At 39.1% G+C, this 57,320-nt stretch overlaps 1 protein-coding gene and 2 long non-coding RNA genes across 3 annotated transcripts; all 3 read right to left on the bottom strand.

Annotated features, from left to right (window-relative positions):
- Positions 1–3,752: 3,752 nt before the first annotated feature.
- Positions 3,753–12,079, bottom strand: LOC121862441. The gene is made up of 2 exons (XR_006088230.1): positions 11,315–12,079; positions 3,753–7,988 (listed from the first exon to the last, which is right to left on the bottom strand). It is a non-coding gene; the product is annotated as an uncharacterized LOC121862441 (long non-coding RNA).
- A 4,905-nt stretch (positions 12,080–16,984) lies between these two features.
- LOC121862440 lies at positions 16,985–18,176 on the bottom strand. The gene is made up of 2 exons (XR_006088229.1): positions 17,978–18,176; positions 16,985–17,706 (listed from the first exon to the last, which is right to left on the bottom strand). It is a non-coding gene; the product is annotated as an uncharacterized LOC121862440 (long non-coding RNA).
- A 2,315-nt stretch (positions 18,177–20,491) lies between these two features.
- Positions 20,492–40,720, bottom strand: LOC121862662 (zinc finger Y-chromosomal protein 1-like). Its single transcript, XM_042360982.1, has 11 exons — positions 40,543–40,720; positions 36,318–36,473; positions 34,678–34,885; positions 33,603–33,940; positions 33,178–33,360; positions 31,995–32,933; positions 25,612–25,800; positions 25,028–25,147; positions 21,285–21,406; positions 20,940–21,066; positions 20,492–20,683 (listed from the first exon to the last, which is right to left on the bottom strand). Exons 2-11 carry the CDS (start codon positions 36,471–36,473, stop codon positions 20,492–20,494), a joined length of 2,574 nt encoding a protein of 857 aa, XP_042216916.1. The 5' UTR covers positions 40,543–40,720.
- Positions 40,721–57,320: the final 16,600 nt, after the last annotated feature.

Here is a 57,320-nt window from a genome sequence, read left to right as displayed (position 1 = left end):
CCATCACCACCCTTACTTTCTGCATCACTTGCCTCTACTACCATCACCACCCTACCATCCTGCCACCTCTACTACCATCACCACCTCTACTACATCACCATACATACTACCATCACTGCCACCTCTACCATCACTGCCACCTCTACTACCATCACCACCCTTACTGCCATCACTGCCACCTCTACTACCATCACCGCCCTTACTACCATCACTGCCACCTCTACTACCATCACTACCTCTCTGCCATCACCACCCTTACTACCATCACTGCCACCTCTACTACCATCACTGCCACCTCTCTTCCATCACCACCCTTACTGCATCACCTACCTCTACTATCACTGCCTCTACTACCATCACCACCCCTACTGCATCTACCCCTACTACCATCACTGCCACCTCTACTACCATCACCACCCCTACCATCTGCCCCTACTACCATCACTGCCCACCTCTACTACCATCACTACACACCCTCTACTACCATCACCACTACTACCATCACCACCCCGCCCCACTACCATCACTGCACCTCTACTACCATCACCACCCTTACTACCATCACTGCCTCTACTACCATCACCACCCTTACTACCATCACTGCCACCTCTACTCTGCATCACCACCCTTACTACCATCACTGCCACCATCACCACCCTTACTACCATCACTGCCACCTCTACTACCATCACTACCTCTACTACCATCACCACCTACTGCATCACTGCCACCTCTGCTACCATCACTGCCACCTCTACTACCATCACCACCCTTACTACCATCCACTGCCACCTCTACTACCATCCGCCTCCCACTGCCACTCTACTGCCATCCTGCCTCTGCCATCACCCACTACTCATCACTGCCCCCTCTACCATCACCCACCTCTACCATCATCTTCCTTACTACCATCACTGCCACCTCTCTACTACCATCACCACCCTTACTACCATCACTGCCCACCTCTACTACCATCACTGCCACCTCTACTACCTCACTGCCACCTCTACCATCACTGCCACCTCTACTACCATCACCACCCTTACTACCATCACCACCCTTACTACCATCACTGCCACCTCTACCATCACTGCCACCTCTACTACCATCACCACCCTGCATCACCACCATACTACCATCACTGCCACCTCCTCTACCATCACCACCCTACTACATCACCACCCCTTACTGCATCACACACCTCTACTACCATCACTGCACCTCTACTACCATCCACCACCCCTACTACCATCACCACCCTTACTACCATCTGCCACCTCCCCTACTACCATCTGCCACCTCTACTACCATCCACCACCCTTACTCCATCACTGCCTCTACTACCATCACCTACCTCTACTACCCATCACTGCCACCTCTACTACCATCACCACCCCTACTACCATCACCAACCTTACCATCACTGCCACCACTACCATCACCCTTACTACCATCCTTACCTCTACTGCCATCACCTCTACTACCATCTGCCTTACCTCTACTACCATCTGCCACCTCTGCACCATCACTGCCACCTCTACTACCATCACCACCCTTACCATCACTGCCACCTACTACCATCACCACCATACTACCATCACGCCACCTCTACTACCATCCACTGCCACCTCTACACATCCCACCTACTACCATCACTGCCACCCCTACTACCATCACCACCCCTACTACCATCACCTCTACTACCATCACACCCCTACTACCTGCACCTCTACTACCATCACTGCCACCTCCTACCATCACCACCCTTACTACCATCTTACCTCTATTACCATCACCACCCATACTACCATCACCACCCCTACTACCATCACTGCCACCTCTACTACCATCACCACCCTTACTACCATCACTGCCACCTCTGCCATCACTTCCACCTCTACTGCCATCACCTACCCTCACCACCTCTACCCATCACTGCCCCCTCTACTACCATCACCACCCTACTACCATCACCACCCTTACTACCATCACTGCCACCTCTACTACCATCACCACCTCTACTACCATCACCACCCTACTACCATCACCACCCCTACTACTATCACCACCCTACTACCATCACTGCCACCTCTACTACCATCACCTCTACTACCATCACCACCCTACCATCACACCTCTACTACCATCACTGCCACCTCCTACTACTGCCACCTCTACTACCATCACCACCCCTACTACCATCACCACCCTTACTACCATCACTGCCACCTCTACTGCCATCACCACCCTTACTACCATCACTGCCACCTCTACTACCATCACCACCCCTACTACCATCACCACCCTTACTACCATCACTGCCACCTCTACTACCATCACTGCCACCTCTAGTACCATCTCCACCAACACAGTTCTCTCAATACTGTACTGAGAGACATAGTATTTTCAGCATAAGGGATCAATACAAAAATTAGTACTGTACTGTATATGTGTAAACTAACTACAGTATTGATATGTGACCATCATAAAGAACTGTTAGGATCAACAAAGGGCACCAAGAGAGATGGCCCCTCAGCAACAGTGGTGGTGGTCGCCTCCATCCCTCCCTCCGACAACTATCACACTTAAGAGTGGTCAAGAGAGTGCGCCTCCTATCTCCCCACTCTATCTGAACAGTGTTCTTGATTACTAAAGTAGAACGATAGTTGTATAACTTCTAAAAGCTCATGGTGACGACCAGTTATTTTTAGGATCACTTTCAGCAAGTTCAAAATATGGGGTAAAGTCACTGATGAAGTTACTTACATGAAACATTTATTGATTACTTACTGGCAGATATGATCCAGCTGACTCTATAAGTGCAGTTTAATTTCAATATCATGAATAGTTTTACCCAGGGGTTTTGTTAAGATGATGCGGGTGTTGTGAGTTTGGCCACAATATGTGGAATTCACTCACGTACGATGAACCTAAAAATAAAAATGAAGAGTACATTACTTAAATTGAATTTACATTTATTCCATAATTTCTTTGTTAAAAGAAATATGACATGTAAACAAAGTTGAAAGAAAAGTATTACTTTCTGTAAATTGATTAACATTCATTGGTATCTCTTTCCAGTAAAGAATATGATCTTTGAAGTGGTGACCAGTGAGGGGGATGAGACTGTCCAGGTACTGTATCTCTAGACTTTGAACTGCATTTCTAGGTAACGACAAGTTAATAATGCAGCCAGACACAACAGGTCATGTATGGGTGTCAAGTGAGCGGTGGTGCATTGTTACTAGGTGGCGGAGTGCACCGCGTGTGTGTGTGTGTCTCACCCATGAGAGTGCAGTATTTGGTGATGAAAGAGTGGGATGGAGAATGAATGGGGAAAGTGTAGTTTGTTTTGTTCTTTGGAGTGTTTTGTGTTCACTCTATTTTGGTAATTCACTTCAGTTATTTACATACAGTATACTGTACAGTACTGTACTGTATGATGTAATCTGGTAATTATCTTGGAGAGAATAAAATAGCGGTTAAGTAGTTTTGAAGTACAATATACTGTAGTACTGTACATGTAAGCTCGGGGTTAAAAGTCCGCTCCCTCTGTAAATGAAGCAGCATTGACCCCAAGTAAGATGAAACAGTCAGGCTAAGTCAATTTGAAGACTCATTCCCGTGACTCAGTTTCACCACGGGGAGCAAACTTTTGCCAGTGACTCTTTATACCATCAACAAAGACAATTGGTAACATGGGTATATTTTTTTATCCTGATACTAATTCTAAAGGTTTAAATATTCCTAAACACGTGAAATAATTTTATTTTCTTGATAATTACAAATGGTTCAGTAAACCTTTTGTTGGAGCACTATGTACAAAATTTGGCAATACACTATTCATGACATTAAACATGAAGTGAATACAACTTGGTAAAACTATGTTTCTAGTTCTCTAAAGTTAATTATGTAACTTCATTAAATTCTAACCAAAAGTATAATGGTTATAAATACTATTTATAACTACAATCAAACATCTCGGAAAATTATTATTGAGAAAAATTGCCCTTTTGATCTTCTTTTTGATAATGTTACAAATCATTAAAAGGCATTACTGTGTATGTTTTAATACAGTCTATAAATTATTTTATTTACTGTATTAAAAGCAAGGATGCATATCTCTTGCCAACCTCTCCACATCAACCATAGAGATGTATCTCTCTTAGTTTTTACTGATGTCTAGTGTGGCACTAACCTAGAATATGCACTTAAAGACCTTAGCTGTTGAAGCGCAGTACAGTACAGTATAATACATTATGACATCTTCACACCATCAGAAATGCCACAAACTATGGAATTCTTTATGTTACAGTTGGGCAACCAACATCCAAAGAGGTTGTTGCCAACTGCTTGTACAGTATTTATTAACAAAAAAAGGATATAAAAATTTTGAAAATCTGGTCTATTAAAAAGATAAGAGGAGTACTTATATTCACAGCTTAAGAGCCCTGAGTCAATTGTGGATGCCTTACAGAGTTACTGGCCATGGTAAAGTTTACAAACACCCTTTAACTCCCTAATTTTCCCAACAAGATTGATGATGACACGTGGTAAAGGAGATCATCATCCATACTTGATTGGTAACTAAATTATGAGGAAGACGATGTACAGTAACTTAAAAAAATCAATTTTGCTTGAATGCCTCAGCAAGTTAAATGACAGCAAAATTTCTGTCCATCAATTTTACACTTAAAGTAATTCTTTTCTACAGAGAGCACTACTGTACCTTGTTTCCCCCAGCACACTCCACTGACATAATACATGTACAATACTTTGACCTTAACAACTACTGACTAAACTCACCTCATGCACTATCCCCCTCTTACCACCATTTTTAATACCTTATGTGTAGGAACGTATTTCTCATGAGGGAAGCACACTTGCTTTTTGTAACCACTGGTACCTTTTTTAAGGGGATCAATGACTATCTAAAATTATAGTATCTGAACACAGTGGGGAGTGCGTGCCACTAGTGCTTCCTCAAGTTGTGTGTCAGTATAAATCTCTTCCATGGGTGGGTCACTTATTATGGGTAGTCATGACCATATTATCTTGGTGAGAAAACAGATTTTTACTTTTTTTCCTTCATGTTTTCCTGTAACCCAAATGGCTTCAATTTCCCCATTACATGAAATACTTTACTTTGACAAGCACCAAGTTGCATTATAATTAATGTACCATACTGATAAAAAACCAAGGTACAGTACTGTACTGTACAGTATATACAAGGTGTATCGCAACGTTATATCATAACTTCAGGGGCTGATTCCTGGGGTCGTTACCAGTCAGATATGTAATACAGTATGTACTATGGGGAGATGTATGTACTACAGTCAAGAGAATTAAAATAATATGACAACCATTCCCATCACATAACCAATACACAAAGTGCTTCTCCATATATTTCTCCTTCGTGAATGTCAACGGCATATTCACAGCTAATCTGATTAACAGGCTACCACTAGGCATCACACAATCACACCCTGAGCTGCACTCATTGCTAATGTAAGCACTAGTAAGGCCTTGATTCTCATTATGATGCTTTATGATTCATAATGACGGCCTCGCCGTTTTTTAATCAGTTTCATACAGCTTGTACTGTACTAGCAAATCATGCTGCATTGGGAAGGAATAGGAGAGGTTGATACACCTGATGCTATGTGACACACACACACACATCTCTCACATATAATTATACTTGTTCTCCCCATACCTCCACAACCATTTTGAATCAGACCAAAGTTCATAATATATTTCTGACTGCTAATGACTCCAGGAATCAGCCCCTTAAGTTATAACATAACATTGCAGTATGCCCTGTATATACAGTATATAGATAAAAATGCCTGGGTTCATACATAATATACATACTCTACACAGTACTATACTTGGATGTAGAATTTATTTTAATTACATAAACAACATTGAAGACCACCATTTAACAGGTGGTAACTTGTATGACGTTTAAACAAGGAGAGTTTTGTTACTTTATATTCATTACTTATTGAATTCTGTATTTCCCTGAACTATACTGTCACAGTCATGATATAACCTGATGTTATTATGTGAGAACATGACAGAATTACAAGTCAATACAAAATTATCGACCACCCTTCCACGAGTAACAGTGTGAAACATCTTGTGAAAACTGTAAACATATACCTGTGGTTACCGGAGTCAGCTGGTTGCTATTGATCATTTTCTATTCCAGTAACCTTGAGGTGAATGATACTTAGTTTACTGACTGTATATAGGCAAGATACTTTACTTAATTAGCTTGAATTTAAGATAATAGTAATACTGTACAGTATTTCCCGTTAGCCGGAATATCTAGTCCCCAGAACTCTCCAATAGCCAGAATTAATTTTTAGCCTTCAGGGAAACTTCAAGAAAACCCTCTCCATTCCATGTATAGAAACGAGCTTCTGAAGAGAATATAATGAACATTTTCCCTAAAAATTAAGAGAAAATATCTCTGTTTCCATCATGAGAACAAATTTTCCAGGAGTTCCAAGAGATTGCATTATTCTCCAATACGTTGGTGGGATAACTGCTTGGGTAATAAAAGCCATAGGCTCCATTGCACAAGGTTGTTCACTCGTTTGCTGCTGCTTTTTGTGTACAATTTGTGTTGTGCAGTAATGTACATTACTGTACCTGGACACATTCAGCCAAGAATACAGTGTTAAGATGTAAAAAGTGATTACTGTACATTCATTAAGTGTGAAAGTACTGTATGTTGCATGCAGAATAGACAAAGTATGCCTACTGTAGTTTAAAGGGTACAGTATACAGTGCATGTACAATCCCTCCTCCATGAAGGGAGAGGAGTGACAGATAGCAACACCTGCTACAGTAGATGGTACAGGACAAAGGCAGGCCATCCTGTATCATCATATCACCATTTGGCCAGCCTGCATCACAAGTTCAAGACGACAGTATCTGCTGGTGGGTACAGAAGTATAGTATTTACAGTAGTATTTTTGCTTATTTACAATATATGGTATTGTACGTGTACATGTACAGTCACCCAAAAAAGTCCTGTCGCGAACCACGATTCAGACTCGTGAACCCGAAGCAGTAGACACTGATACATTATTCTGTCCATAAATGCTTCAGATTCAAGAGTCTGAATCTCGAAGTTCATGGTTTGCGACAGGACTTTTTTAGGTGACTGTACAGTGGTCTTTGCCTAAATAAATACAGCTGTGTCTGTCCGTGCGAGATGCATAGTTTACACTGTCGGAAATTTTACCCCGTACAGTAACCAGAAAAATTCCGGGGATGTGCAATTTTTTCCGGGGAAGAGAAAATTTGTCTCAATACCAGGAAATCTCTCGTAAGCAGAACCGCTCTGCACCAACTATTCAGGATAATACGGATATCACTGTTTCGTAAAATGTCTGTAACTTGCAAATTAACAAAGGTGCAAATTTTCTTTGTGAGAGGGAGGGGGGGGGGTGCAGTTATGAGAAAGGACCAAGACCAGGTTATGCAGCTTGGTTATCACTCCAGGTGGGTGATGCTTCCATCCTCACCACATTTAAATTCTCATGTAGGTATACTTCACACTTATTATGACAGCTGTGCCGAAGAACATAAACTTTTGTTAGTCACGTTTTTGTATTACAAACATATGGATATTATCATAAAGTTGTAACAGTACTGTATTAGTAACTTCAATATAAAATTAGTAATTGTCAACTGCAGTGCTGCATATTGACTGTGCTGTGACTACATATAACTACTGTTTTGTTTAGCTAAATACTCTACCATAATAGTGTTACAATAATGTACTGGGTGTGCATATTCAACATAATGAAACATACTCAGAAATCTTCCAGGGCCAGAGGCCTGCGTATATACTGTAGCCTCGTCTTACTCAGCGTGACACGTCGGGGTGTAGGTCATATCATGGTGTACATAGTGTTCCATGCTGCAGTGACTGTCTGAACCATCTACAACTCCCAGCAGATCAATGCCTTCTGGTGAGCATAGGACAATGTTTATGTATTTTTCATTACTGTATAATCTATAGGGTGTTTTGTATAAATGGTGCCAAATGGGGGAGGGTTAGGGGTCAGTTAGGATTTGGAATATGAGACATTAAGTTCTTCAGGGTTACAATTGACTAGGGTTAGGAAATAAAGAGAATTTTTAAAACAGTTAATAAATACAGAACATCCTCTTATTTCTTAAACCAACCCTATCCTGCTTGGTTCCATTTATACAATACCAACAGATGAACATCAAGATTAACATTCATGTTCACAGGTCAACACAGGTCTAAATTTGCTTTAAGTAAAAATGATTTTTAGAGTATCACCAGTCACCACAATAAGCCCTCACAGTAGCTGTAACACCTGATCCACATATGGTTGTCTTAGGAAAGTTTGACTATACTATACTGATGATCTACACAGGTATCCCTCGCTATACCGATGGGTTAGGTTCCTCAAAACCATTCGTTAAGTGAATTTTCATGTAGCAAATAAAAGAATATACTGTAAGGGAAAAATAGGGTTCAGTTCCCAATGACAAGAATACCCCAATACCATACCCCAAAACATGAAATCAGTTCACGAACAACAAAAAAAAAACCTAATTTAATGATAATTAGTACAGTACTCTGTACACAACTACATTGTACAGTAATTTACTACCAAACACATTAAACACATTAATAAAATACTACCTAGAATTATAGATGATAATATGCAGTTAAATCCATTAGGAAAAAGCTAAATGAAAGTTTAACACAACTGCCATTTGCATAGATGCTGGCTGCATCACGCGTGGCTGCCCTCAGGTCTCGCCATTGCAACACACTGAACGCAGACCAGCTGCCTCTGCCGGCTCTTAGCAATGTTTCCTTTCCGCTCTCACATATACAAAAAGCCTTTTATTCCCTTTATGTTTTTGGCCTGATGATAGTTATTTCTTTTACTTTTTTTTACATTATGTATGCAGGATTGTGTGTGCTTGTAACGGAGTAAAAAAAAGTGAAGAAAATTTCTACTCAAAATTAGGAGTTGAAAAATAAACTTAACCCCCCCACAGTCCATCCTGCTAACTCTCACTGGTGCACGAAGAAATGTTTATTCCCTTTATGCTTTTAACCTTATGATAATTTTTTTTTACATTATGTAATGTAGGATTGCATGTACATGTAACTGAAAAAAGAAAAGAAAAAAGTTATGTTTATATTCCCTGTACAGATACCTGAAATTACAAGTTGAAAAATAACCATAACATAACTCCTACCCCAGTCTGGGAGGGAGAGTGCCAGGGGAATGTGACCACTCCAGGTGACTCCAGTGACATGCAATTTTAATTATTGCCCGGATCCAATTTCACATAAGCAGGGGAAGCTTTCGTAACACAAAAAAGAAATAGTAAGTTAGGAAATTTGTATTAGTGAATTTCTGTATCTCAAACATTCATATACTGTACTGTACAGTAGTGAGGGATACCTGTATACAGTAATTCTAGACTAACAATACAGCAACTGTAATTGTACTAATATTACAGGGCACTGTAACATCCATGTCATTCAGTGACACGTTATATATATAGATACTGTATTCATATAGCATTTCCCTAGTAAATATATTCCCTTTAAAAATTTGACAAGATTTTGAATTTAAAATTTATTTGATTGATAGGTTTTCTTACTCTAAGGTACTGTATGTGACTGTCCAACAGGAAGCCACCATGTGACAATGGTTTGCTCTTTATATGATCTTTATCTTTTCACTGCTGGTGTTCTCCAATGTTATATAATTTCCTTTAATTAATTTACACGATTTATATTATTTGACATTACCATTTAGTATGCAGAGTATCTTATAACATTTAATAGCCAAGAGGTCTTACTGCAGTACAGGTAGTATATTTTGTTCCTATGTCTGGCTTCCCACTGCTGCTATACACTATCAACACTGATTAAAGTCTAAAACAGCTGATATAAAAGTGTTCTATGAAAATCATGAGCAACTGTATTAATACATGAAGTGGTCTAGAACAGGTGAGCAGTGCTGCTGGAGCACCACTCTGGTACCTTCATTCATCCTGAGAGATCTTTATATTGCTGACAGCTTGACAGTAAATCAAATGGACCGACATGAAAATTCTAGATTCATCTTGTGACATCAAATAATAATTGATATACTGTACCAAGTATCAGACTCCCAGTCCCAGTGGCAATATAACCTCATATTATATAGCAACTGAGCAGCACAGCACCTACCCGTATATAGGTGCTCCTCGACTTAAGAACATTCAACTTACAAACTTTCAGAGATACAAACATCATGTGGATGAGACTGGATTATTTTGAAGAAAATTCCAAATAGAACAAACATTACCTTAGAGGAAAAGAGTGAGCCAGATTTTAAGGCTGTATAAAAGGGTATAGCTGTACTAAATATCCATAATCTTTTCATTTTTTACAATATGTTTGGTATCTACAAGAGTAAAGTTGGACTTACAAACAAGCCTCAGGAACGTAATTCTTTCACAAGTAGAGGAGCACCTGTATATAGATACAAGCTACCAGTTACAGGCTCTACATATATCTCAGGTACAGTAGCTAAAAAGAGTATCTGTGTGAAACAATATGATCCCACGGACGATAGGTATTGAGATATGCGTGTTGTTGTCTTCTTACACTATATGAGTGTAATCACTTAACTGTTTATCTTATTCCTATATGCCAACAGTGTTGGATACTGAATGGCGGTGGGTGAAGACACGCATACCAACCCGCCCGAGACATCACGAGTTGTACGTCCATTTTCTGAAGTCATCGGGCCACCCTGTCAGATACTTTCTTTAGCTACTGTACAAATTATTATTCATTGTTTCTTACACATTCTACTGTTTCCCATATACTGTACTGTATTTATTTCTAATAAGTAATTTAAAGTTGCTATGTAAACAAATAATGTTATATACTCATAAAATAGCATGTTGACATACAGATCATCTTGTTTATACAGTATATGCTTGATATACTGTAATCAATAATCAGATCGCTATAATTTGGAGTTCTGTTTAATTTGTATGTTACTTTTTTTTAGGGAATTAAACAATTACAATTCAGAATGAATATGAAATAACGAGCTGTTCCGAAAAATTGATTACTGTATTATTATAGGAATATTTTATGAAATAGATTAAAATGAATGAATTACAGTATAGGAATAAAATATGAATTATATTGATACAAAACTACATTTACGTGCATAGCCAGTGAGGGGTGGTGGAGGAGGAGGGAGCGAGTGCAGTTTAGACTGAGAGGACAACTCACCTCTCACTCGTCACCCCGTGATCCCTTTATAATAGGGGTGTCAAACTCATGGCCCGCGGACAAAATGTGGCCCTTGGGATGGTCCATTGTGGTCCGCGGGATGACGGTAAACTTTATCAGCCCATGAAATTATAATAGAAATAGATATGAAGGAAAAATGCAAATATGATTAAGTCAGTAAATTCCAAAATGATCTTTACATAATTGTGGCAATAATTGAATTTATATTGTTAATGCTAGTAATAACACTACTGAAAAGGGAAAATGCATCGTCTGTGCTTTTTGCTATCCTACTATTAGCGTTACTCATGTTTATTAAGTAAAATGAATTTTACACACTTAATATCAGACAAAACCAAATGAGGTATTCCTGATAAGTCAGGTAAGGCAATGTGTGAAGCTGTAAACTTCAATCCTGCAAATATTTGATATAGCACTTGTGTTGGCCCTGAAGAGGGTAACTAAAATAAGAATTGGCCCTCTAAAGGTTTTGAGTTTGACAGCGACCGCTGCTTTATAGCGACAGCATGTAATTTCACCATAATTCCAATATTATTTAGGTCCATTTGGTGCTGGGTTAATAAAACATTATTGAAAAATGATTAATTTTTCTCCCAAAATTCCACACTCAATCCTAGATGAGCTATTACGCCTTAGTATATTCCTCACCTCTTGTTTACAGAGCGGTAGCAGCTGGTCGGTTTTGCTTTCCCTAACAATGTTACCAGCACTCACCAGGTGTGCGTGATCTAGGTATATGCTGTGGTTATCAGCATATATATATATATATATATATATATATATATATATATATATATATATATATATATATATATATATATATATATATATATATATATATATATATTCTCATTAATTCAACTTCAAAGGGGCTATGGGTCACTCAAATTACCAAAAAATCCAGTGTTTGAGAGATGGTGAGTGCTGGTAACATTGTTAGGGAAAGCAATATATATATATATATATGCTGATAACCACAAGGAAAGAAGAAAACACGAAGTTCCCAGGGGTGAGTACAGAATGTACTCACCCCTGAAGATGTGAATTACACGAAAGCGCTTGGGAACTTCGTGTTTTCTTCTTTCCTTGTGGTTATCAGCATATACCTAGATCACGCGCACCCACAGCGATTTACTTGCATATATATATATATAACTAAAATATTTTTGGAACTCTGGCACCTCAAAATTTAGCACTGTACCCCTGGTCAGGATTTCTGACGAGTTAAAAAATTTATAAAAAAAGGACATAATATGGCTGATTACGTCACTCTGTCAGTCATCTTACGTTCTGTCAGAAATTACATCCATGACACTCTCTCAGATATGGAAGAAGCCATTCAAAGACATCACAATAATTGATGACAGTTGATGATCAGCCCTTGGCTACTCTTCTAACATACATTTTGATTTTAAAACACATATTTCTACTACAGGAACTATTGGGATTGTTTATAATGTAACAATTGCTCTGGAGTCTAGCCATACATGTAGGCTAGTGGAACAAAGCCTTAAATAAACTTTGGTTCAAATTTTATTATTCTTTTTCAATCTCACTCGCTTATTTTGTAGTAAAACTGTCTCTCTCTATTCTGCTTGCTAATCTTTCGGTACTCTGCTTACTAATCTTTCTGTACTCTGCTTACTAATCTTTCTGTATTCTCCTTATTTATCTTTCTGTATTCTGCTTGCTAATCTTTACGACTGATAACTGGTCACGAAGCTCCAGGCTGTTCATAATTCTTAGTGTTAGCTTGTACTGTACTGTAGTCAGCCCTCCCTTTCATTCTTAATTTCATTCTCCATTTCCTCTTCTACACATCATTATATACTGCCAACATTTAATTATATATTACGATTCTTCATCTAATGGATTTTGTTTCTTCCAATCCTAAAATACTTTCTCGACTGAAACTATTTAACTATTGGTCACTAATCATCAATACTCAAGTCATCTTACTGTACTTAAGTTATATACACAGTAAAATAGTGTTTCTATTACTCCTTGCCAGTGCTTGTCTCAAATATTTCTCCCTAAAAGGAAATGATTAGTTATTCTAAAAAAATTCTTAATACTGGTATCATTCATCTAACTCCATTTCTTAACTTACAATGATTTATTCTAAGGTGTGAGGCTTATTATTTGTGAAGTACATAAAATATACTGTATAACAAGAGAAAAATGCCAAAAACAAACTTCCAATTCTGCAAAACTATGATGACAATATAAAGAACCCAGTAGAGTAAATATACAAAACAATACCAATACACTGGTTTTTACTCACACTATACTGTATACAGTACCAACTTTCCTTAGGAGTTTTTACTGTAACTTCTTTCTTCAAATGGAATTGTGACATAAAAGTTAAGCACTGTATAGTAATATCTCCGTTAGCGGGAATTTCTCAAACCCGGAACTCTCCGATAGGAATTGAAATTTTCTCAGAAAATCGTTCCCAAAGCCTGAATTTTCCAGAAAATTCAGGCTTTGGGAACTATTTTTCGAAGAGCACATTTTCCGGAAAATTCCGAGAAAATTTCCCAATACCCGGGAAATTCCAGAAAATTCCGGGGATGGGGGAGTTTTTATCCATGTTTGAGAGATAAAGTCAGGCGCATTTTCTGGAGATTCCGAGAAATTTTTTCTGATACCTGGAAATTTCCGGGGATGGGGGATATTTTTCCGAGTTTGAGAGATGATGTAATGGGCAATTTCTGGAACTTCCGAGAACATGTTTCCGTTATCCGGAAAATTCCGGGGATGAGGGATTTTTTCCGGCTTTGAGAGAGAGGTCTCGTTACCCAGAAATCTCTCGTTCCCGGAAGTGCTCTGCACCAATTGTTCCGGCTAACGGGGATATCACTTATAATTATTAAAGCAGTTCCCATGCACAATAAAATGTTCAAACTAAAATCAAGTTCCATTTTATTATTAAATGAGTTTTATGACCAAAACAAAAACACAATCTGCAACAAGATATTGGCAACAGTTCCTGTGGTACCAGTCTTAAACAACATGTCACAGGTCCAACCATCCAAAGATAATCATAATAATTAATTTCAACTGCTACAAAACCAAATAACCTGTCAATCAATTTCCTCTTTCTATTTAAAATAATAAAAATTTTCAGCAAAGGTTCAACAACACCAAGATATGAAATGAGTCTTGGTACAAAGTTGACTATCATCCTGGCTGGCATACTTAACATATACAGCACAGTACAGTACAGTACAGTATACCGGTTCGTGTCCTCATTATTTAAATAAGTGACTCAGTCTTAGGTAATGCAGTAAAAAAAAATGATTGTTGTAAATATCTTAAAACTGACTTCTTAGAACTCTTAAAACAACTTTTTCAATCAACATTTTACACAGTATTTTCTATCAATTAACCTTTCACCTAATTTTATTTCTTCTTACTTCTATTTACTTCACTCTGTATTATGTTTCGCTGATTACTAATGACAAATTTCCTTAATTTTCAACATTTTAACCATTTTTGTGTCAACCATCCCACTTTTTCCAAATTTCAATCTATCAGAAAAAACCTCTGGACTACCTTTACGGTTTCTAATCTTAACAATACTGTACAGCAGGGGTTGGCAACCTTTTGAACACACTGTACCAGTTTTTAACATTTCTACTGCCCCGCGTGCCAACTATAATTTTCAATATGCAAATTATTGTCACGTGTATACAGTATTGATAAATAATGCTTTGAAATGAAATACACACAATTACATATGAATGGTAAGATATATAATAAAATACTTTAAAATGCTCTCACCATTTTAGTGTGATCCCTGTCCCTGCTTCCCCTTGCTCAGTGTTGCTATGTCGGGAGTATATCTGGACACCTTAAGTTACACACACCCCTCGGAGTGTAAGTCAGCTGTGATGAGGATATTTTTCATGCGTGATAATATCTGCTCACACAGATATGTCGATCCATAGGTTGAAAGCAGTGTGAAGGCAACCTTCTTCATGCCATCAAATTTCTCTGGTAGGGATGCCCAGCAGCTTAGGGTGGAGACCTCATGATCACTCACAGTCGTTTAGAGTGATTTACGTAGTTCTGTGAACTTTACCACCCATAATGAAGACAACTTAAAATCGATCAGCTGCATCTCTAGGTCCCCAATTTCCATCCACTCAAATAAAGACAATTCCTCAAAGTTTTCAGGTTTAATTAAAAAGGAAAACATTGGGCCAATGTGCTGGAAATCTTGAAATCTGACAGAGAACTCTGACTTCAGTTCTTGCATGTACACTGTAATCTCTGTAATGTTCACACAATGATGTTCTGGCCACCCCTTCAGGTGCGTGAAGTAGCGGAAAGTTGTAGTTTCAATAACCACCAAGTAAACTGTCAGCTTTGTAACAAAAGTCTTCCAAGTGTCATACAGATCCACAACTGTTTGTCCTGCAGGCAAAGATTAAGGTCACTGAGGTGTTTGGTGATGTCTGAGAGAAACATAAGTTTCACTACCCATTGGTCATCTTCCAGTTCGGGGTATTTTTGGCCCTTTTCTTTCAGATAGATCCTGATTTCATCACAGCATTCCATGAACCATTCTAAAACTTAGCCACCTAACACTGGAGTAAAGGGGCATGTCTCCATATGCACTATTCATCTCATCAAGAAAACTGGAATTGTCTGTGTAGAAGATCGTGCAATCTAAAAATTCAAAATTTTTGTCACAGTGGCCATTACTTTATTGGGATAAGAGTTTGAAATTCTGGCACACAGATTTCCTTGATGAATAATGCAGTGTAACTTCAGGATGGGGTGTCCAATTTTATCCTCAATTTGGATGGCAAATCCCCTGTGTTTTCCTACCATAGCAGGAGTGCCATCCGTTGTAACTGCAAATATTTTTTTAATATCAACCCCTCTCTCCTCAAATTAATCAATGAACGTTTTAACAATGTCATCCCCCTTGGTAGTACCATACATAGGTCTAAGGCAGCACAGCTCCTCGTGTACCTCCGTGTCACTGTACCTGGCGATAATAGCCAAATGTTGTATGTCATTTATATCAACTCTCTCATCAGCAGCAATACTGAACACAGTTACATTTGTTAATGCAACAGTTTGCTTTTCTCTTATATTTACAACCATGCCTGATATGTGCCTCTCTACAGTCCTGGCTGCAACAGGCATGTCTTTTATCCATGAGGTGATTGTATATAATCCCCTTCAATAAATGGTTTTCCATGTTTAGCAATACACAAAGAAACTTTGTAGCTGGCCTCAGTTGGATGATCTTTGTTTGCACTCAGATTCTTCATAACGCTGCTTTGTTTTTCATAGTGGGATACTGCCTTCTTAATTGCTTCAGCCTTGTCTGCATTGTCCTAATGTCTTCTCATGCTTCATTACATAATGTCTCTTTACACTTGATGCCCGACAAGCAACATTCTCACAACACAGAGCACACACACAGCTCGTCCAAGAGGGTTGAAACGATCAAAATTCTAATTTGGCTTTCTTGGCAGCTGCCATTGTGGGTCCTTAATTATGAGCAGCTTCTGTCACCGCAGCTGAAAGAGCACTGACCGTGCCTGACAGTCTGAGTAACCAGTGTTACCGCCTAGAAATAGAAACTCCCGCAAATAAAAAATTGGGTAGATTGAATACTAACAGAAAGATGATTGTGTAATTTTAATAAAAGTGATGTAAATACATATTCAAAATAATAAAACATATAATTATACTCCAACTACTTAGATACAGAAAATATCCAAGAAAAAGAACAAAAGGCAAGCTACCTATTTTGTGTAGCTAAAATGGCAACACCGGATCTCACGCAACACAGGCTACAGCTGGGCAGACGAGTACTGGACGCGTGAGTTCTAACTCTAGCTCATGTCATAGTTTGTTTATTTCAAATGGTGCTCTTATTTTTTATTTTGTTATAAGTTTTTAAAATCACTTGGCGTGCCAAGGTCAACCCTCTCACATGCCAACTTTGGCACGCATGCCAGGAGTTGCCGACTCCTGCTGTACAGTATTATGAGCATTCAATACTAAATATCCGTTGTTACCAATGATAGAGTTTAGATTTCATCAACCACCTCAAAATCCCATCAGTGTGTTGTATTAATACAAAATGGCTCTGACATACTCTGTAATGCACAATATCATAGAAACTTTTCTTCGTTCTTTTTAAACACATTCATGGTGCAATTCAAATTATGTGCAGTAAATTTTTTTCACTGAAAATTTGCTGTTAAGTAGAGGAGAGTTGAGTTACCATGATCTGAGCTGACATAATTAGCCGCGTCACTGGTCACTACAGATGGCCCTCGGCCGCCTTCGTACTGGTCAGCAGAGAGAATCAAATCACCGGAGCCAGAAGATAGAGGATTCTGTTAAATATCACATTTTATAAAGGTTGGAATAGACTTTCATGAAACACCATACACGAATTAGTAACTTTTAAAATATTCACATGTGGAAGTGAAAAAATATCTAACGTTCTAAATATGTTAAACGGTCTCAAAATATCATCGGATGTTCTAAAAATATCAAAAGTTTTAAAACTGCGTAAGGGACAAATACAATATTACATGAATATCAGTGACACTTTGAGGAGAAAATATAAAACAACTAATTTCAGAAACTTAAAAGAATGCTTACCTGGTTGACTATGTGAACTGTGGTTGGTCCAACAGGAACTGAAACAGCTGTACCTCCACTCTGACTAGTGAGGGGACCAAGTTCAGCCCCACTAGTTCCATCTCCGCCAACCAGAACTGTACTGTTACCTTGGAATAAAAGAAAAATATAACTGGTTAAGCTATGAATTAGAAGAAGTTTACAAGTCATGAATCCACACAACACAGTATAATTAAAAGTTTTTATTTTAATTAATGCTTTTCATACTAATATTTGACACATCATTGCTATATACCAACACAGTACTGTATCAAATTCATCCCAAATTTAGTGGGCCTGGAAATTCTACATTTCAAGAATTCTCGGGTGCATTAAAACCTGCAGAATTAAAAGAAAAATAATGTAATGCTCATGAGATGTGAGTCAGTGTAGGAAGGTTTTTATTACTGTTCTGTAGAACAAGGTGGAACACGTAGGATGTGGATGTAAATATTATGAGTGGGATAAATGAAAAATAAGGAGGGACAGTATGAAAGATGTACTGTACTATAGTGCGTTATTTCCCAGCTGAGAAGAGATGCCCCGCCCCCTCCTCAAGAGTAACAGCTGATTAGCTGTTGCAAATGTGTCCGATTTTGTCCCGAAGTAATGATGTAATTCTAAATGAGTATATTCATAATCGATGGGAAGACCATTTCTGACCATAAAGATATTTAGCTTAATTATATAAAGATACATATACATTCATTAATTCAAACATGAGTACAAAGGAAGTTTATCAGAAATATTGTATATTAATTAACTGTAAAACTCTGGTTGCAAATTTACGCTTTCGGAGGATGCATTTAATATATATTTATTTTTACCCACAATAAGGCATACTAAGACAAATTACATATCAGTAATACTACCAGTGGCGTGTCGTGAGAAAATGCTAGGGTAAGCAAATGACGCTTTCTTACTTGTAAAGTCACGAGATCTAAAAGAATTCTTTAGTAGATCACATACAGTCTGTATGTGATCTACTAAAGAATTCTTTTAGATCTCGTGACTTTACAAGTAAGAAGGCGTCATTTGCTTACCCTAGCATTTTTCTCACGACACGCCACTGAATACTACATATGCAAAAACTAACATTTTAAAAGAATGTTTGAAGTCCTACTCTGAGACATCTAACTAGCAAGTAATTAAAATCTATCAGTATTTGTTCAGGTTATTGTTTTCACAAATGCCGGGTGGACGAGGAAAAAAAAATCAAGCTTGCCGATGTTCCAATCCTGGGATGGCAAGAAACAATAAGGGAAGATCAGAAGCAGCATTAAGTAAGGTGAAGTGGAGGAAGTGTGTTAGTCCCTGTTGCCATAAAGTGATAATGTTTAACACCACACATATACATACATACATACACACGTACATACAAACATACACACACTTCCTTCAGCCTTCATAGGGTAAGGACGTGTGTAGTCGGCGCTGCCCGTGGTCTCTTGACCATGGAGACAGCTGCCAGCCTGGTCTGTCGGGCCCTTCCCCTTCCCCATCTCCTCCTCCCCATCTGGATTTATCAACATCCTCCCACCAACAGTACAGTGCAAAGATTGTTGATCAACCCACAACTGATATACAAAAGTGACAAATTCAACTCGAACAGGAGAAACAACTGTTAGAGCGACAATCAGTACTTAGCGGCCAATGTTGACCTGACACCTTGACCTCACGCACACAGCCCACGGTACACTTGCCACCCCCAACACTGGATGAGAAGCCAAGAAACACTCCAAACTACACCAGGAGAGAAATGAGGACTCCCTACTCCATCCAGGTGAGAAAATATGAATTCCTAACTTCATCACATGAGGAACAAGAACCATCTCCAACACCCTGTGTGAGCTGGAGGACCTACCCGGACCATGTGGTACATCTGCAGCTGCAGCGAGGTAGCGGCTTAGCAACCAGGTACAACGGCCATCAAGACAGTGGGAAGGACTTTGTTGGCGCCGACATCAGGTCACAAGAATGTCTACAGACCAGCTCCCACAGTACCAGATCTAAAGTTAATCTATATTTTGACTGTTTCGTATGTTTTTGTATTGAAAGCTTTTGTCAATCAAGTCACTCAATCCACGATTTCACCATATGTAACTTATCATCTCTGTTCATTGTATATTTTCAGCCTTCGAGCTGCCATGTTTTCTTAATAAACCAACAATTATTATTACATATACATTATGTACAAAAAAACACACACACACACACACACACACAAACAAACAAAACAAACAACACACACAAACAAACATACAAACAAACACACACACACACACACACACACATGTACAAAACACACCTACCTCATTGAGGGATGCACCCATCTCTGAATTACTGTACTGTGTCCCTAAGAGTGCCTTAAATCTTTTAGTTTCACCCTAAAGATCACTTTTTATATGAAGTGCCACACATAATAGGTAGAAAACTACTTAATCAAACACACAAGAATGAGAGATATATTATACACAAGATATAAACAATTATTCCTTACTTTGCATCGTGTTGTTTCATATGACGACGTAAGGCAAATTTTGTGTTGAACTTTTTCTCACAAGCTGGGCAGGTAAATGCACGTGGTCGTCTGTGTATAGTCTGGACATGATTTCTCTGGACGGAGCGAGTTTTGAACGAGGCTCCACACACTTCACACAGGAAGGATCGCTCTTCAGAGTGGGTGGCCTGTGAAGAACACCAAACCTTCTGAGTAAAGTTCATCAATTAAATATCACACGAGTTATGTTCTACTAAAAATGTTAAATCCACCATTATATCCTTTAAGCCTTCTTCTGTTGATAATGTTAGTCAGCCCTTTACAAAAATCATAATACATAAATCAAAAGAATACATAATGTCAAACTTGCCAGGATAAAAAGATGCAATAAACCTAAGATATTTATATGTATAATTTGATCAAGTCATAAAATTGAGAACTCACCATGTGTTCTTTGAGATAAGTAGCAGACCTGCAGACCTTCTGGCATATATGGCAGACAAACCCATATGGTCCCACCTGCCCACTGCTGCCTTCTGCTAGGTTTTGATAGTGTGACACATAGTGTTGCCTGAACACAATATAAAATATTTGTAGTCAACTAATATAACATAGTAGTGTACAAAAGTGTAAGATAGATAAATAAATACAAAAATATATTCAGCTTGCCAGTCGGAGGAAGCATAGCACATCCCGTAAGATGTTGTCTAACCCCAAAATTAGAAAACCAGTTTCATTTGAATTATCTGGTAAAATTCACCAACAAAAAATGTTTAGTATCACACTTACTTTAAGGCATCTTGTCTCTTGAAAGCTTTGCCACAGATATCACACAAGAATGGCCTGCAGTTCTGGTGTACATTTTTTATGTGCCTTAAAAAGTGTTCCCGTCTCATGGTCTTGTACGAGCACTGGCAAATGAGAAAAGCAATGTGTTAACAAAGTAGAGTATTACTATTACTTCACAAACCTTTTTCTTCTGGGATGAACTCAAAACACCAAATATAATCCAGCTTTATCAGGCATAAAACTCCCCATGATAAACTTCTGGCAAAGTATATACCAGTTCCCCTTGATCCATCGAACACAACAAAGGCAGATGAGTAAAGTAAGATGGAAAGATACAAGCATATTCCAAAGCCCAGCTGTATACAGTAAAGCCTCGAATAACGACGGTAATGTGTCCTCCAATATTGCAGTGCAAGGTGAATCATTGTATCGTGAATCATTAATAACCAATAAAATAAAGAAATAAGTAGATACCTTCCCCAGTGTGACCTTTTCATATCTTTTGTGTGGCTTTTTACCCTCTTTTCCCCCAAAACAATACAATTAATGAAAAATGACAACTATATTCTTTAAGCAATGTTTCTGAATGCACCTTACACAATATAAATGAATAATAATATGGTCACACAAGAGGAGATGGGACGCCATTGTTTTCGTTAGTGTTTACAGCCAGGATTCCGGGAAGATGGTTCTACATAAGAAAATGAAGAAAATAAGACTCTGGTTGTAGCTGTAGTAAAATTAATGTACCAAAAAATGAATACAGTGATCCCTCGGTTAACGAATTACCTTCCATAAGATTCTTCACTTCGGTTAACGAGCAATCCCTCGATTAACGAATTCCTTACGAGCGCCCCTCAACATGTTTTCGCCTGTTAACCAGCTGTAGTATTAGTCCGCCAATACAGTAATCGGTTCTAGGACTTAAATTCCTTACCATTTTAGTAAACATCAAGAAGGTTGTACTATTCAATAATTTTAAAAGTTTTATATTAAATTTTTTAGTCATTTTAACAATTATTGAACATAATTGAAGGTAATGAAACTAGTTTTATGTGCGCCAAACAGCCACTCAACACATCAAGCTTGGCGTCAGTTTGTTTACAGGTTCAGAGAAAGGAACATCTTGTTTGAGACTTCAACATAAACGCTTTTTTTCTGTGTTTCCAGTCAAATTATTGGTCATTTTGAAATATATTTTACATATTGACAATATATAATGCAGTGCAGTGTTGATTTAAAGAAAATAATCTTGAATTACACCAAGAGAACAAAAATTTTATGGGTGAAATGGTGCCATGGGGTGACTTCTCTTCCACCCCAATGCCTTCTCTTCTCCTTTCTTCTCCACCCCCATTCTAATTCCTATCATCATCATCCAGGAGCCTTCTACATACACACCTCAAAGTAAGTGTACTTTACTGCCTTTTTTTTTATTTTAGGCAATTTTCGGTGAGCTGGAACCAATTACCCAAAAACCCATTGAAACAATGGTTTCGGTTAACGAGCAACCTTCTGGAACGAATTGTGCTCGTTAACCGAGGGACCACTGTACTCAAATTCATGTTGACAGATCGGTCAACATTATAGAATCTAGTCTCATTAAACATACTGAATCTGTCAACATGAATTTGAGTAATGGCATGTACAAATTGCTCCATATAATAGCCACAGACCTCTCACCTTTTTCATATCGTTTTAACACATCTAGTTTCTCGGCTAAGCTTATACACTTTCTATTAGCTTTTGAACCAGCACTACCATCACTTGCTCATGTTGAATAGGGATGCAAAAATGCTGTAAAAAACCTTAAAATTTTTTTCCTTTTCCTGTTCAGATGCGTGAAAACAAAAGGCCCGCCAGCTGCGACTGTTTATACTAGTGATGCTGGCGTCACCACTCACAGGCCCGGCAGCCAACGTGTTTTGTTTTTTAATACATTTATCGGGATTTAGTTATTATTAATATAAAAATGTAATTTTACTTTATTTTTATAACATTTTCATCGTAAATACAAAGAAAATAATGGTGTAAATTGAATTGGGTCCTAAATTAACCAAGGTCTTAAATATGAATCGTAATTAGTAGAACCATCGTTATCGGAGGTTTTCCTGTATACCAGTACAGTTCTGTGCTCTTATAGTTTGCTAATTAAATATCACTACAGTACTGTATTCTACAATACCGTATATAAATTCTGATTACATAAGGAACATTTCACCTGAGTAAATGTTAAGAAAACACCCCAAGTTTACATTCTTATGCTATGGTCAACATCATAGTGCTAAAGCAAAATATGTAAAATAATAGAAAATTCAAGTACAATATTACAGTACTGTACAAACACATACAGTATTTTACAGCATATAAGACACACTTTTGTCTGAAAAATGGCTACAAAAATCAGCCTGTGTTCTATATGTGAAGCTGCAGTCTCCTGTAAGCTAATGAATCCCCCAGTTGGTGTCTCCAGTAGGCTTAATTCTACCTAACACAACACCACAATAAAAAATATTATTGCTTACTTAAACACATTAATATTATTTTTAATTAATTAAAAAATAATTACTGTAAATATAAAAGCTCAATTCATAACTACTGTATTGATGACGATAACCTGAGGCGAATAATATCTATACAGCAGACACCCAACTCTTCAGAGGCAGCTAAGCAGTAACCATTTCTGAACTGCTACAAGCATTACAATCTACTAATTCCATACCTGCAACATTTATTTTTCCATCTACTAATACCTGATACAAATGAAGATTAATAGATAACATTCTTTTCACATTTACATCTGTTAACATCACTGGCAGCCTTGTAGCCAGGTTAAACTTATCACTGTAACCAGACTACTGGGCCAGGCTGTTGTTTTTCAATCCGTATTTTTGTGTAGACATACGTAACTTTCTTCATTTATTTTTACCGATATACAGTACATGCACACACCATCCTACTAACATATTGTGAAAAAAGTAAAAGAAATAATTGTCCTAAGGGCAAACACATAAAGGGAATACAGTACTGTACACTTCTTTGAACGTGAGTTAGCTGGCTCAGTGGGGTAGGGGGAGGAGGGTGAGGCATATGGGAGGGAGCATTGCTATGGAATCAGCGGAGGTAGCATCCTAGCTGATCTCCGTTGCTATGGTAAAGCAGGGAGTATATGCAAATGGCGACTGTGTTACACTTTCATTTGGCTTTTATTTACTGGTTTGGCAATACAATATTTTTGGTTGAAACTTATTTATTGGTATTGTTTTTATTTATTCCTCACATTTACTGGTACTGTTTATATTATCTAAAAAACCTATGGCTATAGGAGGAAAATCCACAGAAAAGTTTTCCCTAAATACTCCCTGCGTCTTATATGCCATAAAATGTGAGGGATCACCTGAAGATTAGACACCTCAGCTTATTTCACCATAAGATTAACTTTCCTAACTTTATATGGGAGAGTTCAGTTAGGTTAGCTTTTTTTTTCTTTTACGGGGAATAGCACACCAGGGTACAGGTCATCGACCCTTAATGGGTCTTGGGGGGGCCAAAAAAGTAAAACGAAATTAAAAGTACAAGAGAAAAAGACTACTGTATATTAATCTACACCACGAAGATGCCAGAAAACCAGCTTTTTGAAGTGAGACATTGTATGAGTATGGAAACATTAGGATGGATAATCTTCAGATGATATAAACTGAGGTATCTAATCTTCAGTTGATTCAGTTTGTATGCTTTGTTACCTGAGGACAAGTATGCATAACGACCATCTTGGAGGGTGAATGTGTACGACGATGCCTCTGGTAGGCATAGTGCCAACTTGTTTTGTATTCGCACTCATCACACTCAAACACACTACCAATCTGTGAGATAAAGTAAATGATTATTGTACTGTACCTACATAATAATTTTGACGACAAATATTTCACTACAAACCTTAAAATGAAGTACAGTACAGTACTACAAGATTCCAACTACAGTATTTTCTCTTTAACTTCAAACTCTTTTTGTGACAGCAAAACCAACTACTGTACTATACTGGGCATTAGTGTGGGTATTTCTGTATGTAAATGCAAATATGGTGGTACTGTACAGCTGTGGACAAAAGTTTGCTCCCTGTGGTAAAAGTGAGTCACGGGATGAATATCTGAACTTACTTACCCTGACTGCGGTTGTGCTGTTTTATCTCATATGGGGTCGACACTGCCTCATTTTAGGAGGAAGTGAACTTTTGACCCCAACTGTATAAGTAGTAATGATAATGTTTGGAAAGGTTTTTCTTTTAATTTAGGTTAAATGAGATACACAATTCATCTACCATACTCACAGGTTTTGGTTGTTTTGATGTCTGGTGTTTAGCTCGCATATGTTTAGTGAGCAGTTTTTGATCATCACAAGTATAAGCACAGAGATGACAGTTGAGAACCTGTTGTGCGTGTGACATCTTGTGGCGGCGAAGGTGACTGGCACGGATTGATACAAAGTTGCACTCATTACAGCGATACAATGCCAAACCCTGCAGAGGTAAAATAATTTCATGCTAATAAATAAAATACTGTACATCCACTTCTACACACAGTATGTCAATGGATTTAGGAGATGACCTTCTAAAGATAAAGACCATCTGTACACGCAGGTAAACTTGAGGTTTTCATAAATAAAATTGCGTTTGATCTAAATTATCGCATTAGGGTTCTCATACGTAAATTTTATGTTTGAGTATGAACACTAGACACGCAAGATGTATACCTGTATTTGTCAGCGTGATTTGGCAACTATTTCTCGTGCCTCACAGTTATTTCATTTATTCATAACAGTTTTGATCCATGCCTTGTTTTACTAGCAAGGATGGAAGGGTGGGAAAACTTAAAATGTGCAAGGAGATTGCACCACGTGGTGATAGTGTGGTGCCTGGACGAGCTCATCAGAACACAAAATTTACACAACTATGTACAGGTTGACAAACCTTTATCCCTTTATCTGAAATTCCGAAAACCGAAAAGCTCTGAAAACCTTAAGTTTTTTTGTGGAGCAATTTTTTTTTTTTTTTTTTTTAACAGGGATTAGCCCACCCAGGCATAGATCACTGACCCACATCGGGGCCTGGGGGGCGAAAATGTAATCCAGTAGTAACACTAATTATAATAATTATAATAATAATAATAATAATAATAATAATAATAATAATAATTATTCATAGTAAATAAAGTTTTTAATTAAAAAATACACCAAAATAAAATAATAATGATAACAATAATACTGTATTAATAAAATAATAATAATAATAAAGAAATACAAGAATGGTAAAAGATAAAAAGTGAAAAACACAACCTAGACCTATGAATAATTATTATTATTATTATTATTATTATTATTATTATTATTATTATTATTATTATTATATTTTCGCCCCCCAGGCCCCAATGTGGATCAGTGACTTGTGCCCGGATGGGCTAAAAAAAAAAAAAAAAAAAAAAAAATTCTGAAAACCGAAAAATTCCGAAATGCCTCTGGCCCCAAGGATTTCGGATAAGGGATTGTCAACGTGTACAGGTATTACCTAGCGAAATATTCATTTTTTCACAACATTTCCTCTTTCACTGTTTTGTCCTAAATATATACATTTTATAATAGAACGAGGTTCATATTGCAATTACATGAAATAACAAAGGTATAAAGAGATGCATAAACATTTTTATTAAGAGGAAAAAAAAATTGTGTTCTACTTGTGCTTACATATAGGAATACTTATTTTACCATGATTACTTAAATAAAACTGTTTGTAGATAATTTATTACAATGCTAATGCAACAAATCCCACTTTTTTTATCTCAAATACAACAAGCACGCTATGACTCATTACATACAATTATATCCCATGTGGTGCAGTCAAGAGCGATAAGGTGAGTAACAGGCTAGACCTCAACCGACTCGTGGGAGAGCACCTACCCAAACCAAGGGTGTTAACTTCAATAGGTACAATGATGTGGCAACTTTATAAACAATTATTCTGTAAAGATGTACTTACTCCAAGGACCAACATCCCTGAGCTCAGCCATTATATACTGCATATACTAGATTTTTTTATACACAAAAATGACTAATAATATCAAATACCCTGTACTGTATGCAAGAGTTCTGATGTACCTCCATTTAGCTTTTTGATAATAAAACACCGTACTCCAGTATTTACAAACTCTGTCTAGGAATAACATTAAAAGTATCTGACTAACCCTTTGTGAACATGTCCCCCACTGAGTTGAATAAAATCATTTGGCATCAGTAAAATAATTATAAAAGTGGCATCCCCATAGTGAAAGGGTTAAGTAGTCAATGGTTTGATATTGTGGCATTTAGAATTTGGAAAATCATGAGTTTTTGAAAAAGAATTACAGTGTTGTAGTCATCTCAGTCTTGTCAACATAGCCTGTAGACCCTGCAGGCAGCTAGTAGCCCTACACAACTTGCCTGGCAGTGTTTGTTTGAGTAGTTTTACCAACAAGCATGGATGTGCTGATCCTTCATTAGTCCCTGAGCAATGTTCCTATTCTGTACTACGAAGAACTGTATTTACGACCTAGTTTTAGAGATGAAGATTAGATACACCAGCTTTTTTCAACTGGAGGGGTTAGGTTTGGTTAAGTTAGATTAGTCATTCTTTTTTTTATCATTTCACTAACTATAATTTTACTAGCCATTTGGGCAGTTGGTCTGTTCTTTGTTAGTTTACCATTATAACCTTTATTGTCCAGTGTTAGTATAAGAGGAAACCTGAGATGTTATCCTGCCACAAGGGAATGATCACTCACACATTTTTGTTCACTAAGATTACAAGGTAGTAGGTGTGATTATAAGGGAAGCCATCCAACAAGGGGTGAATTCTTCACCAGAAATTTAAGTGTGAGAGTCTGGTGGTTGGCATCCTCCTCCCCCCTCCACACCAAACAAGGAGACCTATGTATGAATGTAGCAGAGTGGGACTTTAAAGGGCCCTTGACACTTAAGCCCTGCCACCAAGGCACAGATGCAATTATCATAATAATAATAAAAATTATTATTATTATTATTAAGCTGCTGATTGGAATTACATCACTAAGAGATATTCTTGCAGAGTCTGGACATCCCACCATTCAGCAAGATGCAACGGTGACAGTTGTCAAGCACCGCGTGTCTCACAGGTGTGATATGTAAAATGAAGAAGAAAGTGAATAGGTGTAGGGAATCAGGGGGTTAAAACCCCAACATGACCAGGAAGTTTGTTGACATGCAATTACTGCAGGGCGACGTCTGATGTACATTGTGTGGGTCTGGGCTATACAGCACTTAGGATGGTGCAGAATGAGGTAAAGCTTGAAGGCTGTTGCTGGTACTGCCCTGACTGCGTAACCAAAGTAAGCGAGGCTATTGCAGATCACAAGGGAATGAGAAACTTAGAGACAAAAATAGGGGAAGCTAAATCTGTGTTGGTTGTCAAGCTGGAGCAGGTTGGGGAAGAGATCCTCACTAAGACTGAGGAAGTAGCTGACAGAACAGAGGAAGTTGTTAAGAAGAGCTATGCTCAGGTTGCAGCAGGGTCACAGAAGGTGACGGAGAGTAATGCAGAATCTGAACAGGTCATCCAGCAGCTAGGGACTCTGCAGAAGTCTATTGAAGAGTTGACAACTAATAGTTCAGTGCGTAGGAACAACATAATAGTGTTTGGAGTCCCCGGGAGCCAGTCGGAGGAAGCTGAAACTAGGAACACACACAATATGTTAAAATTTCAGAACATTTGTGATGAGGCTCTGAAATTATCAGCTCCCACTCAGGACATGAGGAGGCTAGGATAAAGGCAGGAGGACAAGGCCCACCCCTTCAGGATCACACTAGTGAGTGAGGGTAAGAAATGGGAGGTTATTCAGCATGCAAAAAACTTTGCAAGGAGCGATACATTTCAGGGTATATTCATACACCCAGATTACACGATAATACAGAGGGAACAGCACAAAATCTTCTGGAGTCACTGAAGCAGAGGAGGGAGGAGTCAAGGAGTGAGGTGGAAGGAAATGGGCTATACACAAGGGGAAGGTAGTGGAGGCAAGTTTACCAGTAAAGAGCCAGGGGACAGCGGGACAACCCCCACCAGCTTCACCTCCCACCCAGGGGGAGGAGAGCTCCATGTAAACAATGTCATCTCTGACCACACCCCACATAACACAAGGGATACAGTAAACTAGGCAGCTGCTGAGAATGGAGGAGGGCCGGAGTCACTACCAAGACCAGAGACATTACCAAGGACAATTTCCGGCTTGAAAGTCATGTACACTAATACTGACACATTCCTGGACAAGTGAGCAGTTTGAACACTACCTTGGTACATCAACCATATATAGGTGTTGTGTTACTGTTGTACAAAAACAGGAGAATTGAACCAGAGGACCGTGAGTTCAATCTACACGGATATGACTCATTTAAGAAACCTTTTTCAAGACACTTGCAAGAGGGATGTGGTTATCTATGCAAGACTAGACCTTAGAGCCAGCCAGGCGAGGGTACAGGGAGAAGATGTTTTTGAAGAATCCAAAACGGGATTCGGGAGTGTCCTAGCGAGGATCTGAGACTTTCTCCATGATCGCAAGCAGTGTGTGGTGACTAATGGCGCGAAATCGTCATGTGTACCCGTCACAGGTGGGGTATCACAGGGCAATGTATTGGGCCCGTTGTTGTTTGTTTGCTTCATAAATGACATGCTTGAAGCTGTACATTCCTCCATACAAATGTTTGTGGATGATGCCAAGTTATTTATGGAAATTAAGAACCAAACAGACTGTGAAGAGCTGCAGAAAGATCTCTGTGAGCTTCAAGAATGGTCGAAGAAATGGCTGCTGAAATTCAATGTCGCCAAGTGCTAGAGGATGCACCTCTGACGTACCAACCGTAAGGAGGTGCATCTTATGTCCCAACAGGACGGAGAAACTGCATTAATTGAGTCTGATTGTGCAAAGGACCAAGGTGTGTATGTTGACAAGGAATTTAAATTCTTGAGCCATTGTGAAAAGAAGGTGAATCAAACAACGAAACTAGTAGGTCATATAAGAAGGTCGTTTAGAAATCTGGATGGTTCGTCCCTCGTCACGATCTTCAAGAGTGAAGTGCTTCCCCATCTGGAGTACTGTCACCCCGTGTGGTCCCCGAGGTATGCTAGAGACTGTCAGTTGATTGAAAATTTACAAAGGAGGGCCACCAGACTGGTGTCTGCTTTATGGAACCTCAGCTTCCCAGAAAGATTAGTGCACTGAGTATAAACATCACAGAGTGCACTACTCTGTCGAATGTACATATCTGGAGCTGGCAGACGTACGCCCTACAAGGGGCCAAAGTTCAATGTTGAATAAGCCACAAGTTCAAAAAACAGTGAGTGCAAACTTTTTTGGAGTGAGAATTGTGAACTCTTGAAACAATCTGACAGAGAGCTTTATGACGACACCGAGTGTGAGCTGTTTCTAGACCAGACTTGACCAACAGGTTCAGATACATTCAGGAGCCAGTGCATGCCCAGTACTTGCCAACAGTGCGTAACAGAGACGTCACCAACCGCCCGAGTGGTTAACAAGCCGATCAATGGTGAAGAAGATAAAAGTAAAAAGGAAAAGTAACACACTTCCCACATGTGTCCTAGGCCAGGATTCAAACCCATGATACAGTAGGAAGAGATATGCACATTACCAACACACCACCAACAAGGTTAGGTTAGGTTGGATTAGGTTAGGTCAGGACTGCATAATTATACTCACTCGCTCGTCCAGGGCGAATGGAAAATCCTTAGGGCAAGTCAGGGGAGTGATAATTTTGCCTCATGAGAGTGAAGGACACCTCATAACTAGACCCATCAATTTTGAAAGATTTTATATTTAACATAATTAGTATTGAACAGATCTCTAATTTACCCCCAGCTTCTCTACAGTGCTATTAGAAAAATATAGTGTGTAGTATAATGAAAATGGAGAATAATTACACGTGCATATTATGACATCAGTCATCAGCTAACTCACCGAGGGGGAGGCACCATCACCATGCAGGAAAAGATGGTAGCAAAGTGGCCATTTAGTACAGTAATTAATATTATGAATACCAATAAAAAAGGTATATTAATCAGGAAATTTTTAATAAGAAAAACTTGATTTACAAGTGATGCCAAGAGTTTGTGCCTAAGTTTGACTCGTCAACTGACAGACCAGGCTTTGGCAGTTCAACACATAGTGTGCGACAAAAAACGGCAAGATTTTAGATAAAACTACGAAAACAACGTTGATGGTAATCCTTCTGGGAGGAGAGCAGAGGTCCAGTGCTTATTGCATCTTTCATATCATAGTCACACTCACAAACATACAACTGTTGTACTCCAATAAAGACTTAAAATGCATCTATTTTGTGCAGCAATGTTTGTTCTGCCACTGTGAATATTTAAGATATTACCACAAGATTTTTAAACCAATTACGGGCTAGTGGAAATTTCTGTGGGTGAGCGGATTTGGAAATTTACTAGCCCAGTGGGCTAGAGGATAATTTTAAGATGAAGCAGGCCTGTTAGGTTTTGTTGGGTTAGCAATAGGATGATTAGTCATCAGATGCAAGAAGCAGGTATGATTAATCTTTAGCTATTATATAAACTACAATTAACACTCAGAAAATTATCAACAAAATATATTCATAATAAGGAGTGTGACTTACCTTGTCATGAAGCTGCATATGTTTTACAAAGTGGTTCTCCCTCATGCTCTTATATGAACAGATCTTGCACGAGAACTTGAATTTCACTTGATCATTAGAAGGATCCTTTGACATGTCATCCTCAAGACCTTCTGACATACTAATCTCAGGTTCACAGATCATTTTGTCATTTTCTAAGTCCATATCTATTCCTTCCTCTTCTTCCTCCTCTTCATCTTTTTCCTTTGCTTTGTTCACATAAATGGTATCATCAATATTTTCTTTATTGTTCGAGCCTTCCACAACTTCACATCCTCCAAACTGAACTCCTCTGTCATCCAGGGGTTTTAATACAGTATCTTTTGTTATAGAGGATAAACTAAAGCCATCATCAAGTTTATTAACCACCACACTCTTGGTATCACTCATACTGCCTCTATCAATGGTCCTCACCTCAGCATCACCAATATTACTTACAATAATTGTTTCATCACATTCTGGTTCAGTCTTCAAATTCCCAAACAGTATTTCAACACTTGGGCTCTGTTCTTGAGAGTTCACACAATTCCTTCTGGACACTGTATCTTCACTCTCTTTCTCAATTTTAATATTACACTCACCATTTCTATCTGTCTCATGGTGCAACTGTTTGTTATATATTCTCTCACTATAACTCCTTAGTATGTGATGTTTGTCAGAATTTCTCACTTTAGAATGAGACAGCATATGTTTACGTGGTCGTCTACGCTGTGGGCGAGGCTCTGGCGAAAGAGGACGGGAGAGGACGGAATGATATCGGCGGGCAGAACGGTCCAGACCCAAGGAGGAAGCATAACGAGCAGTGGGAGGCGAGGGAATTAACTCACACATCACTCCCACTTCTCGTGTGCCAGCAGGAACACTCAACTGTGGTAAAACTGGTAATCCTCTGATTTTTTGTATTTCTAAGAGAATCATATCCTGAAAAAATAAATCAAAATCATTATAATTTTCAGTAGACAACATGTAACAAGGAAAGATGAGAGTAACTTTACAATAAACCTCTATTTATGCAGGATGAATGACTAAAAGTATGACTGGTAAACTAAAAGCCAACTGTCTTCTACAATGTTCTTATACAATGAAGAAATTGTACAGAACAAGATGTTTTCATTTTACAAACTCACAATCACAAAAAACTCAATAAATAAGTAATTAGCCTTACCCTGGAGGCCAAGAGCTCCACCAAAGAGCCTGACACAACTATTTGATCTGGACTGGTTTCTGTAACTCTGACACCTCTGGCGATGCCCTGTTGGTGGAGGCTGATGAATATACCACTGTCCGAGGCAAGTCCTAATTCTGATATTAGGTCTTTGTGTAGTGTAGCTTCCATCTTTTCAAAAGGCTGAGACAAGGAGAGAGAGAGAGAGATCTGTGAGCATGTGGTGATAAAATATTGAAACAGTAAAAAAAAAAAAAAAATCACCTCTTTTTGTGACACCACAGTTACCAATTGGTGACCTGTGACTTAATGTGGTGCCTTAAAATCTATATTAATGAAAATCTCAGTAACTGTGGAGCAAAGAAATCTACTCTGAACTATGTTAATTTCAGGGAGGTGATGAAGCTTGCTTATTAAGAGCTCACCTCGACTACATCGTCACAATAAGCTAATTTTCTGGCCCATCTGTTAAAACTTGTGCAAAAATTTTCCTTCTTCTGGTCTTCTACATCATCTTTATTCTCCACCTGTTTATATCCTAAATGTTCTCTTCTTGCTTCTTGAGTATCATCACCTCTCCTCTTACTGTCAGCGATCATCTTAGTATTTGTTCCATTATCACAACCAGCTGTGGAACACTCAACGTCTTCCTTGGGTTCAGGCTTTTTGGGGATGTCTCTATTTAATTCATTGGCGTGTATAGTGTGTGCCGTCTCCTCATGTGCCAGGACACTGATCTCAATGTTTTCCAGTGACTCTGAACCTAAAAGAAAAAGGAATACAGTATATGATGAAAGAAACTATGACACACAATGAAAGAGACAAATAATAGTAAGCAGCTTTACTTTTACCATACATGTAAACCATCATTTATCTTTCCTTGTAACCTTAATAACTTGGGGCAATAATGAGACGACATGTGTATACAGTACCACCAAAGCACCCAAGTTTGGGTCAGGGAATACTGATGGTAAATTGGTTGCTGTGTAATTTGAAAATCAGGTTACTTCCCTGCAGCAACCTTTACAGGTCATCCTTTTTTGTGAGGTCAATAATTGTTGAAGGGGAAGTAAGCTAAGTTTCACATTAGACCTCAGCTGCCTTAGTTGAGGCCGAGCCAAACCTCAATACTCTAAAGGTGCATCATACATAAGTTGTTCCTCAACAGTTTAGCTAAAAATGGGTTTTCAGGATTAAATAATTATTTTTATTTTGTCAATCTCTCCTAAGGTCAACATCTCAATTTTTTTGACTGAAAGAAATATTTAATTTACTATTCCACCACTTATCAGCTTACTAGCTGTTCTGGCGGCTATCTGTTCTTTGTTATGAACATTATTGTCCGGTGTAAGTACAGGAGGAAACCAGAGTACCCGGAGGAAACCTGAGATGTTTGGTAGTGTCACATTGGATAACACACTTCTCACTTCTCAGGTGTGTCCAGACATGGAATTGTTTACTGGTGTAAACAAGTAATCTAGCTAGGAAAACAATATTTACCAATAGTTGCGAGTGGCTCAGATGCATCAGCTATTGTGATCACGGTACCACCAAGGTGATCCACAGAACCTTCCACTTGGTCTCCAGACAGACTGATGAAGTTTGTAATATTTTCAGCATTGGTCCTGGGTCTTTCTGTTCCTCCACCATCCCCTGCAATGCCCTCTGTGACATTTGGTGCAACAGAACAACAACTTGTCGCTTCATCCTATATTTAAGAAAAGGACAAAGGAAAATAAGTCTTAACAAAAAACTGTCACATACAGTAGTATTGTACACTATCCAAGCTAGAAGTTAAACTGACTATCTAATGCCTTAATAGCCACTACAGTATGTGTAATCTTTCACTCACACCTTCTCCAGCAATCAGTAAATCACATACAGTAATATCTCCGTTAGCCGAAATCCCTCAAACCCAGAACTCTCCGATAGCCGGAATTTAAATTTTCTCGGAAATTCGTTCCCAAGGTCGGAATCTTCCAGAAAATTCAGGCATTGGGAACGATTTTCTAAGGGGCACATTTTCCGGAAAATTCTGAGAACATTTTCCCGATACCCGGAAAATTCTGGGGATGGGGAATATTTTTCCGGGTTCGAGAGATGATGTAATGGGCAATTTCTGGAACACCCAAGAAAATTTTTCCATTACCCGGAAAATTCTGGGGATGATGGATTTTTTTACGGCTTTAAGAGAATCATCTCGTTACCCAGAAATCTCTCATTCCCGGAAGTGCTCTGCACCAATTGCTCCGGCTAATGGAGATATCACTGCATTTTAAAGGAAGTGAAGTTGATTATTTCAATAATACAGTACAGTAATATCATTTTTAAAGTATGTATGGTCACAATATAAAGGAATCATCAAATTAACCCCTATGCCTGGTTGACGTTCCGGAACGCGTGCCATTTCCCGCCACTGTTTAAATGCCCAGCACTGGTTATCAGGTTCCCGTGTGACTATTTGCCTGTCACGTCACGCCACACCTTGGCCACAGGGAAGCTTCCTGAACATAATTACCTACTTTTGTTTGTTTCATTTTCATTGTTTGTCCATTTTATCAGGTTGTATCAAAGTAATATTGCTAAAAGTAGTGTAGTTGTATTGTAGTCCAGTATTACTGGAAAACAATGCTATGATTATGTTATAAATATATTTATTTGTGGAATTATTATTGTTTTATTCATTACTTGCTCTACCAAACACATAGACAGCCAGACAGCCTGGTGTGTGTTGCCTAGCACTTGTGATGAAAAATAATGCAAATAAAATATTTTAAATGAATTAGTTATAGCAAATAAGTATTATGATCAGTAAATATATACATTACTGGCCATCCTGGACACAAAGGCAAGCAGAAAATGGCCACTAAGTGCGTAGTGACCACCAGCTCAGCCGTCAAAACAACACTGTCCCCTTATCTCCCTCACCACTGTGGCCCCAGGGAAGTTTATAGAGGGTCAATAGATAGTTTTTCTTACTTTTTTTATTGTTTTATCATTTTAAAAGGTTAAAAATTATTTCTGGAAAAGTAGATTTTTCTCGATTTACTCCACGTGGGGAATACGGCCAGCGGCACCCTAACCCGGAGTGTAGGGGTTAAGAGATAATAAATACTGGAAGATGTATTGTAGTGTATTACTCGCTCTTGTGTCTGTAGAACAATAACGGTGGGATTCTTGTCCGCTCCTGCTGTTCCTTCCTGCTGAATGACGGGTACATCAGACAGTGGCACCACACTGGCCTCACCATCATCACGGATAACCAGCGCCCATCTTGAACTGCCAGACTCCTCCATCTGAAATACTGATATAATTTACCTAATGGCCAGCCCAACTAGAGGTGTACAATATACAGTACAGTGTACTGTACTGTATGTCAAGTTTACTTCTGTGGATTTAGTACTGTACTGTATATGGATTTTAAATTTTATGAGAAGCCTAAATATGTTCAGAATAAAATATAGTACAGGTCGTCTTCATTACCATAATTTCACTTATTGCAGTTTTGATTAATCATAATTTCAGTACACTGTACCCTCGCTTTATGCACATTCACTACTGTATATACAAACTCACATTTCTGAGGCAACTCTATTTCTACCCACAATTCATTTTATGCAGAAAAGATTCCCTATTATGTGTTCTGTAGAAGATAAAGAGCACTAGTATTAAATTATATTATCATTATTTTCAAGCCATATTAGAGTATTTTAATGATTTTTCTAAAACTTTTATAACATTAATGCTCCATAAATGGTTGCGAAACATAGCACAGTGTGTGTGTTTGTGTGTCTACTGCTCTGTATGTGACATCACGGGTTGTGATTGGAGTGGTGCGTCAGCCACTCCACACACTTTCACTTTCCACACAAACACTCATGCTCTTCATAGTTTTAGTTTATAGTCTTATATTATATTATCTTGGTATTTAACCCACATTAGAGTCTTGAAATAAGACTTCCACAACTTTTATAGCATTACTGTTGACTTTTAGTAGTTCTGGAACATATAATAATTTTCCCCATAAGATTAAGTACAGTATTCACTATATGTGGACTCCCATTATGATGAGTTGTTGCAGAACACAACCATAGCATAAAGCGAGGGTCAGGTGTATTATGTCTAATATATTCAATCATCAGATGTAGTCCAGTCCATAGTGTCTGAAAGTTTATTAAAACATCGTAGGCAAGGTGGCCATGACCTAACAGCCAATTCTTATGTAAATTCAGAGTTGTTCTTGCTCATTCTCCCTCACCAAAGTTGTATGTTTAGTGATATACAGTACGTACTCATTATTAAGGGTTCAAGCCTGAAAGATTCCTTCACCAATATAGTAAATGTATAATTCATAAAAATATATATTGCCTGCCATTAAGTAAATAATATACTTCATGTGGAGGCTAAGAATGGGCCTGTGTAACTTTATATGTCCCCTAAATTGCTCTTTATTTTCAGTTAGGGAACCATTAAAGGTAAAAGAAAAGTCAGGGTGACACTCACAAAGCTGGTCAGTTACTGAGATATACACTGTCAAAACTTATGTAAGATGTGACTTTAGAAAAAACAATCGAAAGTGAAGGAACATATTTAATTCATTTATGTAAACATGTAATTTTTTTGTGCTGCCTTATTTTATATCATATATATACTGCTGAGTATAATTTAAGATGTTTTACTTGGTGAAAGTTAAGTACAGTACACCCCTGCATACAGTACAGTACTGTATATGAAAAGATGGGATGATACGTCCAATGTAAGTATTTCCCTGTACAGACAGCCCCCGGGTCCATCACTGGGGATGTTTTTAAGTCTAAAATGGACCTAAGTCAAAACACATGCTATGTGCATACCATAATTACATCTAAAACTCACTTAATTTAAGACAAAAGAAGAAACAGAATGACAAAATACAGTAAATGAAAGTAAAAAATAAGTCTTCAGGTAAATAAAATAATGGAACATTAAAGTTTAACCTCCTTCGTATCAGCGGATGTTCGTAAATCAGACGTGCGTAATCCTGGGACTGCCTGTACTATCTTGATCATGTGAAAAGATCCTAAGCAGAGAACGATACCATCAAATTCATCTGGAAGCCATACCATCATCTCTCTGACACTGTGTTACACTCCCTCATCACAGAAGTACTTGTAGTTAACAGATTTATTGTTGGATTATAAAACTAAAATTATGAATGTGAATCTACAGTACTTTTGTTTTGCCGTGGCCTCCTCAGCTTCAATGAACTGACAAAACACTGATGACTATAACCTGTCTGATTTCAGCAGCAACACACCAGTTCATTCCAGTGAAAATCAAGTATACACTTCAATGATGGTTTCTGCCATTCACCTGAACTTCACAAAACAACATCTACTTGCCATTTCTTAAGTCAATTTAAAGGTACTATCTATCACGATGCCCCTCTCTCGGTCAATTGTCTGTTTTATGCAAGGTTTGCCAACTCATTTAGACAATTAAGTTAGGTCAGGTTTAGTTTGGTTAACCTATTTGGTAATCATCAGCGTGGCACATAATTGTCTTTATCACTGGGGCACTGCCTTACTACCTCATTTATTATTATGAGTCTTTCACCAGTGTGTATGTTTATTTGTAGTTGATGAATGTCAAGCCTCCCAGTGTCTTTTATTACTGCTCTTTTACTTTTTACTTTTATCCTCTTCACCACTGATCGGCTTGTTACCGCTTGGGCGATCGGTCACGTCTCTGTTACGCACTGTTGGCAGATACTGGGCATGCACCGACTCCTGAATGTATCTGAACCTGCTCCAGTGTTGGTCAAGTCTGGTCTTGAAAGAGCTCACACTCGGTGCCGTCACAACACTTTCAGACTGTTTGTTCCAAGAGTTCACAGCTCTCACTCTGAAAAAGTTTGCACTCACAGTTTTCCGAACTTGTGGCTTCTTCAACCTTGAGCTGTGAACCCTAATGGGCTTCAGCCAGCTCCAGGAATGTACACTCAGCTAATTAATGCCCTCCGAGATGTTTAAGAACTTCAATTAGATCACTCTTTACCATTACCCCTAAGTTACACCATTACATCCCACCTAGGGAATTCATAAATAAATGACCATTTCTCACTTCTGTGATTTAACCTAACCTACCATAACTTAACCAAACTATACCTAACCTAAACTTAATCAAACTATACCTAACTTAACCAAACCTAACCTACCCTATCCTACCCTAACTTAACCAAACTATACCTAATCGTCAAAGTGGGATGGTAAATATAACATAAAACAGTTAACAAATACTTTAAACACACCGGAAGATTCTGGAGTTGTTAACTATAAATAAAGATGTATTTATAGAGAATAAAATAGTGAGAAATGCCAATAGGCTAACCAGTCGATAAGCTAGTAAGCTGATAAGTGGCGGTCCGACTAATTACCCAAATGTACCCAAATGTAGCCAAATATAGCCGGAATGAAGTCAAATAATGGTCCGAGATGAATAAATCGGACTGCTAATCACTTCTCGACTAGTATATGGTGTCACAAAGTCACAAAAAATTGGAAAACTTACTTTAATCTGAGTTAATAGATCGCGTGCATGTACCGACGGAGCGAGTAATTACCCAAATGTAGCCGCAATGAAGTCAAATGATGGTCGTACAAGCGTAATTCGGGCTGTGAATCACTTCTCGATTATTATTTGGTGTCATAAAGTAAACAAAAATTGGTAAACTAAATTTAATCTGAGTTATGTTAGGTTAGGTTAGGTTAGGTTAGGTTAGATTAGGTTAGGTTAGATTAGGTTAGGTTAGGTTGGGTTAGGTTAGGTTAGGTTAGGTACATGCACTTGATCTATTAACTCAGATTAAAGTAAGTTTACCAATTTTTTGTGACTTTATGACACCAAATACTAGTCGAGAAGTGATTAGCAGTCCGATTTATTCATCTAGGACCATTATTTGACTTCATTCCGGCTATATTTGACTACATTTGGGTAATTAGTCAGACCCGATAAGTGGTGCTAAGAAATATAGTACTGTAGTGAGTAGTCCATTAATATCAACCTGTAATGTCTTATGTGATGATTTTAATGAACAAATACATATATATCTTACTCTGCCCATCTTTAGGATTATATTGTCTACCTTATGTATATCTTAAATGCAAATTACTATATAACGAACTTTAATGTGGAAATAACCTTAATAATCCTATGAACTACAATTAAGATATAAGTGAAAAACCTACAGTTGTGTATTGATTATAATAGAGACGGCTCTATTAGAAGACTTTACTCCTTAATATATACCTGTCATTACTTTACCTGTCATTACTTTTATTAGGAAAATGTTAACACAGAATGAACATAATGGTCATCATAACACACCTTCACACTGGAGATCTCTGACTCTCGTGTGTTACTATAACCCCACAGCAGCTCTCACACGTTCTCAGGTCATTACATAATCTTGCTGAAGCTCTCACCATTAATGTATTTGTTGAGAATAAATCCTCTAAATGGTCTAAGTCTTAACATACGCCGCCATCAGTGTCAAGAGCACGATGGACGATGTTGACCCAAGTACTGCGAACATAATAAAATATGTTTGTATTGTTTTTTAGATAAATACAACCAAATCTAACCTATTTAATGACTCTATTAAGATTATTATATTTATTAAAATTAGAGACTTGTATAATTTCAATAAATGAGACAAATTAGTGGGTATAGTAAATATACTTTAAAATAGTTTTTCTTAGGCTTTTCTGGATTAAATCAGAGTGATGTTGTCATAGGCTGAACATCTGTATCATCTGGTTACAAAATAAACCAATATGAACTTTTATAATAATTTAACTGAATATATTTCTATCATTTTGCTCATGTAACTATGATCCTACTCGTGGTACTTTGGCAGCATTAATCATTACTAAATTTAGGCCGAGTTTCGGGTTCAAACATACGTGGTGTTTTTCACTTAAATATCTGGTGAACATTATTTTGATTATGTTTGATAACTTTGTTTTATTTAGAAATAATCTCCACATTTATTAAACCGTGATGTGAATCTCAATAGAAGAGTGTAATTATAATTTAACCTGAATTCGTTTTCCTAATCATTATCATAGAAAGCATATGCTCAGATAATTTATTTGTCTTTAATAATCTGAAAATATGAGCTCCAAATGGTACTTTATATTCAAGAAATCTTTCAAATTACTGATAAAGCTTCTATAAAAGATAGAGCATGAACTCGGGTTATACGCTATCGAACACCTCTAAGAATCTGAATTATGTCTTATATGCAGAACTTCCCTCCATATATCTCTTAACTTCATTCATAATAAAGGAAAGAAAAATAGCACCTTCATGTTTCTTTGCATAATACTCTAGTGTAGTGACTGGCCTACTGTATGTGCTGACTCGATATTACTATTAGATTTCAGTGATTTGTGGTTGAGTCAGTTGCCTCACAGTTAGTGGTCTTGAAAGAGCTCACCTCGGTGCAGTCACAACTCTCTCTGGCAGATTGTTCCAAGAGTTCACTATTCTCCTCCGAAAAAAAAGTTTGCCCTCACCCAGTTTTCTGGACTTGTGGCTTCTTTTTAATCTTAAGCTGTGACCCCTTTTTAGGGCGGACATCCACCAGCTCAGGTATATACATTTTGACTGAGAAGTGCCCTCTGAGATATTTATATACACTTCGATTAGGTATTATATATCCTTTTGCACCTCGTGACATTGAATCTTAGCAGCCATTTCCTCGACCATTCTTGAAGGTCATCGAGATCTTTCTGCAGCTCTTCACAGTCTGCTTGGTTCTTAATCTCCCTTAATAACTTGGCATCGTCCGCAAACATTTGTACGGAGGAGGGAGGAATCGAGGAGGAACGAGGACGGGTGTACAGAGCCAGGGAGCGGTACATTCCCCACCCTCTCTACCTGGTGAACTGAAATTAAGTCACAGGAAAAAAGTCACATGACATGTACACATTGACAACGCAGTATATATATATATATATATATATATGATGGCATTGCATGTAGGTTAGGTTAGGTTCTTTCCGTGCCTTTTTCTGTGACTTTTTCTCTTGTGATTTTTTCCAGGATTCCTCTACCTCCCACCCAGGAGGAGGCGAGCTCCATGTAAACAATGACGTTTCTGACCACACCCTGCAAAATACAGTGTATTTAGCAAATGCTGCAGCTGCTGAGAATGGAGGGGGGCCGGACCTACTACCAAGAGCAGAAACGTTGCCGAGAACAAATTCCGGCTTGAATGTCATGTACACTAATAGTGGCACGTACCTTGATAAGAGAGTGGAGTTGGAAACACTATTAAGAGTACACCAACCCGATATAATAGGAGTTGTAGAACTGTTGAACAAGAACATGATAATCGACCCATAGGAGTGTGAGTTCAGTATTGACGGATATGAATTATTTACGGACCTTTCTCAAGAAAGCCGGGTGAGGGTACAGGGAGAGGATGTTTTTGAAGAATCAAAGTGGTCTGGTCCCCGAGATATGCTAGGGAGTGTCAGTTGATTGAAAATGTCCAAAGGAGGGCCACCAGACTGGTGCCTGCACTATGGCACCTCAGCTACCCTGAGAGACTACTGTGAAGCCCCTGAAATTGCCTACAGATGGGGGAGGGGGGACCTAATTAAGGTGTATAAACATCTCAAAGGGAACTACTCAGTCGAGTGCCTTTACCTGGAGCTGGCGGACGCTCGTCCCACAAGGGGTCACAGCTCAAGCTTAAAGAAGCCGCAAGCCCAGAAAACTGTGAGGGTAACTTTTTCGGAGTGAGAGTTGTGAACTCTTGGAACAATCTGCCAGACGGCACCGAGTGTGAGCTATTTTAAGACCAGACTTGAAGAGCACTAGAGCAGGTACAAATACATTCAGGAACCAGTGCATGCCCAGTACTTGTTAACAGTGCGTAACAGAGAAGGGCGATCGTCACTCCACGAACAACTATAGACCGGTGAGCCTGACCAGCATAATATGTAAAGTACTTATGAGTATTATCAGAGATGCCGCAATGGAACATCTACTACGAAACAACCTTGCAAAGGATTGCCAACACAGTTTTATGCCGGGGCGCTTCTGCTGAACACAATTGCTCAAGGTATTGGATATTTGGACCCATACTCTGGAACGGGGTGGTAATATCGACAATATTTACTAAGATTTTGCCAAGGCTTTCGACAGTGTACCCCACGAAAGGCAGAAAATCAAACTGGAAGGGTACGGAATTCGGGGAAATGTCCTAGCGTGGATAGAAGACTTTTTACATGACCGCAAGTAGTGTGGGTGGTGATTAATGGCACGAAATCATCATCCGTACCTGTCACAAGTGGGGTACCACAAGGCAGTGTATTGGGCCCGCTGTTGTTTGTTTGTCTCATAAATGACATGCCTGACGTTGTACACTTCTCCATACAAATGTTTGCCGATGACGCCAAGTTATTTCGGGAAATCAAGAACCAAGCGGATTGTGAAGAGCTGCAGAAGGACCTCTGTGGGCTCCAAGAATGGTCGAAGAAATGGCTGCTGGATACAATGTCACGAAGTGTAAGAGGATGCACCTGGGGTGTTCCAACGGTAAGGAGGCGTATCATGTGTCCCAACGGGATGAAGAAACTGTACTATTTGAGACAATGTGAGAAGGGCCTAGGTGTGTATGTTGACAATGGACTGAAGTTCTCGGGCCATTGCGAGAAGAAGGTAAATCAGGCCCGAGAACTTCAGCTAGAATGGCGTATGAAACTAAGAAAAGGTGGCACACACACAACCTTCCTTTCTCACTCGCTCCTCTCAACCACACATTCAACCACCAACCTTCCGCGTCTCCACCACCCACCAACCTTCCGCGTCTCCACCACCCACCAACCTTCCGCGTCTCTACCACCCACCAACCCTCCCGGTCCCCCACACACCCAGTTCCAACAGGGGATTAGAGGTAAGTATTCTGGGTGACAGGGGGTGTCCGTGAGCGTGACAGGGGTAGCCTTCACCACCTCTCTCCCTGTCAACCTAACACACCAAGAATCTGGCATAGACTTTTACAGACAGGTTGTACGGTGTGCTCTCTCTCTCTCTCTCTCTCTCTTCCTTGACAAGATATTGGCTTTTATTCTGAGTTGAGGGAAAGAAAAACGAATATGATAGAAAAGTCTTTTGAGATTCTGCCCCTAGACGAGGGTATTGGCTACGGTGTGTGAACAGGAAGCATAAAACCGTAAGTTATAATCTACGATCCACTGAGAATGACTCGTCAGATGGAAGTTTACGATGGTTCAATTAAAAACTTCCTTCTGCACCTACGGGGATGGTGGGGTGAGGGGTAAGTGGTAGGGGTAGCAAGGATAAAAATACTAGTCCGCGGGGGGTAGGGGGTTCTAGAGAAGGACCCTTAGTAATAATGCCTCCAGAACAAAAAGCAAAGAGGCCTGTGGTTGTAAGACAAGTTGACTCAGAAGTTGGCAAACACACGGCAAAAGATCTGAAGGAAGAACTTGAAAAACAAAACACGTGGCTGAAGTAATACAATTCAAGGACTACACCCACGTGTTTAAGATCTCATTTGAGGAAACAGCCATGGCAGAAAAAACAATTCAACAAGGATTTCTGATTTTCAACATGTCCGTAACACCAAACCAAATAAAAAGAGAAACATTTGTAAGCCTGCAGAACATATAACGAGGGAATGCCTGGAAAAAAGACCAAAAATTATGTTCCAACTGTGCTGGGGAAGATCACACTATAACGAACACAACTACAGCAGGATACCTTAATTGCAAGAGGAATGGCGATACTCATAGGGCACTAGCAATGGCGTGCCCAATAAAGAAACATATGATCAAATACAAAGAACGGGAGATGAGAAGAAGGGAACAAGAGAAGTAGGACACGACAGACGTGGAAATAGCAAAAAGGGCAGAGCAACAAGTAAACAATCCGGAAGCAACCATATTAAAACTGAGCGAGGCAGTACACGACAAAGTGATGATAAGCATGATACACGCACACCTACATCACAGAACTAAAGGATCGACTGAAGGAAAGAACCGAGTAGAAGGAACGACTACATCAGAAACACAAGAAGGAGAACCCAAGAAAGTAAGACAACAATTACAGGAGCCAAGAGACCCAAGGTAATCCCAAACAAGAACTGACAAGAAGAAAGTTGAAGCGGCAGCCAAGGGAGCTACCGCTAAACAAAAACCAAAGAGAAGAGATGCAGATAGTGGGACACTTATAACAACCCAAGACAGCAGAAGAAACCGGACTGAAGATCATAACAACTCCTAGATATGGAGTCCCAACATCCAGACCAACGGGAAAAGCCGGATGAAACAATTGTGGAGAAGGACAATATACTTAATTTTTTTCTTTTATCCTCTTTACCACTGATCGGCTCGTTAGCAGCTTGGGTGATCGGTCACGTCTCTGGACTTACCAAGATACAAACTTAAATGAAGAATACGTATGGACCCTAATAGTTACGGACAAAATACGAATAACAATTATTTTAACAGGGTTGGAAAAAATCATGATTCTTTAAAAAAAAAAAAAAAAAATCGATTTATTTGATTTAAATCGTATTTTTTTATTTAAATCGATTTTTTTTTCTTACTAATTGCATTAAAATAGTATTTTTAAACCATAGAAACAGTATTTTTCAACCAAAGCTTATTGAGGATAATAAACAGAAAATTGGCATTAAGATATTTATGCAGGAGATGTACCAATGGAATTTAACACAATAATATTCTTTTTTGTAAAATAAAAGAAAACTGGTAACATATCTTACATTTGAGTGCATAAATCCAAACGTAATAATGAAATTTAACATAAATGCTCTTATAGGATTACAGTGTTTCAAAAATTAATAACTTAACTTCTTTAAGTCAACAGAATAATATTCTCATTTTGTAAAAAAAATAATACTGGTAACAAGTTTATTTTCTTACATTTGTAGGATTATAGTGTATTAAGAATTACCGGTAATAACTTCAAGTCAACACAATATTCTCATTCTGTAAACAACAAAAATAGTTCAAAACATTTAAATTAGCTTAGTTGAACATTGAAATGATTATGTACTGTGACAAGCTTACATGCCTTTTCCTGTCCTAGGCGATTTCTTACCTTTGAGTGTACAAATCCATATGGGGAAAAAATTCTCTCAACCCCTGCTGATGATGCAACAGCTGTAAATAATTGCCTAGGAACATCCATTACATTTTCTGTCATATCATTGGCAAAATACTGCCACCAAGCAAGGGGTGAGAGAGATTTTACAACATCTTTACCAAAATAGACCTCTTTAAATGGTGCACTTCTTCCATGGAAGGACATTAATGTTGAAAGGAAATGTGGAAGAGACTCGCACACATACTGTTCTGCAATGTCTCGCTGCTCAGGAGTCAGATGTCTGCCCTGATACCTTGGATCTATCACATTAGCTAGAAAATGGGCAGGTGTCAATGCTACTTTGATTCTTTTTCAAAATTATCCATATCCTTCTTATCTGTTAAATACTCCTTAATATCAGTTTTCAGTTTTACCCAGATTTCTACAGCATCACTTAATAGAGTATGTTCTCTCTGGACACAGTCCAATGCCACAGCAATAGGCTTAAGTCTCTCTAAATAGTCTTCTGCAGTTCTTTTTAATGCCTTATCATTAACTTTCCTTTCAAATTTCTTATCAATATCTTCACTATTTTCTTTGCACACTTTGACAAGGGTCTCCCAGTTCTTTAAATAAGATTCAATAGAATCTGTCACTTCTATACAAAGATCCTGGGATGTGATGATTTCTGAAGTACTTAATGATTTCAGTAATGTGCTCCTTAATGTTCTTGATTTGCAGGTCTTGTGAAAGCAAATTTAACAGGTGTGCAGAGCAACCATATGTTATAATGGATTTGACAGAGTACCGCATCAGAGGCTTCTGAGAAAAATTAAGGCTCATGGTATCGCGGGGAAAGTTTTAAATTGGATAAAATCATGGCTCACCGATAGAACGCAGAGACAGCGTAGATGGTGTTAAATCTGAGTGGGGCCGTGTAACCAGTGGGGTTCCCCAGGCGTCAGTACTAGGCCCCTCTGGTTGATAGATTGGCGGTTAAACGGGGTTTGACACCAAAATAGGGCGGCAAATTAATTCAGGGCAGGATGCAAATGCATTACAGGAGGATCTAAATAAACTGCAGGGGTGGTCTGAAAAATGGCAAATGAAATTCAACACCAGCAAGTGCAGCGTACTTAATATTGGAAGAACAAATACTGATAATGTATACAGCCTTAACAACATCAACCTAGAGAAGTCGACTTGTGAAAGAGACCTAGGGGTACTTGTAAGCCCGGACCTACGGCCTAGAAAACAGTGCGTTAATGTTCGAAATAAGGCAAACAGAGTATTGGGTTTTATATCTAGAAGTGTAAGTAACAAGAGTGCAGAGGTCTTATTGCAACTATATCTTGCGCTAGTCAGGCCGCACCTCGATTATGCGTTCAGTTCTGGTGCCCTTATATAGAATGGATATCAATTCACTAGAGTCGGTGCAGCGAAGAATGACAAAAATGATTCCGGGACTTAAAAACCTTCCATATCAGGATAGGTTAAAGAAACTTAACTTGCATTCCCTAGAAAGACGAAGAGTGCGGGGAGATATGATAGAAGTATTTAAGTGGGTGAAAGGAATCAATAAAGGGGATATAGATAAAGTTCTTATAATATTCGAGCAGGATAGGACTCGGAGCAACGGATTCAAGTTGGATAAGTTTAGGTTTAGGAGGGAGATAGGAAGAAACTGGTTTACAAATAGGGTGGTGGACGAGTGGAACAAGCTTAGCAACTTTGTAGTAAGTGCTGGAACTCTGGAAAGTTTCAAAAGGAGGCTAGATAGATTCATGGATGATAGAGAGTGGTAGTAACTCTCGACAGGAGCTGCCATGCACAGGCCAACCGGCCTATTGCAGACTCCTTATTTTCTTATGTTCTTAACACACGCTCATTCGCTACCCTTCAAATTTGCGGCATTGGCCTGCATAGTGAAAAACCGAGCCTTATGTGTATGTTCGTTTGGATACAACGGAAATTTCCGAAATTAGTGGTAACATATTGCTAATACATAACGCTAAACTCTTAGCAGAATAGCAAATTCATATTTGATCAAGGTAAAAATATTTTTACGTCAGCCAGCGATACGCACCGAAGTATTGTACAGCATCAAGTGATTCTAATAACTCATCCAAGTAACCTTTGCATTCCTTTATATCGACTGATTAATTTTATTCTATATAATATTTTCACTTATATTTCCATCATAAGCTCTCATACAATACACCAACACGAGTCATTCATTATGTAATATCCGTTGTCTCTGTTACCAATTTTATGGCTTTTTAAAGATGTTCCATTTCCACCCATAAGTTTCCTGTAAGATATTAAATATTATTATTACAAAGGTATGCGAGATATGATGCGTTTCTTCCACCCATCCATTTATGATTTTTTTTTAAATTTTATTCCTTTATATTTTAAAAACGGAACACAAACTTCAATGATAAAATTATAAATGTGGGTTAAAGATAGAGGTGTTGACGTGTCACTGTAGCCGACCACCTCCACTATTAACTGATTCTCACCCTGTCTCTGTAAAGTGTTTCTTGAATAATCGTGCAACAAACATCTAAGACGATCTGTAAAGTGTTTCTAGAATAATCGTGCAACAAACATTTAAGACGATCTGTAAAGTGTTTCTAGAATAATCGTGCAACAAACATCTAAGACGATCTGTAAAGTGTTTCTAGAATAATCGTGCAACAAACATCTAAGACGATCTGTAAAGTGTTTCTAGAATAATGTGCAACAAACATCTAAGACGATCTGTAAAGTGTTTCTAGAATAATCGTGCAACAAACACCTAAGACGATATCAATACTGTGGAAAGTTCAGAGATATTTAAACAAATCAAAGTGGCATTTAAGATCAACAGCTGTGATGTAAATAAACTAATGATACCTTAGTTTAAGTGTTTAGTGATAAAAATATCGATACTTTTAAATACCAATCTGATTTTGAGTGTGATGCGTCATAATTTAAAGAGAGGGTAAAGGTGTAGTTTAGGGCTAACACCAGAAGTTGTTTGTTGATTTGGTTGAAAAGTTTTGTACACACTAATAGCATGTTAATAAATACAGAAATGGAAACGACAATACTTAGAACCTAATAGAACCTGACCTAACATACCCACAGGTAGGGTATGTTAGGTCAGGTTTTATTAGGTTCTAAGTATTATCGTGTTAATTTATGTTTTAAACAACTTACCTTACTATTGAGGTTGATATACATCAGGAGGAATTGGCGGAGACGTTCACCATCATTAATAGGAAACGTCTCTTGAAGAGGGATTCAGCGAGGTAAACAACAAAAATGGCGCCGGGAGGAGAATTGTGAAGCGGGATAGAGTAAATAAAAACAACATAATTAAAACTATACTAGAAAGTTGTCGTTTCTTTTAATATACTTTAAAAAAAATAAGTATAGCAAAAATAAAGAAAATCAACAAACTCCTTCTGTTGTTAGCCCTAAACTACACCTAAGAGAGATATTGCGAGAAGTGTAATGTGTATAAGAGTGAATTAAGTGAAAGATAAAGTTGTGGGAAAGACTTTACCAACAGTAAGTATATTTATTATTGTGCATGATAAACTTTGTCCATATTCTTCAACATTTTGATCATTAATATGTCGGTTAATATTTCGCAAACACCTGCTTACGAGCCCATAGTTAGAATGGTGATTTCCTATTACCTATTTTTATGCTCATTGAGCAGGTTAGGTTAGGTGACGTTGGGTTCTTTTAGTTATGTTTTAAAGGTCACATTATCCCTCTGCTTTGGAGTCTAAACCGTAAGCCGAAGTTTGCGGAATAATTACCAATGTGTCTTCAAGCGAGATAAACTCAAGACTAGTTTTTTTAGAGGTATTTTCTGTGGGGTTGTGCAGTTGTTTACGTGTACTGGGGACAGTGGCCATGCCATGATGCGATTCTGTATACGAAGTGGCTCAGTAGCTACTCGGCTTGTGGGCCTCAGAGCCACTTGAGTATTATTGCATTTTCGCATCCCACATTCCTACCCCTACTCATTATCATATTCGAATAAGACGTCTATTTATAAGATCATTATATAAGATAATTTTCTTCTATTAAATTACCGTCGCAAATGTATAATAACGGAGATAGTGTATCCAAAATGTTTTCTATTTTCTTGCATTAATCTTCCTGGAAGCTTGACAGTGACCACTCTTCTAGACTTAGGCATTACACTCATTTTCCCAGTCATCCATATCAATAAATGTTGAATTGTATTTGGAAGCCACTTTTGAAATGCCTTCCCTTCCTTTGACAGAGAAGTAGCATGGCTCGGTTGCAACTGATGGAGTTGGAGCAATATTTAAAAGTTATCTGAAATTATCCCATTATTGATATTACAATGTTGTCCCATTATACCTATCAGTTCCCACAAATTCCTGCACACTCCCGTAAAATTCCCACAAAAAAACCCCACAACACCCACGTAGCCCTATTTCTCCCACAGAGTTCTTGAACAATTCTCATGAAGTGGCAACACTTCATTGGGGATCATTTCAAAGCATTTCATACATTTCAATTTGTAGCGATAGAATATTTAACAATACTTTTTTGGGGGGGGGGGGACTGTACATTCATGAAATTTATTGCTTTACATGATTTAACTAACAGGTGGTAGTGAATCCTTGTTTCTAACACTTTTTTATGTTATTACAGGTTAAAACCTTAGTGCAAGACAAGTGATGAAGATATATTCAAACAGAAGCGTCTGTGGTAAGTACATAATCCTGAGTGTTTAAAATTCATATTTTCGTCATATTAGTTATACTGGATTAGGTTATACTAGGGTGCAGTTTTAAATATGCACATATTGATTTAAGATATGTTTCAGGCTTCAGGGATTGAAAATTTACAAAATCTGCTGAGGCAAAATTTAAATTTACTTTGAAATTAACTCGGAGTTAATGAGATTTAAGTTGCTAGCTTTAATTATCACTTAGAATATTGTTTATGGTAGTCCTGTGCCATTTGTTTTTCAATGAAGGTAAGGTGCAAACGTTATATATGCTTTCTTCAGGTGTATGAAGTACATATGCATTTTTTTCTGCTCACCTCATATCTGATGCATGAAGTTTATTTTGTTGTAGTTAAAATTCATGTCTTTTTCAGTGCAAAAAATTCAAATAAAATTTTTTAAGGTGTAGATAAATACATGTTTCAGTGCAATGCATGTAAACTTAATTTTCAGATGAACTATAATGTGTGTGTTCACATATATATATATATATATATATATATATATATATATATATATATATATATATATATATATATATATATATATATATATATATATATATATGTTGTGTGTGTGTGTGTGTGTGTGTGTGCAAAAGAAATATAAAGTTATTTTTAGGAGTACGTAAGTATTAATGTCAGGGTTTTTCTGAGAAAAATCTCTTACTCAACCCCAGTTAAGTAATTGCATTACAGGCATTAAATTCCCAGTGTCTTTACAAAGCGCGAACGGCCGACCGCCCTTGCCCTCCCTCGCAGTGTTTCCGTCTCAAGAGGGTTGATATTGATATTGATATTGAAACAATTTATTTACCCAGAAAAATACAGAGTCGATAATAATAACAATATTGACATGGCTGAGTCAGTTGAGAGCCCGGGTTCTCTCGAAGGCACAACAATAATATTGCAGTGCATGTGTCAACACTTAATAAATAATATTGTAGCCCTGGGCAAGTTTCACAATCGGTGCCCCACTTCTTTTTATCTTGGTAAATATATAAATATATCCTGTTTTGAAAAACAACATCGGGTTTTTCTTGAATCGGCGGGTGGAGAGGAAGAAAATATAAGAGATGGAATTAATGGGAAAAGAACAACAGATTTGGGAGGAAATGGAAAGTTACTTCATGGGAGGACCAATTGAGGGTAAAGATATAGAAGGAGAACTAGGAGAGGAGGTAGGTGGGAGGGAGTAAAGAAGTAGGAAGATGAAAGAAGATAAGCTGTGGTGAGGGAGGGAAGTGGAGGGAGAAAAGGAAGTAGAATTAGTGGAGCCTTGACACATTTCAATATTTTTTCGGCCCACACCTGTCGAAAAGCACACCTCACACCATCGTTCAAAACAAACTGAGCCAGTGGAGGTCTGCGAGCCTGTTTCTGTACACTTTGTACAGTATGTATTTCAGAAAAACACTTCTGCAAACTTATTTTTTTTAGGTGAAATATAATAATGCACAGCATATATTTTTGCTTAGTACAAATGTAAAATTTTGTTGTTCGTGTGAAGATTGAGTAGATCTACACAGTATTTCTGAGAGGTTTAATTTTGTTCATGTGAAGGTATCTGTAGAGTACAAGAGTATTCATTATTGTTGCAGCACAATTGATTTTTTTCCCAGGTAAAGGTAATGCACATATATTTCCTTCAGTGCATCACTGCTTATTTTGAGGTCATGATTATGTTCATATATTCCCTACAATGAAGCAGGAAGTAAAATACCTATTTTCTGTGGACCCCAAAGGATGTCTTTCATTTCTTTCCATTGTGTTTTTATCAGTCCGAATATCATTTTCGCACACAACTATATATTTTTTATTCAGTACGAAATCAAATCCCCGTACAGTATTCATGTTATCAGCTTAACACACATGTAAACAATCTTCAGCTGACATATGCGAATCTTGGACAATAATTTGCTTATTTTCTCAAAGCAACACCTGCAGTCTGTCAGATAATACAAAGAGCACAATTATATCTCAACAATATATCCTCAGTCTCGCTCTTTAAGTATGGAAATACACAGAGAATCCGAGTAGGTGCTTTTTACATGTGCAGTTAGGTTAGGTTAGTTTTTGGTAATTAGGGTTTAATATTTCCCGCATAAATACAGAAATACTTTAATAATTATTCTTTAGCTGAGAATTAACAATGGAAAGACTGAAACAAATGAATTTTCTTCATAGTGAAACAGAAAAGAGTGTTGTAAAGACATATTAGGTAGTAGGCAGCTATCAAACAGGGAGGCACTACTGTAAGAGCGCGATTTCCCTTACTTCATATTTTATCTTCCAGATTATTCTTTTCTGTTATTATTCTTCAATACTTTGTATATATACTTTATATTCTTGCTTATATTCTTATATAAGTAATTCTGATATTTCTCTGCTTACATTTTCCAAGTCTTTTCAGTTCTTTTCATACATTGTATATTATATTTTCTTAATTTCCGTGTCCTTACCTTGCTGAAGTATACTCTGTTTTATTATATTCTAAGCCATGGATTAGTCTGGGGAACCATGTTATTCTTAGTACAACACTGATTATACTTACAACAGTAGCTTGCCACCACCCAGACTTTTATTAGAATATACCATGTCTCAAGGAAAGAGCACTTCTGCACACATGCACCTAAGAGCAATTCATGCCACATGCACCCAAGAGCACTTTCGGTAACACATGCACTCCAAGAGCTGCTTGGTAAACATGCACCCAAGAGCACTTCTGCACACGTGCACCCAAGAGCACTGCACACATGCACCAAGAGCATTTCTGCACACATGTTCCAAGAGCACTCTCGGCACACGTGCACCCAAGAGCACTTCGGTACACGTGCACCCAAGAGCATTGCACATGCACCAAGAGCACTTCTGGTACACATGCACCCGGTGAGCACTTCTTGGTACATTATGCACTACATGACCCCTGGCACATTACGCACCCAAGACACTTCAGTACACATGCACCCAAGAGCACTTTGGTAAATGCACCAAGAGCACTTCTGTACACATGCACCAAGAGCACTTCTGGTACACATGCACCAAGAGCACCCCTTGCACACATGCACCAAAGAGCACCCCTCTGGCACACATGCACCCAAGCGCACCTCGGTACACTTGCACCCAATGCACCCAAGAGCACACCCTGAGCACTTGGCACACATGCACCAAGAGCACTTCAGCACACATGCACCAAGCACTTCAGCACACATGCACCAAGAGCACCCTGGCACACATGCACCCAAGAGCACCCAGCACATGCACCCAAGAGCACTTTGCAACGTGCACCCAAGAGCACCCCTGGCACACATGCACCCACAGCACTTCGGCACATGCACCAAGAGCACCCCTGGTACACATGCAATCAGGAGCACTTCTGGCACATGTGCACCAAGAGCACTTCAGGCACCCATATACCCCTGGCACACATGCACCAAGTGAGCACTCTGGCATTTCTAGGCAATCTAAGAGCACTCTGCACACATGCACCAAGAACACCTGGTACACATGCACCCAGATACTGGCACACATGCACCAAGAGCACTTCTGGCACACATGCACTAAAGAGCACCCTGGCACACATGCACCAAGAGCACTTCTGTACACATGCACCAAGCACTGGCACACATGACTAAAAGAAAGCACCCCTGGTACACATGCACCAAAGAGCACTTGCACACATGCACCTGCTGCACCCCGGCACAGTTGCACCCAATGCATTCTGGTACACACACTCCAAGAGCACTTCACACATGCACTAAGAGCACCCCTGGCACACACATGCACTAAGAGTACCCCTGGTACACATGCACCCAAGAGCAATTGCACACGCACCCAAGAGCACTTGGCACACATGCACTCCAAGAGCATTTTGCACACATGCATCTCTAGAGCACTTTGGCATGGCACTCCAAGAGCACTCTGCACGCACCAAGAGCATCTCGGCACACATGCACCCAAGAGCACTTTGTACACATGCACCCAAGAGCGACCCTGGCACACATGCACCAAGAGCACCCTGCACATGCACCCAAGAGCACCCACATGCACATAAGAGCACTTTGCAAACGTGCACCCAAGAGCACTTCTGCACACATGCACCCACAGCACTGGCACATGCACCCAAGAGCACTGCACACATGCACCAAAGAGCACTGCACGTGCACCCAAGAGCACTCCCCAGTACACATGCACCCAAGAGCACTCTGCACATGCACCTAAGAGCACTCTGGCACATGTGCACCCAAGAGCACCCCTGGTACACATGCACCCAGAGCAACTCGGTAATACATGTACTCCAAGAGCACTCCCTGGCACACATGCACCAAGAGCACTTCTGGCACACATGCACCAAAGAGCACTTGGCACACATGCACCCAAGAGAGCACTTCTGCACACATGCACCCACGAACTCTGGTACACATGCACCCAGCACTTTGGGCACACATGCACCCAAGAGCATTTCCTGCAGGTCATTATGCACCTAAGAGCATCTTGGTACACGTGCACCAAGAGCACTTTCTGGCACATGCACCCAAGAGCATTTCTGGCACACATGCACTCCAGCACACTTCTGGCACACATGCAATTCAAGAGTAGCACACATGCACCCATGAGCACTCTGGCACACATGCACCCAAGAGCAATCTGCACACATGCACCCAAGAGCACTCCCTGGCACACATGCACCCAAGAGCTGCTTGGCACACATGCACCCAAGAGCACTCTGGCACATGCACCAAAGAGCACTCTGCACACACACCCAAGAGCACCGGTCCATATGCACCCAAGAGCACTTCTGGCACACATGCACCCAAGAGCGCTTCTCACACATGTTCCAAGAGCACCTGGTACACGCACTAAGAGTTACCCCCGGTACACGCACCCAAGAGTGCACACATGCACCCAAGACCACTTTCGGTACACGTGCACCCAAGAGCACTGGTAACACGTGCACCCAAGAGCATCTCGGCACACATGCACCCAAGAGCACTTCTGGCACACATGCACCAGCATACTGCACACATGCACCCAAGAGCATCTCTGGCACATGCAACCCAAGAGCACTCCAGCACATGCACCCAAGAGCACTTTGCAATGAGCACCCAAGAGCACTGGTACACATGCGCCCACAGCACTGGCACACATGCACCCAAGAGCACTCCCCTGGCACATGCACCAAAGAGCACTTCTGCACACGTGCACCCAAGAGCACTTCAGCACACATGCACTAAGAGCACTGCACACATGTTCAAGAGCACTCTGGTACATGTGGGCACCCAAGAGCACTGGCAACATGCAACGAGCACTGGCACACATGCACCCACACACCCTGGTACACATGCACCCAAGAGCACCCTTGCACACATGCACCAAAGAGCACCCCTGGCACACATGCACCCAGGAGCATCTCTGGCACACATGCACCCAAGAGCACTTCGGTACACATGCACCCAAGAGCACTCCCTGGCACACATGCACCCACGAACTTGCACACATGCACCCAACAGCACTGGCACACATGCACCCAAGAGCATTTCTGCACACATGCACTAAGAGCACTGCACATCGCAGCACCCAAGAGCACGCACAAACGCGAGCATTTCTGGCACACATGCACCTGGTGATACCCCTGCACACATGCACCCAAGAGCACCCAGTACACATGCACCCAAGAGACCCTGGCATACACATGCACCCAAGAGCACTCCCTGGCACATGCACCAAAGAGCACTTCTGGCACACATGCAGCCAAGAGCATCTCTTGCACACATGCACTATTCCATCCCCCAGCATGCACCTGAAGAGCACTCTGGCACACATGCACTCCAAGAGCGCCTGGCACACATGCACCCAGAGCACTCCTGGCACACATGCACCAAAGAGCACACTGCACACATGCACCCAGATACCTGCACACATGCACCCAAGAGCACTGGCACACACATGCACCCAAGAGCGTCAGGCACATGCACCAAGAGTTGTTCGGCACACGTGCACCCAGACATTCCCTGCACATCGCACCAAGAGCATTTCTGGCACATGCACCCAAGACACTTTGCACATCGTGCACCCAAGAGCACTCCTGGTATACGTGCAATGTGGGCAGGCCCAAGACACCAGACACTGCACACATATGCACCCAAGAGCACTTTGCACACATGCACCCAAGAGCACTGATATTAGCGCACCAAGAGCACTAGTACACATGACCACATACTGGTAAACGCGGGCACCCAAGAGCACCCTGGCAC

This window comes from Homarus americanus, unplaced genomic scaffold (assembly GCF_018991925.1).
Source record: "Homarus americanus isolate GMGI-L3 unplaced genomic scaffold, GMGI_Hamer_2.0 scaffold31037, whole genome shotgun sequence".
NCBI lineage: Eukaryota > Metazoa > Arthropoda > Malacostraca > Decapoda > Nephropidae > Homarus > Homarus americanus.
The sequence above is the reverse complement of the archived record's forward strand: the minus strand, read 5'-3'. Positions and strand labels throughout refer to the sequence as shown.

Bases quoted from the DNA above. Each gene is read 5' to 3' on its own strand.
- LOC121862662 (XM_042360982.1), bottom strand. From the start codon at position 36,473: ATGGAGGAGTCTGGCAGTTCAAGATGGGCGCTGGTTATCCGTGATGAT. The intron at 33,941-34,677 runs GTAAATATTGTT...TTTTTCTTTTAG, and splicing joins TGAGCCACTCGCAACTATTG to GTTCAGAGTCACTGGAAAAC. The intron at 20,684-20,939 runs GTGAGTTCTCAA...TGTTCTTCACAG, and splicing joins CTTATCTCAAAGAACACATG to GCCACCCACTCTGAAGAGCG.